General features: G+C 37.1%; 1 protein-coding gene across 1 annotated transcript; it reads left to right on the top strand.

The window, feature by feature from the left end:
* Positions 1 to 40,013: 40,013 nt before the first annotated feature.
* On the top strand, positions 40,014 to 47,923 carry GMNC (geminin coiled-coil domain containing). Its single transcript, XM_038583284.1, has 5 exons — positions 40,014 to 40,049; positions 40,157 to 40,331; positions 41,973 to 42,061; positions 43,509 to 43,625; positions 45,377 to 47,923. Exons 1-5 carry the CDS (start codon positions 40,014 to 40,016, stop codon positions 45,995 to 45,997), a joined length of 1,038 nt encoding a protein of 345 aa, XP_038439212.1. The 3' UTR covers positions 45,998 to 47,923.
* Positions 47,924 to 72,089: the final 24,166 nt, after the last annotated feature.

Raw genomic sequence — 72,089 nt, 5'->3', positions numbered from 1 at the left:
GAAGAAGAGGAAAGTGTGGTTTTCCTTAGAGAACATGGAGTGTATAGAGAATCTCCAAGCCTGTCAATGATGGAAATACAAGCCAAAGCTTGAAATGGAAGTGAGAGCGAGATCATAAAGATTCGTGTACACATTACAAAGCAATGTAAATCCTGGTTTCACTTTTTCTGAGCATAACTATCAAAGAGGTTTAATGGAAACTGCAGTAAATATTAAAAGTGCTTTCTTTGGTTCATTTTGCTTACAATGTCTCCACCAGAATCACATCACATCAACCAGCTTACTTAAATTTGCCAGGAATTGTATCTCCCCAGGATGTGATTCCTACTCTTTAACTAGTGTATAATGTAGTTGAGAAGAATATATAATGTTATATATATAATGTTTAAAATACATAAAAGTATGTATATATGATGTTTAAAATGAAACTATCCAGTATACATAAATTTTATGAAACAAAAAGTGACATTTATATAACATTAATAAGTGAAATATGATCCTGTATGTTAGGACCCTCCATGGTACGGAAAATATATGAGCTACATTAATTCAGATGCAGGAGCAAGCTCTGAATGAAATAGGTCATGGAAATATGCAAAGTGGTGAAGAGCATGGGTACTAGAATCAGATCTAAGTTCTAACCCAAATAACTTTGAAATTTTTGTGACCTTAAATAAATTACTTATCTTTTAGTTTTTGCATAATTAGCAATTATACTAAATACAGTGCTTAAAATGTAATAAATTATCAAAAATATTATTAGAAAAAGATTCTTTTTTTTTTAATTTTTTATTGGTGTTCAATTTACTAACATACAGAATAACCCCCAGTGCCCGTCACCCATTCACTCCCACCCCCCAACCTCCTCCCCTTCCAACACCCCTAGTTCGTTTCCCAGAGTTAGCAGTCTTTACGTTCTGTCTCCCTTTCTGATATTTCCCACACATTTCTTCTCCCTTCCCTTATATTCCCTTTCACTATTATTTATATTCCCCAAATGAATGAGAACATATAATGTTTGTCCTTCTCCGACTGACTTACTTCACTCAGCATAATACCCTCCAGTTCCATCCACGTTGAAGCAAATGGTGGGTATTTGTCATTTCTAATGGCTGAGTAATATTCCATTGTATACATAAACCACATCTTCTTTATCTATTCATCTTTCAGTGGACACCGAGGCTCCTTCCACAGTTTGGCTATCGTGGCCATTGCTGCTAGAAACATCGGGGTGCAGGTGTCCCGGCGTTTCATTGCATTTGTATCTTTGGGGTAAATCCCCAACAGTGCAATTGCTGGGTCGTAGGGCAGGTCTATTTTTAACTCTTTGAGGAACCTCCACACAGTTTTCCAGAGTGGCTGCACCAGTTCACATTCCCACCAACAGTGTAAGAGGGTTCCCTTTTCTCCGCATCCCCTCCAACATTTGTTGTTTCCTGCCTTGTTAATTTGCCCCATTCTCACCGGTGTGAGGTGGTATCTCATTGTGGTTTTGATTTGTATTTCCCTGATGGCAAGTGATGCAGAGCATTTTCTCATATGCATGTTGGCCATGTCTATGTCTTCCTCTGTGAGATTTCTCTTCATGTCTTTTGCCCATTTCGTGATTGGATTGTTTGTTTCTTTGGTGTTGAGTTTAATAAGTTCTTTATAGATCTTGGAAACTAGCCCTATATCTGATATGTCATTTGCAAATATCTTCTCCCATTCTGTAGGTTGTCTTTTAGTTTTGTTGACTGTATCCTTTGCTGTGCAAAAGCTTCTTATCTTTTTTTTTTTTTTAAGATTTTATTTATTTATTCATAGAGACACAGCTAGAGAGAGAGAGGCAGAGACACAGGCAGAGGGAGAAGCAGGCACCATGCAGGGAGCCTGCTGTGGGACTCGATCCCGGGTCTCCAGGATCACACCCCGGGCTGCAGGCGGCGCTAAACCGCTGCGCCACTGGGGCTGCCCCAAAAGCTTCTTATCTTGATGAAGTCCCAATAGTTCATTTTTGCTTTTGTTTCTTTTGCCTTCGTGGATGTATCTTGCAAGAAGTTACTGTGGCCGAGTTCAAAAAGGGTGTTGCCTGTGTTCTTCTCTAGGATTTTGATGGAATCTTGTCTCACATTTAGATCTTTCATCCATTTTGAGTTTATCTTTGTGTATGGTGAAAGAGAGTGGTCTAGTTTCATTCTTCTGCATGTGGATGTCCAATTTCCCCAGCACCATTTATTGAAGAGACTGTCTTTCTTCCAATGGATAGTCTTTCCTCCTTTATCGAATATTAGTTGACCATAAAATTCAGGGTCCACTTCTGGGTTCTCTATTCTGTTCCACTGATCTATGTGTCTGTTTTTGTGCCAGGACCACACTGTCTTGATGACCACAGCTTTGTAGTACAACCTGAAATCTGGCATTGTGATGCCCCCAGATATGGTTTTCTTTTTTAAAATTCCCCTGGCTATTCGGGGTCTTTTCTGATTCCACACAAATCTTAAAATAATTTGTTCTAACTCTCTGAAGAAAGTCCATGGTATTTTGATAGGGATTGCATTAAACGTGTATATTGCCCTGGGTTACATTGACATTTTCACAATATTAATTCTGCCAATCCATGAGCATGGAATATTTTTCCATCTCTTTGTGTCTTCCTCAATTTCTTTCAGAAGTGTTCTATAGTTTTGAGGGTATAGATCCTTTACATCTTTGGTTAGGTTTATTCCTAGGTATCTTATGCTTTTGGGTGTAATTGTAAATGGGATTGACTCCTTAATTTCTCTTTCTTCAGTCTCATTGTTAGTGTATAGAAATGCCACTGATTTCTGGGCATTGATTTTGTATCCTGCCACGCTACCGAATTGCTGTATGAATTCTAGCAATCTTGGGGTGGAGACTTTTGGGTTTTCTATGTAGAGTATCATGTCATCGGCAAAGAGGGAGAGTTTGACTTCTTCTTTGCCAATTTGAATGCCTTTAATGTCTTTTTGTTGTCTGATTGCTGAGGCTAGGACTTCCAGTACTATGTTGAATAGCAGTGGTGAGAGTGGACATCCCTGTCTTGTTCCTGATCTTAGGGGAAAGGCTCCCAGTGCTTCCCCATTGAGAATGATATTTGCTGTGGGCTTTTCATAGATGGCTTTTAAGATGTCGAGGAATGTTCCCTCTATCCCTACACTCTGAAGAGTTTTGATCAGGAATGGATGCTGTATTTTGTCAAATGCTTTCTCTGCATCTAATGAGAGGATCATATGGTTCTTGGTTTTTCTCTTGCTGATATGATGAACCAATAACCAGGGAGGAAATTGAAGCAGTCATCAAAAACCTCCCAAGACACAAGAGTCCAGGGCCAGATGGCTTCCCAGGGGAATTTTATCAAACGTTTAAAGAAGAAACCATACCTATTCTCCTAAAGCTGTTTGGAAAGATAGAAAGAGATGGAGTACTTCCAAATTCGTTCTATGAGGCCAGCATCACCTTAATTCCAAAACCAGACAAAGACCCCACCAAAAAGGAGAATTACAGACCAATATCCCTGATGAACATGGATGCAAAAATTCTCAACAAGATACTAGCCAATAGGATCCAACAATACATTAAGAAAATTATTCACCATGACCAAGTAGGATTTATCCCTGGGACACAAGGCTGGTTCAACACCCGTAGAAAAAGATTCTTAAAGGATGGGAAATTGTCGATAGTTGTCAAAGAAGGAGTTAAAGTACAAGATAAGACTGAGGAGAGAGGTATGTCCAAAGCTGTGAATAACTGGAGTGAGTAGAGAAGTTGAGAAATACACTGAATTCCTCACTGGGCCATTTTGACAGTTTTCTACCTTGAGCAATTAACCATTCTCCTGAAACTTAGTTTGTTGAACTGTAAAATAGATTTTATTATGCAGAAGCATTTAGGAGAGTATATAGCACAGGAAAACATGTATTATTAAAACACATTAAGACATCTGTCTTACACTGAATACCCGTATGACAACCCTGTTTATATCTATCACTTGCATGTGTATAATCCATTACTATATTGGAAGACTGAGCTGCTCTAACATGTAACCATTGGTGAGAATATCTTGCCACCAAATTAGTGATAGAGAGCTCTTTCCTACTAATCAGGTCTACAAATTTTAGAAAGGCATGCTACTTAGACTTAAGGTCAAATTAAGGCAGTCAAGTCTTCTTAGGTCTAGAATCATGCAGAGCCACAAAGTATATATCATATTAAAGAATTTTTGAAATTCTGCAGGAAAGAAGTCTTCCAAATTCTGTTTATTCTGACTTCATCAACTTATCTGAGCCCTGAGCCATTTTTATCATTAAGTACTTACTAATATTTAATGAAACTATGGAATCTGTGGCCCTACTTTTGTTAAAATCATGGGATAGGGCTGCAGTTGTCCTAAAACTTGACTGGGACAGCATGGATCAGCTTCCACATGGCTGTTCACAGAGGCCTTGGTACATCTTCACATGGGCCTCTTCACCTGGCTGCCCGAGTGTCCTCAACACATGGCTGTTGGCTTCCTCCACAATGAGTGATCCCAGAGAGATGGGAAGGCAGAAGCCATGATGTTTTTCATGAGGAAGTCTTCAAGTGACCCACATGTCTGGCATAACCTATTCATTCTGAGGGAGTCAGTAAGTCTAGTCCCCACTCAAGGGGAGAAGCATTAGGCTCCATCTCTTGAAGAGAAGAGTGTCAGAGAAGTCATGAACATATTTTTAAACCACCATACTGTCCTTTTGAATATGAGTGAAGAAACTCAGAAACCTTCCCATGGGTGCTCACTCACTGCTTTTTTCCCCACTACCTCTTTAGGCTTTCCCTGTGGAAATATGAGGCTCCCTCAAAAAAGAGCTTAAAAACATAGCCTAGATAATTCTTAATGCAGAAAATGTTGTAGGTGCAAGTAAATGATGATGTTCTTCATCTACCTTAATGTAGATAACTATTTTTATGAATTCTGGTAAAATTTTACTGAGAAAGACTTTAAACACAGATATTTTCTAAAGTATAATTGGAGGATCCTAGGTCTGTTTAGTCTTCATTTTTTAAAAAGGTTTTATTTATTTATTCATGGGAGACACAGAGAGAGGTAGAGACATAGCAGAGGGAGAAGAAGGATCCCTGTGAGGAGCCTGATATGGGACTCGATCCCAGGACCCCAGGATCATGCCCTGAGCCAAAGGCAGATGCTCAACCACTGAGCCATTCAGGCATCCCATGTTTAGTCTTAAGTTTATTTTTATTTATTTATTTTTTTTAAGATTTATTTATTTATTCATTCAGAGAGAGCAAAGAGAGAGGCAGAGACAGGCAGAGGGAGAAGCAGGCTCCATGCAGGAAGCCTGATGTGGACTCGATCCTGGGTCTCTAGGATCACACCCCAGGCTGCAGGCAGCGCTAAACCGCTGCGCCACCGGGGCTGCCCTAGTCTTAAGTTTAATAAAAAGTTCTATTACTCATGAATTCTTGCATTTTGAGATAAATGTAGGAAGTTTGATTTAAGTATGGCTCCTTATGCTAATCATTAAAACAACAAAACATTCCCTAAGCAAGATTAGGTTCTCTTATTTCTATAAAATTGCAGCAATAACAACTTGATTTTTTCCCTAAGTATATGGTATATTTCTATCCAATTATTCTAAAATTTTAAATATACATATATAGAACTTTTCACATAAGAAACATGTGATGAACATTCTGGGTTTTGGTCTCAATTTTATGAGCTTCAGCATCACCTCACTTTAATCAATCTGGTTCTCTTCTGTAAAAATAAAACAAAATATGTTGCTGAATTAAGTGATCTAAATGCTCTTTGGTGCAAATAGTTCTTGGTCCTAGAATTCCCACTTCTAGTTTAAAGTAAGTCCTGGGAAACTATAAAAGCTATAAGTTGTTATTTCTAAGGTGACAAATAGAGGATATATGGTGTGTGTGTGTGTGTGTGTGTTTGAGAGAGAAAGAGGTTGGGGGGAGAGTACAGTGTGTTGGGGGGGAGGTTTGCAGAAGGAGACAGAGAGAAAATCTTAAGCAGGCTCCACACCCAATGTGGAGCCTGACATGGAGCGCTGACAACCCTGACATAATGACCAGAGATGGAATCAGAAGTCAGATGCTTCACTGACTGAGCCACCTAGACACCCAGAGGATATGTTTTAAATGAATAAAAATACATGGGCTAATATTCAGGAAAGGGTATTTTTAAATTTGTCTGTTAAAAGCAAAATATATAGTCCAAATATTACACATGAGGCCATAGAAAACACACAGGTGTTTTTAATATTGATAGAAACTTTATACAAGTTTCAAATAGATATTTTCTCCTTTAAAATAAATAATCTTAATGATTTAAATGGCTTAATATAAAAGATCAAACAAAAAAGAAAACTACCAGCATGTAGGTGAGTAATAGATATTTATATAAATAAGAAGCAGTGAACTGATTTACGCACCTAGGTCTTAAAACAACACATTGCAGGCACTCCTAGGTCACAGTTCATAACAAAATAAGCAAACAGAAGTGACTTAATGGTAGTTCAATACTAAGGAATTAGGACTCTTTTGGGTCTGATCTTATTACTTATCTGCTCAATAACTTCCATCAGCTGAAATGAAGGCTCTAGAAAATTGGATTCTTTTTACAAGCAAGTATATAACATCTCCTGTATGTAAGGCACCATGATTAAATGGCACCAGTCAGCTAGTCAGACCAATCACACAGGTAGTCTGATGAAAAGCCACCCTTTTATGGCCCCGTTACAGGTGTTTTATTTTTTTATTTTATTTTATTTTTTTATTTATTTATGATAGTCACAGAGAGAGAGAGAGAGAGGCAGAGACACAGGCAGAGGGAGAAGCAGGCTCCATGCACCAGGAGCCCGACGTGGGACTCGACCCCAGGTCTCCAGGATCGCGCCCTGGGCCAAAGGCAGTCGCCAAACTGCTGCGCCACCCAGGGATCCCCGTTACAGATGTTTTTAAAAAATTAGAAGCTCTAAGGAGATAGAGCACTGATATGTGAGTTCAAGTGTCACCTCTCAGTATGGTGCTTGAGGCAACCCTGCCTTCATCAAAGAGACCCTATTGACCTCTAACGCTCTGTGTAATTTCTTTACCTAATGACCTAAAGGAGTTCTGTTTTTAGACATAATAGATCCTCACCTGTTTCTGTGAACTATGCCCCCAAGATATCAAGCTGCCTAAAGACAGAACTATATGAGAATACTGCACATCACTCTCTCTTTTTTAGCAACATATATTTGCACAAAAATTGTGCCAGGCTTGATGCTAAAATCTTTATGTACGTTAACCTAATTCATCCTTATACCAACCCCCTGTATTAGATCAGGTAGGACAGGTGCTACCCACAGATGAGGAAACCATAACCTAAAGAAGTTAACAATTTTCTCAAGGTCGCAATGTCGCTAATTATTACAGTCTTGCCCCAAACTAGCTGACTACAGATCCCATGCTCTATACTGTCCTACTTCTTGTCCTCCTTATTCCCAGTTTCCTCTGGTTGTATTTTCACCAAGATGTAGAATTTGGGGTGTTTAAAATGAATTATAGCTAATGTAAAGAAGAAAGTCTGTATAAACCATTCTCAGTGAAACAAACAATAATTATATTCACCCACACACAACACTGGTCCAGTGTCTTCTGTGTAATGGCAGGACATAGAAATGAGTCTACTCGACATCTGTAACTCTCCTGCCATCTATCAGTTCACTAATAAACATGGTAAAGTTGTCAGTGACAGTCTATTAAGGGAGGCTACATGATCACTTTTATATAATCATCTATGTACCCTGAACAATTAACATAAGAAAATCAGTAAATAGGGCAGCCCCAGTGGCTCAACGATTTAGCGCCACTTTCAGCCCAGGGTGTGATCTTGGAGACCTGAGATGGAGTCCCACGTCGGGCTCCCTGCATGGAGCCTGCTTCTCCCTCTGCCTGTGTCTCTGCCTCTCTCTCTCTCTCTCTCTCTCTCTGTCTCTCTCTCTCTCTGCGTCTCTCATGAATAAATAAAATCTTAAAAGAAAAAAAAAGGAAATCAGTAAATAAAGGACGAAGATTTGAAAATGTTTAGCAGATCTTTCAAGAGCAATGCTTCCTGGTGTGTAAACTAATCCTCCATAGACATCATGGAGGGTTTTTTTTTTTTTCCTGTTTTGTTTTATAACCAGAAAATTAAGAGTTTTAGATTAAGTTGATAAAAGTCAGACAACAGGTCTGAGTTGATGAACAAAAACCAATGGCATCCCCATTGATCATGGCTGGTTTTGAGTGGAAGCCTGTATGATACAGAGACTATAGTGCCCCAAATATTTGGGTTTAAGTGATGGATACCAAGTACAGGTATGGTATACAAATTTGTAGATAATGGAAAAGTTATCTTTTGGGGTACAGCTATGCAGTTGAATACTAGAGGTAAGTGATTTTCCAATTTATCTGACATTTAAAGAATATTTCAAGCTATCCACCATTCATTTCCCAAGGAATATTCCTTTTCATACAGTAGAAAATCCACTTTGCTCTTCATCAGACCTACTCACAAACTATGTCTCCTCCCTATCCTTTATACATCTGCCTTTTTCTCTAGGTAATCCAAGTATAAATAGTGTACTTGCATGGCTTATTTACTGAAGGCTCTCCCGCAGCCCCTTCTCAAGGCTTCTCCTATGGCAATCAGGCCATAAGAGAATCACGCCAATAAAAGATGACATCTGTGCCTCAAATCATTGTGAGCCATTTCAGGTAGGCCATGTGTTGTACCTTGACCTAACATCTCATTTCTCTTCCCACCACTGTGGCCAATTAAATGGGGGCCTTGTAAGGAGCCAGTTGACTGGTCGTGTGCCGACTATCACCACAAGAGCTTAAGGGCCACAAATCTCTGTTATTACCAAGCTGTTGCTGCCAGAAGCATGCTGATTCCTGACAAAAAGAATAGATTAGGATCAATCAAACCTCCCCCAGGCTTGTCAGTGGGACTTTTAACCACACCTTCTACCTCAAACTTTCCCCTTTACCTCCTTCCAAACACCTACGCAGCAGCAAGCTAACAAGGTGTCTGCCAAACCATATGTTCATAATTAGTTAACTTCTTGTCTGTCGCTAGAGGCTCCACTGATTCAGCAACAGCCCTCAGGGTGTTGGGCATCCAATAAGACACCACCAACTAGCAACGGCCCCTCCCCTCGGCGGTAGGAGAAGAGGCATACTTAATTCCAGCTGTGGCATTGTTAAGTGAATTAACTTTATCCTCAATTTAAAAAGCCAGCATGAAATCAAAGGAGACTCCAGAAAAGAAAAATAGAGAAAATGAGAAAAAAAAAAAAAAAAGTGCTTGTAAAGGTTAACTCAACAAGTCTGATGAATGAAACTCAACTGGTTGGCCCCATTTAGCCAATCACTGCAAAGCAGGTTTCTGGCACCGTTGTTACTTATGGCATAATTCTTCCTTTTATTTCCCAGTTCTGTGGTTAAGGTCTCTTGTTACACACAGAGGGGATTGATGATATAATTGTTTATGAGCCAGTGGAACACATTTTTAGGTAGTAGTGAGGTTACCGGGCAATGAGAAATTAATGTTAGAAAGAGCAGTATACGATGCTGGCTAAGAAATCTCATCTCAAGGTAAGTGCTACATGTAAAATTATATTTGCAATCTACTCTTTGACGCTATAAATGTTTGAGTGTGTGATTTTCTTTATGAAAAAGAATTGGCAAATATTTTTCAAAAAGTTCTAGGGAAATATTTGTGAAGTAGTTTTTGTTCCCATTGATCAAGGAAAAAATAATATTTGATGAAAGTGTACATTTTCATTAAATTTCTTTAAATGAGGATCACTGATAAATTAATCTACTTCCAACAACATTATTTATCCAGATACTCCAATAAATTTATCAATATAAATTTGCTTAAAGGATTAAAAATTAATACTAAAGGCATATTTGATCCTGAGTTTTAATAGCCAAAATTTGACAATCTCATTTCTTGTTTTGAAGCTTTCAAGGACATGGGGAATAAATCTCTAAACTTGAAAAAACTTAAGGATACTTTTTTAAAAGTTAAATATCATAAATTTTTTTAAGTTTATACAAACCAATGTAATTATCCAAATTGGAATAAAATATCAATTAAGTAAAAATACATATTCTTAGTGTATACACTTAAAGATTGCCATAAGATTGAGTGACAAAATGCAATTGGGTAAACAAGTAAACAATATTTATATTTTTACAAATAATACTCCTGAGACCAAAATTGTGGATATAAACATATAAGATAGAATAGTAAAACTTAAAAAGTAAGATTAAATAATTTTGTTACAATGAATTATAAAAGAGAAACCAGTTTATTATTTAAGTAATGCAACTCTTAGACTATTGTAATTTTGAGGCTGTACTTGATGTAATTATTAGGAAATCCTTTCTTAAAGTAATCTAAGAATTTTGAACAATGTAAAGAACAGGGGCAGAACAAACCCAAGATCTAGACATCTACCTCGGATAGGTCACTGTTTTTGGTATCAGCTTGAGATCTAATTTCATTGTCAATCACATAATTTCTGCCATTATATTAAATAACCACTGAGGTTGGCAAGGGACTCAGGGGTTTGAGTAACAGACATTGTCATGATGATATGTGGCTTAAAGTAAATTAAGAAACAACTGATGTGGTTTGGGACCAGGGAATTAAAAAGCATAAGCCAAAGGGAAAATGCAGAAACCACAGATTGGTACAAGTTACAGGCAATTTTCTTAATAAACCCCTTTATGGTAATGTCAGACAAGACACGTCAAGCGTATTCCCTATCCTCTACAAATTAACAAATTGTAGGCAAATTGCTAGACAAATTAACAATCACAGCCAAATGCTTCCTTTCAAAGATGAGCCACCATCAGAAAAAAAAAAAAAAATATATATATATATATTTTACAACTTATTTGTCATTAAGTTAACGCTTTAAAAAAAACAAGAAAATCATTTGCTAAAAAATGCCCATACATTAATAAACTCCTTTTTCAGTTTAATCTCTCCAAATTTTCAATTCTGATGTATTTTAAGTAAAATAAAGCATGGTGTGACTAAAAATATAATATTGATTTCACAGCCAAGGATATCATTTATAATTCCATAGTAAGAGGTCTTTATTTTAGCTTTCAATGTAATTGACTTACAATGATTTAATTTATAATGATTATTGTACTATGGGACATGAAGATATAAGACTAGAAATGGGAAATGATTGTTAGATTTTAAGAATTGATTTTGAGGAATTTTAAAATCTCACAGCCCTGTTACAATAAGAAATAATGGAGAACAGAAAATGGTGATGCAATGATGAATGGGATGCTTTACAAAAGACTGGCAATAGTGAGCAGTGCAGGTGGGAGGAAAGCAATAGGATTGTTGAAGATGCTGTGCTCTGTATTCGTGACAGGCCCTTGGGCAAGGATAGTGGAAATAGGACTGGATGGAAGGAGACAAATATGAGATATATTATTAAGAACTGAATCAGATGGCTGTGGCTAATGAAAGGAGAAATTCAAGATAATAATGCCAATTTGGCAACCTGGGTAGCAGAAACCATGACAGTGACAAAAGTGATGTGAATGAAGACAAGGATATTGAAAGTCAGTTTTTTGACAGAGGAAATAGTGAGTTTAGTTTTAGTCAAATTAGACTTGAGACAATGAGAATAAGTATTTGACAGGTCTGCATTCTGATCAGTAAAGGAGGAACATTTCAGTCTGAGAGTTACCTATACGATGAGGATTGCTGGGCATGTGTTAATGGTGTGTTCTTCGAGGGAGTAGATAGAAACCAAGAGGAGCAATAGGCCAGGCCCTACGTGTTAACTCCCAGGATAGAGGGGCAGAAGGGAAAGAAGTAAGGAATGAAAACATAGGAAGAGAGCTGAAAAGAGTCTGGTAACAGAAACTACTAGAATTAGTGAATTCCTAAAAAGCAAATAAAAGATAAAAACATTTTGTGGAGCATTAAAGAAAATGGCTAAACATCCAATTAAATCTCATTAAACCTCACTGGAAGTTTTCAAATTCCACTTTTCAAGTATGAGAGCTAGTGTGGAGTTAGTGGTACACAGAGAGGCAAGATTTTATAATGCATTATTTAGTAGTTTATAACCATGCTTATTAAGGCAATGGGTCAACGATTCATTCTTGTCCTGTTCTTACTCCATTTTGGATAAGGCAGTTATACTTAATGTGATAAGATGAATGGGGGTATGTGTTCTCTTTTTCTCTTTGCCACTATTTGCAATAAACTGAGATGATCAGTTTTTTGAAAGTTAGATTAAAAACTCATGTATAAAACCATCTGAGCCCCAATTTATGTGTTCGAAGGGGATTTTCGACTATGCATTTAGTTTCTTTAAAAGTTAATACAATATTTTGAGTTATTTTTCTCTCAAGTCATTTTATTAATTCATATTTCTAAAAGAGTGTTCACTCTTTCTGTTTCCAAAGATATTTGCATTAAGAAATTCATAGTATGATTTTTTTTAAAGATTAATTTATTAATTTGAGAGACAACATGTGGGGGTAAAGGAGCAGAAGGAGTGGGAGAGAGACTTCTCTTTTTTTAAAGATCTGATTTGAGAGAGAGAGAGAGAGAGAGAGTACATGAGCAGGGGGAGGGGCAGAGAGAGAAGCAGACTGGCCTCTGAGTGCAGAGCCCGACCCACCACCATCCCAGGACGCCGAGAAAGAAAGTCCTGCAAATTGCACATATTTTGTTGACAGGATTAAATGGAGCTGTCAGATCATTAAGTCTAGTAGAAATTCTAACAAAATGCCATGTAGTGAGTGCCTACCACGCTTCCACAAGAGTGATCATCACTTTATACAAAACAACTTCGAAAAATTTGTCATTTCTGGAACACAAAATGGCTTTAAATAAATGCCTTCTGGGATCCCTGGGTGGCGCAGCGGTTTGGCTCCTGCCTTTGGTCCAGGGCGTGATCCTGGAGACCTGGGATCGAATCCCACGTTGGGCTCCCGGTGCATGGAGCCTGCTTCTCCCTCAGCCTGTGTCTCTGCCTCTCTCGCTCTCTCTCTCTCTGTGTGACTATCATAAATAAATAAAAATTAAAAAAAAGAAAAATAAATAAATGCCTTCTTTAAGATAGTAAATTTCTCAATTTTGCTATGTGATTTCTAGTTTGCCAAGCATTTTTTTCATGTTATTTCATTTAATTTTCACTGTTGTTGAAAGAAAAAAAGAGATCCCTCTTCTCTTCATGTCCCTACCTTAACCCTAGAAAAGGACACTTCTGTGGACAATTCTTTCTTCAGTCCCTTTCTGGTTTCCACCCATGAGAAGAGGGCTGGTCACTGACTGTACTGAATGTGAATCAGCCCATGTGTTGCTGGTAGGTAAAATTTCTTTCCTGTAAGAAGCAGGCAAATGCCCTGCTTTCTTTTTAACCTCTTGAAATCAGGTACTGAAATCTTCATGCTTCCTATTCCCATGTGAAAACACACCTAGTCACACGGCCGTTGGGGTCTAACTTTGCAGGTCAGGTCCTACATTTACCCTGCTCTGTGCTACAAGGTGAAGTAGAGCAGCCATAAATGGTCATATGACTAGTTGAGTAAATCAGAGTTGTTCCAGAAAATAGCCATTCTAGATTTAAAGAAATCTCAGTTAGACATCCAGTCCCAAGTGCATTTTTTCATCATTATTTACCAGAGGAACCCTGTCCTGGGGGCTATCAGGTGAACACTCATATTAGCACATGCTCATGTGCACACACACACACACACACACACAAACACACACACATTCTTTTCCTCATTGACATATTATTTTAGTGTGCATATACACTCCCTGAGCAAGTAAACTCAAGAAATGAATTATTATTCACGTATTAAAAATTTAAAAACGAAGTCTCAAGGTCTTAGAACTTAACCACGGTCAAATTATTAATAAAAAAACAAACCTAGTATTTAAATCCAGATCTTTCCAGTTTACCTTTAGTTTTCTTATACGTAATCAGTATTTATTCACACAGACATTATGTAATTAGTTGAATTTGATTAATCAAAATTTACATGGGATTTTTGCTTTCTTATATAAGATCTTTTATCTTTTTATTCACCAATAATTCAAATATATTATCTATTTTACCAACACCCAATAATATATGGATTTCAGGGGAAAAAAATAGTGTGCCAAACTAGAGGAACAGCATTTTGAAAATGGGAGCTAGAGTGAGAGAGAGGAGAGAACAAGCATTAGATGTTAAAATAATTTCCATACCTGAATAGGCAATGAAATATTATCCTATAAGTCACTGGCTTGTCATCTTTACATACGCATTATCAAGATATGGGGCTCTGGCTGATGTTCCCACATCAAAACTTTTACAGATCAGAAAAGACAGAGAAAGAGAACAAATGCAGAGTCACACTTAATAAATGGAACAAAACTATAACCATCTCAACCTTGACATATTATAGTCAGAAATGGCAACTAATAGCTTCATGTGAATGATAATGAGTTCACAGTAAAAATCTATGCACTTTCTGAGAAGTGTAAACATTCTGGGAAATAAAAAAAAATGGAACATCTGATACTAGAGAATATAGAGCAAATGGAACAGAAAGAAACCAAATATTTAAACATGAATATAAATATTCTTAGTGTTCTATGGGAGGATATTGAAAAACAAGAAGCAAGAATTAGTTAGAGATATTGGTTGTCAAAAATATAATAGCTGAACTAAAAAACTGAAAGAATGAGATAAGAGAATGTTAGAGCCGAATATAAATATGGATGTTAGGCTCAGACATGTCAGTGCTTTCATATTAGGAATACAAGGAATGAAGGAAAATAATGTAAAGAAAGCAATAAATTAAAAGAATAACAGGATTCCTCATATTGACAAGGAAGTTAGACTAAGAAGCTTGGTAGAGTTTTAAGCCTTAAAGAGAAGAAAATCTCAACACCTTGAAGACATACTGATACATAAGCATATCAAAGGTAAAATCTAACAGACTCTAAGACAGTAAGAAAGTAGTTTTATTTTTTTAAAGATTTTATTCATTTATTCATGAGAGACCGAGAGAGAGAGAGAGAGAGAGAGAGAGAGAGAGAGAGGAGGCAGAGACACAGGCAGAGGGAGAGGCAGGCTCCCTGCAGGGAGACCGATATGGGGCTAGATCCCAGGACTCCAGGATCAGGCCCTGGGCGTGAAGGCAGGAGCTAAATTGCGGAGCCACCCAGGGATCCCCGAGAAAATAGTTTTAAAAAGCCGCAGAGAATTAGATTCATGTTAGCTCTTCATGATCTACAGATATTTTGGATTATTTCTTAATAAAAGTAATAATACAAATGCTAATTAACTTTTCATCTTAACCTATATTATCTATAGGAAGATGAATAGATTGCTCCCTTTTTTTTAAAAAAAAAGGATATATTTACTTATTTGAGAGAGTGAGAGCCTGAGGGTGAGAGGTAGAGGCAGAGGGAGAGAAAGAGAGAAACCCAAGCAGACTCTGGGTGGAGCCAGAAGCAAGCAAATCTACAACCTTGAGATCAGGCCTGAGCCAAACCAAGAGTCAGTAGCACAACTGACTGTGCCACCTAGGGCTCAGGAGGATGGGTAGATCTTTATTTGTTCTTTACAAGCTTCCCAAAACTGCTTTTTGGGGGGATTTAGGAAATGAGCTCATAATATTTTAATTTAAAAAGGAATATCAAATAGCACTTTTAAAAATAGGATGTTCTTCAAACAGTACACAGGGACATCATAACTCTCCTTTGATGAAACCATCAAACAAAAAAAAATATCTTAGTTGTGAATAATGGCTTTCAGAATCCTACTCTTATGACTGTACTTCTCTTCCATTGGCTTCTAAAAGTGCTTCCTCATATGTTCATAAGTTTAAAGGATAGAGAATTCTAGACCTGGTTAGTTTTTAAAACAAATTAAATTAGCCTCATGCTAGAAAGTCCTATTAATACAAAGTGTTTATATTTGCTGCAACATATTTTTTTTTTCATATTTACTTTAAAGTAAAAGTGAAATCACATTTCTCAATTAGGATGTTGGCTATCATTAAGAAACACAACTCCCTTATTTAAATTTGGCTCTATTAGAAAAGTCTTCAGGAAGCCCCCTCTAGTGTCTGAAAGATGCAACAGCTCACTAGTAAAGAATTTGAGAGACAAGGTTGGGAGAATTTTAGATTGTCTCCTCTAACTTGGCTGGAAGGGATCATAAGGATCACCAACTGGAATATCCATTCTGTTTACAAATAGGAAAACAAAATGTCCAGGAAAAAAGTGACTCGTCTAAGATCAGACTGAAAGCCAACTGTATTTATCTAGTAGTAGAGCTCAGGTCTCCTGACTCTTGAATTCACAGAAAAATCTATTCTGGCCTGTGGACTTGGATTTGGGTCAAGCTGGCCCCTAGTGAAATAAAAGTAAGGAATTTTGGGGATGTGAAATTTCTTATAAGTGGAAAGGATATAGAAATGAGGGAAGAGTCATTGGGGAAAAAGGAGAAGAAGAGAAAGTTAGCAGACAAGGTAAGGGAACCATAGTTCTTTAAAGAATAGGAACCCAGGAATGTGGGAGAAAGATGATGGGTTAGGATATAATATACCTCAGAGTTTATTAATAGGTGATTGGAAATATTCTTAAAATGAGCATAGGCAAAATGCGGATTTTATTCATGGTTCTAAGATCACTAATGAAGTTTAGCTACTCACTTCCCACTTATTAAAAGTTGTCACCTGGGGCACTTGTGTGGCTCAGCTTGAGCATCTGCCTTTGACTAGGGTCATGATCCCAGGATCCTGGGATCAAGTCCCATATTGAACTCCCTGCAGGGAGCCTGCTTCTCCCTCTACCTATGTGTCTGTCTCTCTATATATCTCTCATGAATAAATAAATAAAATCTTTTTAAAAAGTTGTCACCTAAAAAATTTTGTTATCTAGCAATTATTCTCTTATTCTTGTCACCTGTCTCAATAGTTTAGTGATAATGCAGAACATGCAAATCTCATAACAAGGCAAGAAATCTTGATCTTCCACCCCATTCCAGTTCATGATGAGTGGCAGTGGTGGTGTGAGCTAAACTAAAAACAGTCCTCATATATTATTCTTGAATAGAATGGGAAACTTTTGGTCGCTCCATCCTTCCCTGAAAATGTAAAAAGGCAAAGCTCCTCTGGAAAATACTCCAAGAATTACCTCCTAAAATGTCAGTTTGAAACACCCTTGTTACTTTATCTCTGACAGTATGGCTTTTGTCTACATACTATTGCTAGTATTAGTCTGTATAAAATAGTTCATTTCTTGTTAATAAATACTGTATATGATAGTGTTCTGTAGGGGTAGAGATGTGCACCAGGGAGCTCATAGTCTCATAGGGAAAGCACAAAAGTACAGAAGAGAAGATGGAAACCTAGCATGTCTAGCACCTTTTAATTCCAGCCTTTTCTATCTCTTAGAAATATGGAATGTGATGCTGGAGCACTCTGGTGATGTGTTCCCAATATTGCCAAGTACTAATGATACCCAGCTCATCTCTAAAGCACATTATAGAGATGCCTGAGTGGTTCAGTGTTTGAGCATCTGCCTTTGACACAGGGTATGATCCCGGAGTCCTGGGATCGAGTCTCACATCGGGCTCCCTGCATGGAACCTGTTTCTCCCTCTGCCTGTGTCTCTGCTTTCTTTCTCTGTGCCTCTCATGAATAAATAAATAAAATCTTTTTTAAAAGCACCTCATAAAAGCTCTAATTACATCAAATATAGTTGATTGATTTCACCCCTTGCTACAACTTCCCTTTCTTCCCCAACATTCAGAATCCTACCCAAGGACATTCATTTAGTCTAGCAAATTATTCATTTAGCCTAGAAAATTATTGAAAGACATTAATAATATGAAGGGCATTCATTTAGCCTAGCAAATTATTCCACAAATGAGTACTCTGAAGGGATGTCTAAAGTAAGTCCTATACTGTATTCAAGAGGAAAAGATCAAAATACATTTAAGTAGCTTTGGGATATTTCATAACTTCATCATGTCCTATTATCTGACAATAATCCACATCCTTCCAGCATTTTATGCCTGATCTCTGCCTTCCATAAGGCATTTAATTTCTTGACTGTTCTCCCCAATTCTTTCAGTCCACTTGAGATATTTTTCTTTATGATCCAACATTTCCACCACTCCTATACTAAAACCTTCAAATCTGTCACTATATTGAAGTTCTTACAAAACTTTTCAGAAAACCCTCAAACACAGATCAATCCAAACATCCTTTTTACCTGTCTCTACTTCTATGTTACTGATCACATAATTTAGTTACTACCCATCCATGATTTTTCTCTTTATCTGAACCCTAGAGCTGATTATTTTCTCTTTCTTTCACTCCTATGGTAATTTTTAACCTTCATAGCTTTCCACAAACCTATCTCTCTGGGTTTGTGGTTTCCTTCTTTGCAAAGAAAAATAGAAATCTTCAAGTAGATACTTTCTTAATCTCCTACCAAATGTTGTGTCACATCAATATTCCATACTGTTTTATCACTAATTAGTCCCTTTTCTTATTGAAGTTCTAACCTCTATGCTTTTTCTGGATCTTGAGTCCTATATATCCTTTTTGTCTTGAATTTTTCATTTAGATATACTATGTTTATGTTTAGAAGACACAATATTATTATGATATTTACAATTTTTCATTTAGATATACTATGTTTATGTTTAGAAGACACAATATTATTATGATAATAATTCTTCCAAAAATGATTAATAGATTCAATATAATCCCAACTAAAATCCAGAAGTCTACAGGAAACAGACAAGCTGGCATTGAAATATAAATAGCTAAGAATAGCCCAGATATATATATATATATATATATATATATATATATATATATATATATATTTTTTTTTTTTTTTTTAAGAAAAGGAGAGATTGGGGGAGCGAGAATGAGCAGTGGGAAGGCAAAGGGAGAGAGAGAGAGAGAGAGAGAGAGAGAGAGAGAGAGAATCACACCCCAGATGAAGCTGGGCATGGGCTCTATCTCATGACCCTAAGATCCCAACCTGAGCTGAAATCAAGAGTCAAACCCTTAACTGACTGAGCCACCCAGCCACCTAGCTCTGATATCTTTTGAGAAGAACAAAAGATAAGATTTCAGGACCTAGAATAAAATTATAATGATTAAGGCAGTGTGTTACTGGAGGAAAAACAAGCAAACAAAGAACAAGATGAATTGGACAGAATAGGAAGTACAAGCTAAACTCAAATATATGATTACTTGATTTATGACTTGTGAAAACAACACTGAAGTGAGTATAGAAAAAGTACAATTGTCTTGACAAAAATATTGAATCAAGTGGATATCTCTGTGGAGAAAGATGAATCTTAACCTTTACCTAACACAATAAAATGTTACATCTGATAGACTTCAGATATAAATGTACAAGGTAAGACAACAAAATCTTCAGAAGAAAAGATACAGGCAGCCAAAAGTTTGAGGAGGCCAAGATTTTAAAAACAGGAACAAAATAATTATCATAAAGGAAATTTTGATCAATTAAACAATTTTAAAATTCGGAATTTCAGGACATCAGAAAATATCAATTATAGTGCAAAAGTAACACACTGCATAGGTGAAGATATTTTTGTTTATAGTGAAGCAAATGCTCTATTAACTTTTGATTGGATTAATGTATGACAGATGGATTTTTGTGTTCTTATTAAATATTTGATTACTTTGGAAACTATTAAGTGCCTACAAAATGCCAGCAGCAGTGTACTGGAATCTTAACACATATTATTTCATTTATTCCAAATCACAACCATGCAAACTATGTGGTAATATATTTATAAAGAAATTAATACTCAAAAGGATTTACTAATTTGTTCACGCTTACTTCTAGTAGGAAACAGAGCTATGATTTTAGCCACAGTTGGAATTCAACATCCGAATTCTCTATAATGTATCTTGGTTGACTTTATTCAATATGTAGATGTGTGCATATTCTGTGTGACCCACTTCACAAATATAGTATTTCTTAAATTTTAAATAGAAAGAAATTTGAGAAAGGAAAACATCAGGGAAAGAGAAGAAAAGGGGATCCAAAAAAAGCTTTGATGTAAAAAGGCATATAAATGAACAGGAATACATTATATATCCCAGAAACAGGAAAGTGATATTTCTGTGTAACAGAAAGGCTGTACTAGCCTAGAGATATTGAGAAATGTATGCAAGAAAGAGCTGTGCTAGGGTCTCAAGTGTGGGCCTGATAAAGTCCCATGATCCCTTTCCTAGTAAATTCTTTGTCTCCAATGTGAGAAATATGGACCAAAGGTTCTCAAATGTTCTTTGCATCTCTGGTATTAAATGAATCTGCATGTGTGTACCAAGTGCTGCACATAAGGCAAAGAACATACATAGCCATTGCAAAATAAACCAAATTTGTCTACAACTGATGCTTTTCTTTTCCATTTAGTTTTCAAAATTATTGATTAGTCATATTTAAGTCAGTGCTTTAAAGAATTGAATTTATTTAAATCACAATGCTTTTTTCCCCTATGAACTTCTGGTTTCACTTCTCCTAGACATGTGTTTTATATTAAATTGTATTGAGTTCAGTATTAGGACAATGATACTGATTTAGCGGCCTATATGATTATCTTGGCCATTTTAACATATAACTTCTTTGGCATGTACACCTTAGGTTTCTTTTATGTAGATAAATACCACTGTGCAAATCTCTGGACCACATATATGCATACATACACATATGCACGTATGCATACATACACACACAAATAGCATGTGAATCAGCCAAAATCCCATAGAGGGCAGTATGGTTTTAGCTGACACAGTATTAAATTCTATTTCATTGTAAAGAATGTTATAACTCTTTCTTCAAAAAAATGAAAGGGTGAAGGGCACAAGACTTCTACTTATTAAGTTACATATAATCATTGTAAAATCTTTGGAATATACCAAAGTAAATATAATTTTTAAATAAGCAGTAAATGATGTTTTAAGCATGCACACACACATATATATCATTTCAGTTTATATATATATAATTATATATATGTAATTTCAGTAATCCTAAATGATGAGCAAGAATAGGTATTTATGCTTTATGGATTAAAAAGTGGTGAACTTTACAGAACAAGCAAGTTAAAACAAAGTAAAAATAAAGACATTCTTCTGATTTCTTGGATCTTGGAAAGATCAGTGTTCATCAATATGAAAATAAAATGAACATTATTCTGCTAAAAACAGTGAATTGGCAAAATTGTAAAACAAAATGAAATGTACAAAATTTTGTCAGTTATTACTTAAATTGGAGATGGACTACAGTCTCCCATTAAAATACTTATGATTTTAAGCTGGATTTTTAAAAATCTAGCTCTATGCTATCTATAAGAATCAGAATGAAAATTAATGAAAATCTTAAAGCAAATGCAATCGAGACAGAGAGAAGGAATAACAATGTCAGAAAGGGAATTTTATGGTGAAAGCACTAAATAAGATATAAAGTGGGCTAGCCTGTATTAACAAAAGACACAGCGTGCGTGGGTGGCTCAGTCAGTTAAGCGACCAGCTCTTGATTTCAGATCTCAGAGCCAGGAGATAAAACCCCACCTCAGGCTCCAGGCTCAGTATGGAGTCTACTTAAGATTCTCTGTCTCTCCCTCTGCCCACTTATGTGCTCTCTCTCTTAAATAAACAAATAAACAAACAAAATCTTTTTAAGAAGACACGTTTTGTAAGGAAGAGAGCAGTCATAGATCTTTATACAATAAACAATATAGTAGCTAAATATATGAAGTTGTGCACATTAGAATATTGGTAACTTGATGAAAATACACTCCCAATAAGAACCTTCAATATGTTTCTTTTTAAATTTGAGTAAATCTAAGCACTTGGCGAACATTCACTCATTTAATCCTCACCCTAATAAAACCCTGTGAAGTGGACACAATCATAATCTCTATTTGCATTTGAGAAAAAATACAAAAGATAAATAAATCAAACTAGTTTTTCAAGAAGCCCAATACAAAATGATAAAGCCTCCCTAAGCCTGTTGAAGGACAAAAGAATGGGAGTAAAACACATGAGATTAGAGATAAGACTTAATTGCAGAAGATATTAAAGGAATAATAAAATGTTATCATATGTAATTATGTGGCAATACATTTGAGAACCTAAAGAAATGAATGATCCTTTGGCAAATTACATATTACACAAGTGAATGAAAAAAAAGTGGAAATTCTTAAATTATTACTAGTAACTGAAAAAATTTGAAGGAGTAGATTTGATAGAAATATTAAAAAGGAATTTGATAAAATTAAATGGTTATTCTAATACACCAAATAAAATTAGAAGAAACTACTAGATTTAACACTTAACTATGCAAGTAAAACAATGCATATTCCTATAAATAGCAAAGCTTCCCATTATTTTATGTAAGGTAACAGACTGGCTAGGGAAGCCTGCTTTTAACATGAGTTTTCAATATTGGCTGGAGGTGTACTGAAAGCAATAGGGTAAGGAAACACATTAGTATTAATATTGGAAAAGAGAAAAAAATATTGGAAAAGAGAGTTTCACTTCTTTCTGCTGTTTTAGATGGTTGTGTCCATCCAAGGAGATTTTAGAAAAATCTATTAATATTAATATGAGAGTTTGTAAAAAGTCTGGATGCAAGACATACATTTCACACACACACACACACACACACAAACAGTGGTTTTCTCTTTAGCACTAAAGCATGTAGGAATGGAAAGAGAAAAAAATCCCTCATAGTCGTAACTGCACACGTACATACACAACTGAAAGTACTTAAAAATTAGCAGAGTAGACTAGTAACTACATGAAATATATGTATTAAATATATATGTATATTTATATAGAAATTAGAAATTGTGAAGTACATAAAATATGGAAAAAATGAAAACAGGTGAAAGCTGCTAATTGAAATGTGAAGTATTGCACCCAACTTAAAAGAAGTAATCCAGCAATATCTATTAAAATTATAAACACTTTGACCCAACAAATACTCTCCTGAAAATCTATCCCTAAGAAATAAATCATTCCTACATAAGGATATATCCATGAGAAAAGTTTATTATATAATATTTATGGGGAAATATGGAAATAATCTGAATATCTATTGAGAGAAATTATTGAATATATTGTGTAGTATTATATAACCAATATAATAACTTAGCCAATATATTATTTTATAGCCAACAAAATAAAATATATTAAAATTATTCCAGTTTATTTCATTTCTACAAAGTATCAGTAAGAAAAGAAATATTATATGGACAAATCTATAAAATGTCTTTCTATTCTTTTGTGAAATGATGTCAACATGGAAAATGTTGTTAAAAATAGCCATACATAATTTATGTGCATGTATTATACATAGATGTCTATGTATGTTTAATTATGTGGGCATGGATAAGTTACTTAAGTGGGGGATGTTGGTTGGAGACAATGTACAGGACAAGGAGAGACAAGTGATCACTATGGTATATAACAAATAACCTTAAAACCTAATGTCTTAAAGCAGTGATTCTGAATTGAGGATGATTTTCCCACCCCCCAACATATTTTGATTGTCATGATTTACAAGGGGGTTGCTATAGGCAAGAGGCCAGGGATGCTCATAAATGTCCTACAATGCACAGAACAACCCTCCACAACAAGAATTGTTCTGCCGAAATATCAATAGGGTGAAGCTGAGAAACCCTGGCTTAAAGAAATGAGAATGTTTATTTTGCTCAGAAATCTGCAATTTGGGCAGGACAGAGCTCAGAAGAATGGCTCACTTCTGCTCTACCCAGTGTCAGGCTAGAAGACCAGGCTGAAATCATGTGATGCTCTCTCACTCATGTGGTTTGGTTTTGATACTGACTATAGGTTGGGACCTGAGACAGTCAACTGGAACGCCTATCTCCTGTAGCCTCCTCTTTCTTGTGGCAATATGGCTGGGTTCCAAGAATATTGAGAGGAAGAGACAGAGAGAGAGATTGAGAAAGAAGTTATAACATCTTATGATGTTTATTTGTTTGAGACAGTCCCAAAGCCCATGCAATCTCAAGAGAAAGGGAAACGATACCTACATCTTTATGGGAGTGGCAAGTTTCTAAAAGCACATATGGGAATGGAAATACTGCTGTGTCCGTTTTTGAAAAATATAATCTGCCATACAAGCAACATATAAATCTACATATTTTTAAAATTACTTCTATAAGCAGATCCTGGGTGGTTCAGTTGGATAAGTGTCTGCCTTTAGCTCTGGTCATAATCACAGGTGCTGGGATAGAGCCCAGGAGCCTGTTTTTCCCTCTGCCTCTCCCCGCTGCTACTACTCCCTCTCTCTTTCTTTCTCAAATAAATAAATAAAATCTTTAAAAAAATAAAATGAAATTACTTCTGTAAAATTATCTGTAAACATGCCTGTGGACATTTGAGATTCCTGGTAAGGTTAGCAATTTTATACATCAGTAATGATTTGTTATTTTCTTCCATGAGTATTCATATCTTCTGCACATTTTTCTATTGTGATTTTAGAGTTTCCTTATTTATTTGTATATATGCTTTTATTATAAATTTTCCTCTAGCTCTTCCAGAAAACATATAAACTTCTTAAAGGGATAGAAAAATACAAGAAACTGGCATAGAAAAAATAGGAGAGACAGAAGAAATTAAAGAAATGCAAAGACATCAAAGAAGACCAGAATAAGGGTAAAAATTAGTGTGGTAAAAACCTTTGTCTACCTACTCTACACTTACTCTACAATTACACAGCCAATGGAAGGAGGGAAATCTGGACAAAATTCTCAATATACATATTTATTTTGATATAAAGAACAAAATTGGGGGATCCCTGGGTGGCGCAGCGGTTTGGCGCCTGCCTTTGGCCCAGGGCGCGATCCTGGAGACCCGGGATCGAATCCCACATCAGGCTCCCGGTGCATGGAGCCTGCTTCTCCCTCTGCCTGTGTCTCTGCCTCTCTCTCTCTCTCTGTGACTATCATAAATAAATAAAAATTAAAAAAAAATTATAAAGAACAAAATTGGCCAGGGGATGTTTAGGGAACCAAACCAAACATCTTTTCTCTTTTAGAGAAAATAATACAATATTTAATGAAATACAATGATTTCAATGAAATTACAAGCTTCACAGGTGCTCTTACTATGGAATTGGAAACCAAGCCTTTGCAATACTGGATGCCTGCCCTTTGTTCATAATGTTATTTATGGAATATTATTCAGCCATAAAAAGGAAATCTTGCCATTTGTGACAACATGAATGGACTTTGAGGACATTATGCTAAGTGAAATAAGTCAGAGAGAGAAAGTAAAATACTGTATAAGCTCACTTACCTGAGGAATCTAAAAACAAACAATAGGGGCATCTGGTAGCTCAGTTGGTTAAGTGTCTGTCTTCTGCTCAAGTCATGATCCCAACGTTCTGGGATCAAGCCCCACATTGTGCTCCCTGCTCAGCAAGGTGTCTGCTTCTCCCTTCCTCTGCTCTTGTGCTCTCATTATCACTCTCACGTAAATGAATAAAATGTTTAAAAAACAAAAATAAAAACAAACAAAAAACCAAACTCATAGATACAGAGAACAGACTGGTAGTTGCCAGAGGTGGGGAAGGAGAGGTTGGGGGAAGGTGAACAAATGATTAAAGATTATCAAAAGGTACAAAAGTCCAGTTATAAGACAAGTAAATCATGGGGATGTAATGTCTAGCATGGTGACTATAGTTAGTAATTCTGTATTGCACATTTGAAAATAGATAAAGGGTAGATCTAAAATGGAAAATAAATGTATTTATGCTTAGAAAGTCCTTCTGACAACTGGAGTTCAGATTAATATATTTTTTAAAGATTTTATTTATTTATTCATGAGAGGCAGAGAGAGAGAGGCAGAGACACAGGCAGAGGGAGAAGCAGGCTCCATGTAGGGAGCCCAATGTGGGACTCGATCCCGGGACTCCAGGATCACGCCCTGGGCTGAAGGCAGACGCTAAACCGCTGAGCCACCCAGGGATCCCAAGATTAATATTAAGAATACAGTGCTTTTTGTGTTATAAGTAACCTAAATAATGATGCTTAAACAAGTGGCATAATATGACTAAAGTAGCCGCACTTTAATTTCAGGATGTTATGTAAGTTCTTTTCATGTTATTTAGAATACTCATTAGAGTAACTTATTAACAGTTCTAAATAATTATAAAATAAAAACACAATAACCCGACTTGATATTTAAAATGTGACTGCCTAATAAACACTGCAGAATTATTATAATTGCTTATCATTCATAAAATAACATTGATTAATAGCAAGATTTGGAGGGCCTTTGGAGAATCGGGTTCTGGTTCTAGCATTGCATTTAACAATAGGTAGCCTTGGGCAACTCGTTAAAACTCTTTGGGTGTATCTTAGGAGATGAGAGATCAGATGAGATGATGTCTAAAGCCCCTTTTTATTCTAAAAATTATGAATCTATATATCTTAAACCTTGGGAATAATGCAAGAACAATGAAAAAGGATATTTTTGTTTTGTTTTTAGTTCTACACATGGGTTTGGGGATCTGTATTGTCTAAGATGTAGCTGGTTGAAGGAAGCACCTCAATTTTATAGACCCTCAAATTTGGAAGGCCATTCTTTCATCCAGTATTTGAAGGTTTAGTAACAAATTTGACTGCACTCATGTAGTTAAAACCCTTCAGTAACTTCCCACTGCTGTTAGGATAGAGCATGATGCCTATACAACCCAGTCTCAACCTACCTCTTCAGCCCCATTACTCACCAGTATTTCTATTTCCGGTATGTGTTTCAGGGCTTTAGCAAGTGCTCTGGAGTTTTCCTGGTTGCATAGTTACCTTTTCTTCTCCACCTGTTCAGTTCCTACTCTTTCTAAAGTTTCGCTACCTATTATTTCCTTAGGAAAATGTACCTAGACACCTCAGTCTACTCCCAGCTTTTTTCCCCAAAAACAAATGCATTAGGAACATGGTTCAACACTCCTATGGCACTTTATTATTTCCCCCTTATTGTGCTTATCACAGTTTTTATTGATGTCAATATATGTGCAATTTTCCTCCACTGGTATAAACATCATTAAGACAGAGACTATGTGTGTTTTGTTCAGTGCTTTCTCCCCAGTACTAATGTAATATAGCATAAAATGGAAGAGGAGCTCACTGGATTCTTGGATTCACTAAATAACCTCCCTGCTTTCTGAGCTTTCAAGGAATACCTCCAGGAATGGAGAACCCACCACTGCCTAAGAACTATTTCTTTTTTGACAACTCTAGTACAAGGAGCTATATTGAACATAAAGCTATATCCCTGTAATTTCTACCTCATGTTTCTGTTTTGACTTATGTCTCTACATAGAAAAAGTGATTCTTGAGGGTCATCAACTACGTAGGACTTTTTCTGTTCCATTCATACATTTTCAGATAGAACATAGTCATATTTCCAATGCAAAAGAAATAATGCAAGCATCTTGTCTGCAGGAAATGGCTAACTGAAGAGCAAAGAGGAGACCAAACTTTGTTCCACAAGCAGCAAATGCAACATACTTATCTCATAGTTTATTAACCTCAATAAAATATAAAATTTAGTGAACCAGTTTTCACATTTTCCTTCACTTTGATTGCCCACTTTTGGGTCCCATTTTCTCCTTATATTCTTTTAATTTATCTTTAAAATTTTGTTTTAGACAAGATATTGTCATTTACTTTAATGGTATTTTTTTAATTTTCTGGAAATCCTGTTCTGCTCACAATTCCTCCCATCAATGTGGGAGGAAGCTCAGTTTGGTGACCTTTAACTTTCACTTGAACCCTGAGAAGTTATGACTTACTGTAATGTGATCCACAGAGGTCCTGAATCCAAACTCTCTCTCTCTCCCTCTCTCTCTCTCTTTCTCTCTTTCTCTCTCTTTTGTCCCTAAAGCTTAAGCCCCAGAGACTGGACTCAGTTTATCCTCTAAGTGTGCTCCTCCTACTCACGACTATCTCTAAGGACCTATGTGACCCTAAGAATGGAGGAAAAGATGTTCTAGGAATGAGAATTAACAGTGATCCTGTCCTATTGCCAACATTCTCACCCACTGCTGCCTCTTCCTATCTTCCAAATCACCCTTCCTCTCATGGAAGTTCTACTAAATCTCAGCAAAACTGTGTCCATATAAGAAAGGGCATATAAAAAAATTATTCTTCATCTCTTTAAAAATATGCATACAAAATTAATTACAAAGATAGACTTCAAATCTCAAAATCATGTTGAATTCTGAGTTCTTATTGTTGGAAATAATTGTAAGGAGCACAGGGTATCTTGGTATCACCAGTGGATGAATGATACAGAAAACATTTGAGTTACTGGTTTCCGAGCCTCTTTGCGAATTCCTCTAGTGACCAAGAACTCACTGCTCACAGAGTATGGAGTTCTTTCTTTGCATAGTACTGAGGGTTTAAAATGTCTTTTGTTTTTAAACTAGTTATCTGGCAACTTATTAATTCTACCTGTTGACACTAGTTCCCTTTAATCTCTTCACTACTTTTCATTTGAAGATTATAATCACACCTAGTTATTTTTTTCTTCTATATGTTAAAAAAATGGACCAAATCCTTCCTGTATTTTATTGTATTTTTCTCTTGGTGTCAAAGTCCCACTAAGACTTTGTTATTTCTGGTGTCTTGGAGCAGTGCAATATTTAAATAAAGTGGCTATTTTGTTGTAAAAATTTTTTTCTCCTCTCTGTAGAGTTGTACAATTTTTAAAACAGTTTTGAAGTTTTGGGGAAGAAATAAAGCATTTTTTCTGCATCCACCTCACCCCTCACACTTTAAATTTGGGTAAAAGTAAAAACATGGAATACTTGTCTTATGTAACATACACACAGACATCTATCACTACTGTTCAGGGTATTTCAATTTTAAATGTGATGTTATGGGGCACCTTGATGGCTCAGTTAGTTAAGTTTCTGCCTTTGGCTCAGGTCATGATCTCAGGGTCCTCTGATGAAGCCCTGAGTCTGGCTTCCTGCTCAGCTGCTTCTCGCTCTGTGCTCTCTTTCTTGCTCTCTCTCTCAAATAAAAAAAAAATAATTAATTAAAATAAATGTGATGTTATTTTACAAAAATATATCACTAATGATCATCTGTATGATTTCATATGTATTTGGGTCACTTTGTAGATTATGAAAGCAAATCATGTTTCTTATAGAATTTCAGGAATATGCAGGAAGGTGAAAATAGAATGATAGTTACACTTCCCTTACAAAAAACAAAAACATCACTGATATGTTAGTATATTTTCTCTTTATTTCATTTATATAAATATACCATAAGCATTTTAATAGGGTTAATATTATTTGTCCATGTCTTTAACTTTTCCCAAAAAGATTCTATGGATACACAATTAATGCTATGGACATACTGTAATTTAAAGAGTTTCTTAGTTTTGGGCATTTAGAAAGTTTTTACAGATGATTTTTGATCAAATTTATTGCTTTTATAAAACAATTTTTGTGCTTGCTGACAAAAAATATGAATACTTTAAAGTTCTCAAAATATATTTGCATATGGCTGAATTTTATGTATATTTTTTTCTCCTGATTACTTATGTTTTACAACAAAGCATACAAATATTTCTTCACATATAATAGCGCGTCTTTCTTTCTGGACTATGTTAAGAAACAAATAAGCAACAGACACAAAAGATAGTCTCATGTAAATAAAAGTTAACTTTATCACTTAAAAAAAGTTCGTTTGTCAAGCATGACTTACATTTGTAGTTTTAATAGGCTTCCTAATGTGCATTTCTGAATAATATAGATTTAATTGCCCTCTCACAGGTGACACTGGCACCCACACCCAGATGACACTGTCTAACTGGGACACATCTTTCCCTGAAAGCATTCTTCAGGAGAAGCAGAGAAAGTATGTGTCATGTAGATGCTGACATTAATGTGGAAAATACATTTCCTTTTCTTCTAATTTCATCAATCAAATAAGTTTGTTTTCATGGGAATCATTGCCCCTTTATAGAAAAGACAAGAGTGGAGAATGAGTCTTTGTTTCCCAACATGTTTACTCTGCCACCTGTAACTATTTCAAAGAAGTGGGCTTTATAGATTCCTCTAGATACATGTGTATGTACATATGCAAATATAAAAACATGTGCATTTACACACTTTTAGAGAGTAACTAGTATGCAAAGAATAATTGCTAATAAAATTTTTTAAAAGATGGAATTTCTACAATATTTGTATGTTTAAGATTGGCTATGGTTTGGTCATGCAGTGCTAACCCTGCTGTTACAGAGGTGGCAGCCCGTAAAGCTTCTGGTTGGATGAAGCAAAAATTGTGTTCACCATTGATTGCCCTCTAAACATTTTGGAGTTTTACTTTATTGCCGGCATGGTACTCTATTCATATTTTAATACTTCTCTGTATTCATTCTAATGGCATTTCGCGTTATTAATTTCAAGCAGTTACAATTCTCCGTATTTTCTCAGACTGTTTTTTTTGTTTGTTTGTTTGTTTTAATAATAAATTTATTTTTATTGGTGTTCAATTTGCCAAGATACAGAATAACACCCAGTGCTCATCCCATCAAGTGCCCCTCTCAGTGCCCATCACCCAGTCACCGCCACCCCCCCGCCCTCCTCCCCTTCTACCACCCCTTGTTCGTTTCCCAGAGTTAGGAGTCTTCATGTTCTGTCTCCCTTTCTGATATTTCCTACCCATTTCTTCTCCCTTCCCTTCTCTTCCCTTTCACTATTATTTATATTCCCCAAATGAATGAGACCATATAATGTTTGTCGTTTTCCAATTGACTTATTTCACTCAGCATAATGCCCTCCAGTTCCATCCATGTCGAAGCAAATGGTGGGTATCTGTCATTTCTAATGCTGAGTAATATTCCATTGTATACATAAACCACATCTTCTTTATCCATTCATCTTTCAGTGGACACCGAGGCTCCTTCCACAGTTCGGCTATTGTGGACATTGCTGCTAGAAACATCGGGGTGCTGGTGTCCCGGCGTTTCACTGCATCTGTATCTTTGGGGTAAATCCCCAACAGTGCAATTGCTGGGTCGTAGGGCAGGTCTATTTTTAACTCTTTGAGGAACCTCCACACAGTTTTCCAGAGTGGCTGCACCAGTTCACATTCCCACCAACAGTGTAAGAGGGTTCCCTTTTCTCCGCATCCTCTCCAACATTTGTGGTTTCCTGCCTTGTTAATTTTCCCCATTCTCACTGGTGTGAGGTGGTATCTCATTGTGGTTTTGATTTGTATTTCCCTGATGGCAAGTGATGCAGAGCATTTTCTCATGTGCATGTTGGCCATGTCTATGTCTTCCTCTGTGAGATTTCTCTTCATGTCTTTTGCCCATTTCATGATTGGATTGTTTGTTTCTTTGGTGTTGAGTTTAATAAGTTCTTTACAGATCTTGGAAACTAGCCCTTAACCTGATAGGTCATTTGCAACTATCTTCTCCCATTCTGTAGGTTGTCTTTGAGTTTTGTTGACTGTATCCTTTGCTGTGCAAAAGCTTCTTATCTTGATGAAGTCCCAATAGTTCATTTTTGCTTTTGTTTCTTTTGCCTTCGTGGATGTATCTTGCAAGAAGTTACTGTGGCCGAGTTCAGAAAGGGTGTTGCCTGTGTTCTCCTCTAGGATTTTGATGGAATCTTGTCTCACATTTAGATCTTTCATCCATTTTGAGTTTATCTTTGTGTATGGTGAAAGAGAGTGGTCTAGTTTCATTCTTCTGCATGTGGATGTCCAATTTTCCCAGCACCATTTATTGAAGAGACTGTCTTTCTTCCAGTGGATAGTCTTTCCTCCTTTATCGAATATTAGTTGACCATAAAGTTGAGGGTCCACTCCGGGATTCTCTATTCTGTTTCATTAATCTGTGTGCCTGGTTTTGTGCCAGTACCACACTGTCTTGATGACCACAGCTTTGTAGTACAACCTAAAATCTGGCATTGTGATGCCTCCAGATATGGTTTTCTTTTTTAAAATTCCCCTGGCTATTCGGGGTCTTTTCTGATTCCACACAAATCTTAAAATAATTTGTTCTAACTCTCTGAAGAAAGTCCATGGTATTTTGATAGGGATTGCATTAAATGTGTATATTGCCCTGGGCAACATTGACATTTTCACAATATTAATTCTGCCAATCCATGAGCATGGAATATTTTTCCATCTCTTTGTGTCTTCCTCAATTTCTTTCAGAAGTGTTCTATAGTTTTTAGGGTATAGATCCTTTACCTCTTTAGTTAGGTTTATTCCTGGGTATCTTATGCTTTTGGGTGTAATTGTAAATGGGATTGACTCCTTAATTTCTCTTTCTTCAGTCTCATTGTTAGTGTATAGAAATGCCACTGACTTCTGGGCATTGATTTTGTATCCTGCCACACTGCCAAATTGCTGTATGAGTTCTAGGGTGGAGTCTTTTGGGTTTTCTATGTAGAGTATCATGTCATCGGCGAAGAGGGAGAGTTTGACTTCTTCTTTCCCAATTTGAATGTCTTTAATGTCTCAGACTGTTTTTGAATGTATAAATGCTTCTACCGACTAGAGGTTGGCATAATGCTTTCATTTTGTGAAAAAGAAATGTGCAAAACAAAGTTTGTCTAGAAACACTCAAATTTCATTATTTCCAACTTCAAGTTTCTTTGACTTGACTACAAATAAGGTGATTTTGTCACAAATTATTGGGTTGATAAGAAAGTTAACATTATATATATCTATATCTATCTATATCTATATCTATATATATCTATATCTATATATGTAGCATTTATTGGATTTCAAAATATGAATCATAAATTCACTGTAGCTTAAAATTTTGTACCTGAATATATTTTTCTGTCTTTTGTTCATGAAAGATGTCACATTATTTCAGATTCTCTGACATTTCCAGGGCTAGAAGGAATTCAGTCCCCACTACCCTGTTTTGCAGTTACACCCCGAAGTAAGCTTTTTGAAGAAGCCAGGCAGTGACATCCTTATTTCTGTTATCTTCAGGATAAAAGTGGATACCATGGTCACTGCCAAGTCACCTTTCTGGTTTTTAGTGCCTCATCAGCAATCCATCCACTAACCTCTAGATCAAAAATCTTTAAGAGGGATTTTAGGATCTATAAAGGCACTGAAGACTACTTTATGAAAATACTAATGTTTCTGAAGCAGAGATTCCTTTTTTTATTTTTTAAGATTTATTTATTTATTTGAGAGAGAGAGAGAGACAGCATGAGCACAAGGAGTTGGGAAGAGCAGAGGGAGAAAAAAATCTCAAGGAGACTCCTGGCTGAGCATGGAGCCCAATTTAGGACTTAATCTCAGAACCCTGATTTCATGACCTGAGCCAAAACCAAGAGTTGGAGGCTTAGCCAACTGAGCCACCTAGGCACCCCAGAAATCCCTTATACTTTAAATCACAGCTGGATGGACATATCTGTGATGTGTATTAATTATACATCATAATTTTCATTTTTTCTAATGTGGTTGGAGTAATGAGGAATAGAGATAGAGTTGTATTTGGTTTTTTGTTTGGGATTCCACATCTCTAAACTTTGTGGTAATGAAAAATTAATTTCATTGTTTTATATGCATTTTTAGGGTAGTAGTGAGATTATTTTATTCCTGTTTGGCCAGATAGGTTATCAGAGAGCAGTTTGCCTACCAGTGCACCACAGCACAATGAGTTAAAGCCCAGAGAGATATCGGTGCCCTGTCCTCAGGGTGGCCTGATAGGGTCTAGAAGAAATGAAAACCTCTAAGCCTGTCAACTGCCAGGATAAGCCTCAACTATTTATCTCAACATGCCCACAAATATTACTTTCATGTGTCATTTTAGGAGAAAAGCAAGAAAGCAATGCTACAGAGTGCAGGGTAGGCTTGCCTCTCTTTGTACAATGAATACAAATCTGCATCCTTTTGCTAGTTATCCCTCAACTCTGATGTAAATAGTTTAGTTAATATTTGAAAGATACATCCTTAGACTTGAGAATCTTCAAATCTGTGAATATTTTTATAGTGTATGATTGGCCTTAATGTGATACAATCAAATACAACTGAAAAATTAAGCAACCACTTAATGAGTCGATAAATAAACGGTTAAAGCTGGTCACAAAACTATTGAAATAAATTCAGGCTGGAACACTCAATAAAGTGGTATCATAAATCTTCATCCTTGTCCCCCTCTTAGTTCTATATGGCACAAACCTAGTTAGGCCCTAATTAAACATTTCTCTCTTTAATTTGTCCAAGGCCTTTCTCTTTTCTGGCTAATACCCTGATATAATTTTCTTAGACTTATTTTTTTTCTCTTCTGTTGCCAGCATTAACAGTTGACTTACTTTTGTATAAAATGCCTTTATTGATGGAGAAACAGTCTTTACCATGGTATAAGTTATTGCATATGTGTAGTTGCTAGAAGCTCAGCTGACATGTGGATGGTAGGTAATAGGCAAGACTCTACGCATATCAGTATGATTGATTTCCACACATTATTCCAGAAGGGTGAAACTCAAAACTATGCCTCAACCTACTAAACATGTCATGATTCTCCAGACATGCTAAAATAAAATATCCAAGGGTAAGTCTCCCAATGTAAATCATCTACTGAACTGAATTTTCTCTAAGGCTTATGCTTTTCCTTCCCTGCATATGAAAGCAGAAATACAGTCTTATTATTGCCTGGAGATTCAGCTGTTGAAGCTATAGGAAAAGGCTATATTTGTAAAGAGAATTTTTAAATTGTTCTTTTATTATATATGCTACTGTATTCACTAATGAGGTAATCAAATAAAGTGTCCTCCAGGGGTGAAATAAAAGAACATTCCATATGCCAATCTGTTTATTTCCTTGGCCTACCATTGATCAAACACTACCCTGTCCTGTCTGCAGATTTGGTTTGTGTGCAGGTCAGATTACCTTCTATTTTACTATTTCTTTGCCCTGGCAGGAGGTAGTACCCCAATTCAACAATTGGACTGTTATTAGGTACCTCCCTTTTAACACCATCTCTTCAGCCACAATACAAAAGACAGTTTTTAACTGATCTTATTGTTTATAGAGGAAAAAAAAATCACCAAAGAAGTTACATCTCTTTAAAAAAAAATAAATAAAAATAAATAAATAAAAATTAAAAAACTGTGAATAAAAATTGGCCAAAGAAGTTCACATTATTGTTTACTTAATTCATTTTTAAAAAGTCCTTCAAACACACAAAAAAATAAGGTTTATACCCAAGCAGTAAATCTTAAATAAAAAGATATGCTAAAGTCAGACCTTAAGGAATTGGAAAATTTTCCATTGGTTTATGATTTCAGGTAAGCTTTATCTTGGGACTTATGTTCAATTGTCAATAGGTCTTCATGGTTTAACTTTACAGATCCTCTAACACCACATACACTCCCACTCCCACTAAGCTAAAGTAGCTAATGATTTGTGAAACATCTCTGTGCTAAAATCCATCAAAGACTTTTAAAAAACATATCCAGCCTTCAAAAAATCTGTTTAATAAATGTAGCTTTTATTTTCAGTTATTTTTAACAGGCAAGGCACAGCAGCATATATGTTCAAAGAGCACTCTACACATACCAATAATAGCTCCTATTCATGACTTAGGCAGTGAATTTGGAGTTTCCAAGCATTAGTGGTCAGCCTTTTAATAAGCTTCTCAGGTACATATTTCTTAATATACCAGAGAAGCTGAGAATTTAGAGACCATGATAATACAGCCCCAAGTGTTTCAGGCTCAGAGAGTAGAACAAGAATCGGTATGCAGATATATTTGGACCCAAAGCCTATGTCCTTTTGTTTCATGTCATGCTTGCTTAATTGTCCATTGTAGTGCCATTTTCAGAGTCAAGAAATCATATTTTCCAGAGGCTCACATATCCAATTTATGAATTTCCGAAAACAATATAACTCAATCTCGTCCTTTCTCTTCCCCTGGTTCTCATCACAAAACTAATTAGGATTTTCTTTGCCCTGAATGAGATCATCAATTCTCATAACCCAAACGGGTTTTAATCTGTTTCCCCCATCATCTCAGGGTCATATTGCCAGAGTGTCCCCATCCTTTGCGTCGTGAGAGTAGTCACTCACTGAAATGAATCATGTCCTGTAACCCTGTAACCCATGAGTCTTCCAGGCAGTGATCCCCAAACCTGGTATTATTTATTTAAAAAAGCTTGTGAACAAACAGTATGGAATGGGAGAAAAGCTATCTACCAAGTCTGGTGCCTTCCTCCGCTTCCTCTTCCATTGCTTCCTTAGTGTCGGACACAGACCACTTCAGGAGCATTTGTTGGGTGTTAGCCATTGCTAAGTGCTTTGGATGATGAGTACAATGAGTACAATCCAATGCAAAATGAATAGAGGCCAAAACTGGTTTAGAGAAAGGACTATGCAAAGCCAGAATCTGATGTTTTCTCCATCCGTGCAACACGCCTGGATTAGTTTGCTGGGGCTTCCAGAGCCACAGACAAGATGGCTGTGGCTCTGGAAATAACAAATAACAAATTTATTTTCTCACGTTTCCATAGGCTGGAAGTCCCAGACCCAAGCTGTCAGCAGGGTTCTCAGTTTCTCCTGAGGCCTCTCTCCTTGACTTGCAAATGGCCACCTTCTGGCCCTGCCCTCTCGTGGCCTTTCTCTGTGCACACCATCTCCTCCTGGTGTCTCTTCCTCTTCTTACTAGATTAGGGTATCACCTTTATGATCTCTTAACCTTGATTCTCTCTTGTGAGGCCCTATTTGCGAATACAGTCACATTAAGGGTTGGAGATTCAACATACAAATCCTGAGATAACGTTATTCAGTCCAAAAATGCCCATTACATAAATTGCTATAAAGTGCAATGAGTCAAAACCAGAATTCAGATAGTTAGGAGCAAGGATGCTGGAGCCAGAGGTTCAAATCCAAAGTCTGCTACATCCTAACTGTGTAATCATTGGTCCATTTTCTTCAATGCTTCATTCATCATCCTGTGAAATAGGGACAATAGGAGGACCTGCCCCCTGGGTTATTGCCCCTTGAAACAAGAATTGGCCGGTGGTGGTAGACAGACTGCTTTGAAAATGGTATTACTCCTTTTTCTCCTGTGGACTATAACACCATAGGAATTGTGAGAATAAAACGCAAGAGGAAAAAAAAAAAAAAAAGATGGGGGGAATAAAATACTTTGGGAAATATTTTTTTCTTAATTGTAATACCTTATTCTACATAATAGGAGTTGCGGAGATAGGACCAAGACAGAGAGAGACACTTTAGGTTCTTAATTTTGCAGCTTCGTTAATTCTTTCTTGAGCCCCCGTGACAGTGACAGGTTAGGGGTTGTTGCGGGTACTTGGGAGACAGCAGAGAACACAATGGGCAGGAGCAGCTCTCCCCCCTCCCCGAAACTTTCATTCTAGAATGGATAAGAGGTGCCCTGCGCATCTCACACCCACTTCAGGCGTTAGAAGGGGGAAAGGCCGTCCCTTCACAGCATCTCTCCGTGGGCTGGTACCCATCACGGGGGCAGGAAGCCCGCGCGAGCAGCAGCAGCAGGTGCGGAGCTGCCCCCCCTGCCCCCCTGCCCCCGGGCGCCGCTCTCACCCCGGGCCCCCCGCTGGGGCTTTCCGCCGACCCGAGGCCCGGTCCGCTCCCCCCACCCCCACCCTGCGCGGGGAGCCGGGTTCGCCCGTCGGGCCGGCAGCGCGGTCCCCGCCCACCCCGACTCCCCGCCGCCCGCGGGCGGACAGCGGGACGGACAGCGGGGTGGACAGCGGGACGGACGGCGGGGCGGACAGAGGGACGGACGGCGGGGCGGACAGAAGGACGGACAGAGGGACGGACGGCGGAGCGGACGGCCGGGCGGACGGCGGGGCCGACAGAGGGACGGACAGCGGGGCGGACAGCGGGGCGGACAGGGGGACGGACAGCGGGCCGACCGGGGTGCGGACAGGGGGCGGTCAGCGGGGCGGACAGCGGGGCGGACAGCTAGACGGACGGGGGGCGGACAGCGGGACGGACAGGGGGCGGACAGCGGGACGGACAGCGGGACGGACAGCGGGACGGACAGCTGTTCCGAAGCCGCGCAGCCCGGGGCCGGGAGCGCCGCCGCAGGTGTCGGGGCCCCGGGGGCGGCGGCGGCCGGCGAGTGCGGGACCTGGGCTCCCCGCGCCCCAGCCTCGGGCGGCCCGTCGCGGGCTTGACGGCCTCGCACCACCTCGGGGGCGGCGCCCGCCGGGAGTCCCCAGCGCCCCCGGGGCTCCCGCAGATTAGAACTCGCCTCCCCAGGCTCCTCCCCTCCGTCCCATTGAGCGCTTCCACCCGCTTTACTGAAAAACTGAGGGCTCAGCCTCTGCAGCGCCTTCTTCCCCGGCAAGATGGTAAGTGAGGAGCTGGCGTTTAGGGGAGCTGGCGAGCTTTGCTTTTAGGATGCCTTCCACCCTGGACGCAAGATTTCTCTGCTACCTGCCCAGGACCAGGGGCCCTCGCCGCCGCCCCACCTGCTCTCACCGCGCCCCATCCTCTCTCCCCGTCGCGCGCTCTCCCTCCCCATCTCTCTCATCCTTTCACCCGCTGTGTTATTTCCACTCTGTACTTTCTCCCAACTTTCTTTCCATCGATACCAGCACTCACTTTCCTGAGCACTTCTTCCCCTAGATTATGCACACATTTGCAGACACTTGGATTTGAGCTGCTCTAGGGGTATCTGAGATGTGTTTTCTTCTCAGGTGTCAGTTGCATAATAGTTCAGCTCTGATTTCAATAATAACTTCAGGGAAAGAGCCTAGGAACATGCTTTTAGAATAAAAGAAAATAGTCCTTGATAAACTTCGGGCTGAAATTCTTTGGTCTGCACTGTCCAAGCTGGACTTGCTTCAAGACTGGACTTTTTCGAAACTTGACTTACTGGGAATATGTTAACAAATTGTGACTTAATTATTATTATTATTTTTTTCTCTGTGTGTCTCTCTCTCTTCTTCTCATTTGCTGTCGCTCTGTTTATGTTATGCCCAAGAAAGTCCTCAAGTCAGCAAAAGACTTGTAGTGGTCAAAAAGAGTTTGTCCAAAGCTGGGTTCTGCTGAAATGAATGGCTTTTACCTGATTAAACATTGACAAATAATTAAGAATGGGCTGTTGTACAAATTAACCCAGGAAGGCTGCATACCTGCCCCTGCTTGGATATTTGGAAAGAGTGTGTGTTTGAAGTTTGAGGAGTCGGGGGCAGGAGGGTGTTCACTGGCTCAGAACACAGTGGAGAATACATGCCAGGCAGTTAGTAGTGGCAAGATAACTCTGGAAGGGCATAGAGACCTAGTGCTGGAGAGACCTAGAGCCTGCTCTCTCGGCTGACTAACCTACTTCAACTTTGATATACGGTTACTTGGAGTGACCATATGTGCCTGTGCTCAGAGTTAGGAGCAAAATGTACTTAGTTATCTCTGGAATGTATCCATATATCCGTACATCCATCCCAAACCATTTGGACCACCCCAGGATCCAGCAGCCTTTAAAGCCAGAGGAAGGAGAAAGGAAGGAATGGGGCAAGTTTATATAATTCAGAAACTAAGGAGCTAAAATAAAGAGATTTTCTCACATGTCATATTCACTCCATTTCAGCCTTAGCATTCTGGGCTCTTTGTCATTCAAGGTTATTAGAAACATAACTAAGGTGTTTGCTAGAAAGAGCCAAATAGTTCTCATGTCTCTCAATCATTAAGTAGAATTCCTTTTACTTAGATCCTGGACAGCCTGTTAGATGACTCAGTCATGGCAACAGAAACTACTCCTGGATATTTACAAATTTGGTCCATCCAATACTAGCCTGTTCTTTGCCGAGAGGTCCTAAGGAAAGTCCTGGGTAAACCGAGGAGCTGATTCCCTTTTAGCAATTATGTATTTTGGCCACTTGAATTAATCTGGAATCTATGCTTAACACCTGTACTGGTTTTGATTCATTGCATGTAATTTGTGCCTCTTTCTCCCACCCTTCGTCCCCTCCAAATCCCATTCACCCCATCCCCTGGGACCCTCCCCACCCCCACCCCATCCCTCATACTGACTTCCACAGAACTCCGTTCTGCCTTGCCAAGACCAGTACTTTGTAGGAGGCCAGAGCTATAATTGCCCGTATTCCACTACAACGTCAGAATCTAGTGTTGACGTTTCCACGGAGACTTGGGTCTCTTTCTGGGCTGCTGGTCTCCTGGACGACAGAGAGCCCCAACAAGCACCACAGGCACAGGGTAAGTTCTGCTCTTCTGCTTTCCTGGTGGGTCTGAGGCCCTTTCTCAGCACCCATGGTTGCAAAGCATCATGGGCAGGAACTCTGTAGAGGAAGAGAACTAATCTGCTTTTCTATACTTGCCACATAGTGAGAATGGGACTCTGCCCCTTGTCCACTGGACAGTATGTGTCTCCCCACTTTACAGTTCTTGGAGACATCCAGCCCACTGAGGGATTTGGGGTTGGGTCAAAGTTTTATGAACAGCACTAGTGAGATGCTTTTGGAGTCAAGATACCAGGCGGAGCATTTCTTTTGGAGTTCAGGAAAGTTGCCCCGGGTATAAAAGAGAAGCAAGGAAGACGACCAACTGACTCTTTTATTTCCTAAGGAAGTCCTATGAGTGGAGTCTTATAAGTGGGAAAAAAAAATTCCCTTTTGCTCAAAGAAGGCTTCAACTTTGGAGGGAAAAATAACTTTGTGATGGGAAATTGCGTATCAATTTTCACCTGGGGTTGAGTAAACAGTATTTCTAAATATTAAAGGAATTCACAGCTAACACTCTGGTTTCTAGAAAAACTGGTCGACACTTCAGAATTAAGTATCTGTACTCCTCATCCTGCCACATTAGTGTGAGTGTGTGTGTGTGTGTGTATGAATTTAAGAAGAAATAAACAAAAAGCTCAAAAATATTGAAACACACTTAAGTGTCAGGAAGAGAGTTGCTCAGTTGTAGCTTTCTACCACAAGCAGTGGAGAAGACAGAAAGTCCAAGAATATGAAACCAAACTGTATAGAATTTGATGCCTGTCTCCTGATCCATCATTCTACTTTAGTCAAAAATATTTCAGTAATATGTCAGTTTCTGTAAAGAAGGGCAAGAGTCAGACTGTACTAGATGAAGAAAATAAAATAAAACTAAACCAATATAGCATGTCCAAGCATGGGTTTTACTTGCAGGTAGAGTTTGCTATCAACTGTGGAGAAGAAAACTCTTCACAAAAGCATAAAAGACATACAAATGATGGCATTTGAACTACATGAGTTCAGGGTACAGTTTTGAGATTGTCATCAAGGTCTTCAGAGAGGCAAAGCCCAGATTATTTTAAAGTAGGAAGCGCTACCACTTATAATTCTGAACACTCGCCGTGAGCTTTAACTGGCAAGCAAACAGGCAGAGATTTTCATCTGGGGAAAAAATGGTAGCATCAAGAATAGCATTCGATTCTGGAGCCAAACACCATGTTATCTAGCACTGCACCTTAGAAGATAAGATAGAAATTTGGAAAACACGGTGGAATTGCAATGCTATGCCAAGGAGGGGAAGGATCAATACATATTTGAGTGAATTTGTAGTGCAGATGGGCCCATTCTTATAAATTTAGCTGGCAGGAATTTATATATTAGGAAGAAATGTGACCTCTTAGCTCCTAAAGATTTACCCCGTCAGCCACTTAAGCGTATAATCTATAAACATTTGTCTCTCACAGCATGTTTATCCCTTCTGAAAGCTTTAAATATGTTGTTTCCTCTATGAAGGCAATAGCTATTTTTAGAAAGGTAATTGAATCTACTAAACTGTCTGAAATCCTTCAGTAAACTCTGTATTACACAAAAACTACAAGTGTCTTTTCTCAGTTATCCATTTGGTATTTTCACTAAGAATCATCCAGTGACTCCAATTACCCTGTTCCTAACTCATGTTCGTGGGAAGAGGCTCAGCTTTCCTCTCAGCTCTACAGAAATAAGCAGGTATGTGTAGATCGTCAGAATATTGAGACTGGATCAACATGCTCCACGCAGTCTATTCTTTTTCCTTTTTCCTTTGACTTTCTTTTTGTTTTTTTCCTCATCTGAGTAGAGTTGACTCTCAACGTTACATTAGTTTCAGGTGCACAATATAGTGATTCAACTGCTCTGTCCGTTATCCTATATTCACCACAAGTATGGGTACCATCTGTCGCCATAACAATGCTATGCAATATCATTAACTCTATTCTCCATGCCGTACCTTTCACTCCCCTAACTTATTTATTCCATAACTAGAAGCTGGTATCTGCCACTAGTCTTCACCCATCTTGCTCCTCCTACCCTCATCCCTCTGGCAGCCATCAATTTGTTCTCTGTATTTATAGGTCTGATCCTACCCTTTGCTTATTCTTTTTTTTTTTTTTTTTTTTTTTTAGATTCCATCTATGAGTGAGATCACATGGTATTTTTCATTCTCAGTGTGACTTACTTCATTTCATGTAGTTTGTTTTTAACCTCATCCCTTAATGTCACTTTGCTTCTTTTCCCTTGTTAAATTCATATGTTGACTTTCAGTTTGGAACCAAAGTGGATATATGTCCACAGAGATGGACATGAAGACAGGTGATCAATGTCTCAAAGAAAAACAAGCAACAAAAAAAAAAAAAAAAAGAAAGAAAGAAAGAAAAGAAAAACAAGCAACAACAAAGTCAACAACAACATATAAGATCCTCTAGGAGGATTTACAGTCAGGCCCTGACTTCACACATCTTAGTTATATGACCTCTTGAATCTTCTTTTCTACCTTGCCTAGGACATTGAAATATTTATGCTGTTGGAACATAAAAAGGGCTGTTGGAAAGACCAAATGATATATTGAGTGTGACAATATTTTTAAAACATAAACATAGCTTATCACTTGGAGAAGGGATGATGATTATAAAATTTTTGCAAAGATTGCTTCATTTTCCATGTTTTATTTGCTGTTGTTCCCGAGAGAGTAATTTAATCTAGTGGATATACAAACAGATTAGCCTGAGGATGAGGGAAGCCAAACCACCACCACCCTTGTTTTTCATCTTTTCTTAACATGCAAGGAAGGAGTCTAGTGAAACCTTTCTAAACACCTTTTTCTATATTTAAACAGTTGCACGCAGCTCATTTTCCTACATACCTTCCCAATTCCCTTGTGGTTACAACTTTGAAAGTCATATAATCTCTTCAAATACTTTGCAGTGAATAAAAGGTTCAGAGCACAAAACTGAACAATGAGGTGGTGGGTGGGTGTAGATTGAATTTAGGCCTGAGAGGACGAGGGCTCCCTGAGGTTGCGTTCATAAAACAAATAGAATAATAATAAAGTTTAAGCAGGTTAAGGATCAGTGGCATGATTATACAGTTACAAAGTCAATAGAGTAGAGGGGCCTTCACCACTGTATGCTTTTCGCAGCTCCAAGACACTCTAGTGCAGAAGGAAGAAGAACTCGCTAGGTTACACGAAGAGAATAATCATCTCAGACAATACCTGAATTCTGCTGTGGTTAAATGTCTTGAGGAAAAGGCCAAGGTATGTAACCATCCTGTTCCTAAGAGCAGAGCAGTGATTTGAGAATGGAGATCATTGGGGTAAAACTGACTTGACCAAAGTAGAGAAGGTGTACTTGAAGCATGGCTTCAAAGGCATTCATAGGCTAAATGGATTTTTCTGAAAGAAATACAGCACTTTCTTAAAAATATATATTTTATTTATTTATTCATGAGAGACACAGAGGGGCAGAGACACAGGCTCCCTGCGGGGAGCCCGATGCAGGACTCAATCCCAGAACCCCAGGATCATGACCTGAGCCAAAGGCAGACACTCAACCACTGAGCCACCCAGGCGTTCCAATATGGCACTTTCACAAGACTTCTTATGTATCATTTCTTGGAAGTTTCTAGACTGTAGATTTTAGCCATATATTACAAAAAGAGTTGCTTCAGGATCAAAAATCAGTCAAGGGAATTGCTAAGACAACAGAGGTTAATCAAAAGACAGAGTTAAATGGATGGAACATTGCAGTGGGAATCAGATCTGAAAGACACTCGGTTCTTTTAATTATCTGCTGGGCTTTTGGTAAATTGCTCTTTCACTTAGCCTCACTCACCTACCTCTGTAAATGCAGAGGCTAAAAGATCCTTTAAGAATCTCCCCAGCTCTAAAATGTTATGAATAGGGTTAGAGCCCAGATCTTTTGATTGGCCATTATATATTGCTGATGACATCATCTTTCAGTGAACATTTTTTCTTACTTTTCAAAGGGACTATTTCTGACTCAAGGACAAATAGCTTGTCCATAGTCTCTTTCTGTTCTTCCTTTCTCTGGGTTTTGTATTTTTGTTATCTTTTTGCCCTTCTGCTATCATTATTTCTTTCGTCATCAATCTTTACCTTGCTGCTAGACAAGCTCCATTATTTGATATTATTTAAATAAACTCAATTTAATTTAAATTGATGATGTTCCTTACCATTTTCACTGGAAATAATAGTTCAAAGAAGAAAGGGTACCATATCTGATTCCTCTGTAATTTAGTTACAATCCAGTCACCTTTTTAAGAAAAGGAGCATATCTCCCAGTTACAAGCTTGGGCTCCTAACTCCAACCACCATTTTGTAAAAAAAAAAAAAAAAAAGACATTTATTGAATTAGTAAATTATATTGATTAGCAGTTTTCTCTCTCTTTTCCCAATTGTTTAAGATGTAGAATAATACATGTCACTTGAGAGTACTATGAAAGTTAATGAAATAAGAAGAAGCAGTGTTAGATATTGTTTCAATCAGTTACTCTGTCTAGATTCAGATGGCTTACATTTAATCAAGGCTGCATGACCCTTAGTAAGTCGCTAATATGCCTGTGTCTCAGTTTCCTCACTAAAGAGGATTTTATAAAATGAGAATATTATGCATGTAGTAGGTGTTCAATACATGATAGTTGCTATTATTGTCATTATTATAATAATTACTTCTCTGAATTGAAAATTTAAAGACATTATTTCTTTCTTTCAAGTTTTATATGATTAGTAAAACATGAGTTATGGTTTCTAGGTAGTAACTTGTCATTATAGATGTTAATTTAGAAACAAGCTAATCTAATCACTTTTGCTCGCTCGCTCTCTCATGTGCACACATGAGAGAGAGAGAGAGAGAATAGAATTTTAATCACATTTTCTAAGGAATTAAGGGGACTAGTAAGTATTTGGAGGAGTTTTAAGCAGACAATGTAAAGAAAATTATCTTGGTTGACTGTCTGACCATATATTTTCAAATGCTACTTCCCTAGAAATTGCTGTCATCAGATGAGTTCTCCAAAGCATGTGGACAATTCAGAAAGAGAAAGAGGAAACCCAGAGAGCAAAGATATTTTCCTCCTGAGATCCCCCATCACAAAAATGCCAAGAGAAACCTCTCTAGTGAATTTGCTAACTGTGAAGAACAACCTGGGCCCCCTGTGGATCCCTGGGTTCTTCAGACACTTGGGTTAAAAGACCTCAACACCATCGATGACACTTTATCAGCTAACTACAGTGCCTTCTTTTCTCATCCCAGAAGAACTGCCAGCACATTTCCCTCATTTCTGGATGGTGCAGTTGATTATGAAAATATCCCCAGGGAGGATCTGCCAATTAACTATGGAGGTGACGGAGCAACCCCCTCACATAGCACTGCCAGGCCCAGGGAAGATTTCCACTTCCTTTCTCAACTTTCAAACCCTCCAGGAGGGCTGCAAACTCCTCCTTACTATACTTCTGATGTGTCACCCAATAAAACAGAGATGGCCTTTTCCACATCCCTGAGCCCTCACTGTAATGTGAAAACTCATTCCTTCCACCAGGGACAAGCCTTTGTTTGTCGAGATGAGGAGGGAGGTTGGAAGTTTACCTGGGTCCCTAAGCAGTCTTAGTGACCCCTCTTCTATCACAAAAGACTGCCATCAACTCTGTTTACAAAGACTTCTCTTGCACTTGAACCTATTTGGAATACAGAAGCTCTTGCCCAGACTGTCTCCTGCCACTTTAAATGTCACTCTCAATTACCCACTTAAATCTGCAGAGAACAGCTCCCAAGAATCCATAATGAAACATGCCTACCCTTCTTTCACCTAAATTTGACTTGTTTGCACACCAACACCTGCTGTTGACTTCCTCCCTTTGCCCTGTACCTGAAAAGGTACTTTCCAATTGCCTGAGTATTCCTTTGAGGCCTACACATGCTGTTCCAATTACAACAAGTCTAACAGCTTTTCTTCTTTCATCAAGCAGTTTAAATGTTCACAGCCTCCACCCCTCTCACTTTTACCCTGTCCTGCTCCCCTGCATTTCTGAAAACTCAGCCTTTAGAGTGAATGCTATTATTGCTCCAAGTGCCTGTTATTGAGTGTTCAGGTAGTGAGGGTGAGGTAGAAACAAGTGTCTTTGCTCATCATCGAACCCAAAGACGTAATGTAGATGGGAGCAGTGTTATGTGTAGTGCAATTCAGTAAGTTAAGCATGCCGTGGTGGAGTTGACAGAGTCTCTTCAAAGAGCTGTAACTCTACTGAATAAGCAATACCACGGATAAATTAAAAGATTAAAGAGAATTAAATGTTCCATGGTGGATCAGCTTCTATAGGCACCTGGCATTGCCTCTTTAACCCCCATGACTCCAACTAGAGCATGTTTGAGGGACTAGGTAACTACTCATGATCCTAATTGCCCAGATGCTGTCAAACTTCTGGTCCTGCAAGTATAGGCTAGCCCAGCTCTGCCATTGTCTCCCTCATTCATTTGCTTATTTATATAATCATTTTTTCATTCATTGGCCTGCACAAAATATTTGTACAACACCTGCCATGTACAGGAGCTGTGCAATGGGGTAGTGATGTGAGCAAGTTAGACCTTGTGGTCACCCTCATGAGACTTAGAGCCACTTTTCTGCTGTGTCCTTGAGAAACCTACTTCCCAAGTGTGAAGATTCAGTTTTCCTGGCTGCAGAATACAGAAGCTAGATGAGATAATCACTAGCATTCTATAAATTGAGGCTGGGTCCACCAGCTTTACTCCAATGCTGCCATCCCAGCTCACCCTTCTCTTTAGTTTTGATAGTACCATAGGTACATTGGGTGAGCTTTACATACATGCTTTTTTAAAGATGAGCCATTTGTAGTTAACCCAAGAAATCACTGCTCTGATCACAGTATTCTTTTTCTGGTATGAGCCCATTTTGTAGGTTGATTCAGACTATGTGAGAGTAACTTGCATCTAACAAATAGAGTCATTGATTTTTAAATGTGTGCATAAATTTAATGTAAATGTTAACATCAAAGATTTCTCTTTTTCTAAATAAAAAAAATATTCTTAGTGCTCATGTTAGTTCTCCGCAAGCATCCTATGCTTCCCTGAATAATTTACATATTAAAGATGAGCACCTCTGTGTTTTTGGAAAAAAAACGTCAGTTAGAGATAAAATCTACCATCTTTGCCTCTTTCCTGTTTTTCTTTTTTCCACGCCTCAGTAAGTCAAGTTGTACCATCAACACCTGAGAACATGAGTGTGCCCTTCGGAATTCTTTGTACCCAAGACATGACTTTTGTCGTTGTTGCACTCTGGTTTTTGCTTTATTTTGGTCATTGCAGGCAAGTAATCTGTTTAATAAAGTTTTGTTACCACCTGGTTTTGTTTATAATCCATAAGAAAAATCTAAGATATTAACTAATATTATTCTCCAGAGTATTTTCATGACTTAGGAAGAGATAGAACATGTTCTATTTTCTAAAAACAAACAAATGACAAAAAAAAAAAAACACAAACAAAAACAAAAACAAAAACAAAAACAAAACAAATAAACAAAAAAAGACAGTAACAAAGAAGTGCCTTTTACATTGCAATATCTGTGCCCTGGTGGGTAAAATTTGTCTTTTTAAAATAACAAATTTAAGAATAAAGTCTAAAGAATTAAAATTGATTTTACTTTAATACACTAGGAATCAAGAAAGCAGCAAACTAATTTAAAAGTCTAAATGATCAAGTTGTAAAACAAAATTGATTAGTCAACAAATATTTAGTTTGCATTTTTGGGTGCTTTATCATATATTATGTCTCATGAGGAAACACCCAGGCTTAATGGGATGCATTTGGCTGATAAAACAGAGCCTCATAAAATGTAATCATTTTTAAATGAAACTTGGTCTCAGCCTTGTTTAAAGAAATTACAGCATGCTTGTGATAAATGATGGTAATTTGCTCTGGCATATGCCACGGATGACAGAAAAATGCCACACCTACTTGTGACCAAAGCTACAGAATTTGATATTCATTTGCATTATGTATAAAAAATTATTTTTTGATGTTTGAGAAACTGGTAATTTCTCTCACCTGAGTATGTTCTATTATGGTTTTGCCATGCCATTCCAGTAAACCACAGTTAATATTTTATTAATGTAAAATGAGAAATAAAAACTAAATACTTTTGATTGTGATGAATACCTTTATATTGTGTGTAACATTTTCTAGTCATGGATTTTCTTCTCCTAGGTCTTAACCATAATTATGTCGATTTGCATCTCTTTTGTATGATATATATGGTCAGACCAATCTTCAGCCTTTAGAGTTTAGCAGTTCTTTCTTTATCCAGGAAACATTAATTAGGCTTTTGGATGTTAAGTGGACTAAAGAGTCAAGTTCTTTGCGGGCACAGCAACTTAACGTCTCATAAAAACTAGTATCTGGCATCAATTTTTAAATTTTTATGACATTTCCTATGTTCTCTGATCATCTGAAAATAAATCCTACTTGTATCTTGCTAATATCTGGAAAATAAAGGCACTTGGAAAGCCCCAGTTATGCAGGTGACATTTAATGAATGAGATTAATTTAAACCTGCAGTGATGCTAAACTATAATCTTGAAAAACTGGAAGAAAAATACCCTGTGAATCAATGGAAAAAACTCTTCTGTTTTATCCATTTCAAAAAAACAATTTCTTTTTCAGTGTGACAAATGAATTCAACAACCAACCTACAACACAGGTTTCAAGGAAAGTGTAGAATTTAGACAACCAGTGATAATTTTTTATAAGTTTACTTCTTGTCTAGAAAGTTGGGATACACAAATTTACCCTTGTGTAAATTTACCCTTGTTTCAGTTTATCAAAAGATTCACATGAGCAAATATCAGGTGCATCATTTTTTCTTTATTTTTCATGAAACCAAATAAAATTGGTTTACAAGCTACAGATGCATGATGTAAGTATATTTCTTAACATATTTGTCATATTTTTATCTACACTTTTGTTACATGAACAAAACCAGACATCCAGTTATGATTCTTATGATGGATGTTCTATAAATGTAAAATATAATTTAACACTTAATATTTGAAATGGCTTTGACTTGTTTGTGATTTTGATTTGTTTGTGATTTTAAATATTTCTAATTATATGTGAGTCAAGTTTGTAATGAGTTCATCTATAATAAATAAATAAATGGCAAAAACTTGTTCCTACTTTTGTCCCTTATTTAGAAATGTTTTTCAAGAGGCACCTGGGTGGCTCAGTCGATTAAGTGTCTGCCTTTGGCCAAAGTCATGATCCTAGGGTCCTGGGATAGAGCCCTGTGTCAGCTCCTTGCTCAGCCATGGAGTCTGTTTTCTCACTCTCTCTGTGCTCCTGCTCATGCTCTCTCTCTTGCTCACTCCCTCTCTTAAATAAATATTTTTTAAGAAAAGTAATATTTTTCAATGAATTGAACAACAGACTAACAAAATATTTTCTTTTCTCATTTATGTCACAAATATGCATAGAAACAATATATATTTTCATTTCTAAATAATAGATTAATAATTGACGTACTTATTCAACAGATAGTAGGCTGGGTCCAGCTTCCACAGGAGATAAAGGATAAAATATGTGTTCAAACTTGCCTATAAATGAGAGAAACATAAACATGCTTAATCAAAGCAAGGGAATAATTGGCTCTCATAACTAACAAGTCTATGCTTCAGCTGTGGCTGGATCTAGGCGCTCAAGGAATATTGTCAGGAATCTGATTTGGGATCTAAAAGAAGGCTGGTGAATAGGAATGGATTCTGGAAGGGTGTTGAGATAGTACTTGCCACACAAAAGCATGACAGGACCCAGGATGGGATAGGCAATGTAAATTTGAAGAGGAGCAAACTATGTCCCATAAGATGTCCTCTAGTTTTGTGACCTTCTCCTTGTCTTTCACATTGTAATTCCCCAAAATGAATAAGGCCTCAGTTAAATATTCTAGTTACAGACTGTGGCATATGAAAATCATGGGCAGATTTTCCCTGAGTTCACTAGATAGGCCCTACATCCCTAGGAGGAAGATTAATATCAAGAGAAAATGACTTGAGACTTGCATATCAGTCCAGGAACCCACTACTACATGGAGATTCTCCTGTTACCAGTCATGGATAACCTGGCTTTTATTTAGCGTCCTTATAGGGTACTGGATTTTTTTTTTCCCAATGTGGAGAACACTACACCTAAGCCTCATTCACTTTAAATGACCCTTGTCATCAGAACAGTCTATTGGAAACATCTTATCAGGAAGAGGTAGGTATCTTGACTCCCATTTTACAGATGAGAAAATTGGCTCTAAATATTTTAGGGATTATGTTATGTTAAGTAGTTGAGACCCAAGGTAAACCCTGGCACTGACTTTGGGTCCAATTCATTTTCTACTATAGCACACAATGATGATGTTTGGGAACATGGGCTTATAGTCTTTTCTGTTACAAACTTTTGTAGGTCTCAGAGCCAGAGGTCTGGAAGTATAGAGGGGCTCTGGCATCTTTGCTTACTTACATTCACTGGAGGGCTCACCTGGGTCTAAGTCTCTTAATCCTATCACTGCTAAAAGGGATTGTTCACAAGACACCTAATTCATCCTCTATCATTTCAAAAGAGATAAGTGAATAAATCGAAAATTATTGCAGAAATTTGGGGTAAAAAGAGTAGGAAGGGAAGAGCAGACTATTCATGGTAAAAAAAAGCATGGTGTGCATCTTAAATGAAAGAAGTTGGATAAATGAAATGGGAATAAAAAAACTTGCTCTTCCAATTGCTTCTGCTAATAGGCTTAATGTAGCACTTCATAAAAAATCCTCATGTAGGCTCTCTCTTCTTTTGTATAGGAAATAGATTTTAGACCTGTTTGAGTAATGTCCTTACTCCCTTTCCCGGCAATCCTTTTAAGTACAGCTCTAAGAGACAGTAAAATAAAGAAGCATATTTACAATGCTGATCCTACTCCTAACACACACAGGGCATTCAATCCACTCACTTTGGAAATCAGGAGTTAAATAATACCTTTTCAGGGACACAGCAGATGTTTTTGGTTTTCTCTTTCCTCCTCTCCCAAGCTTGTAATCTGAAATAATAAGGCATAGAAAGGGTGTTTCAAGGTGATTTCTTAATACCCAGTGGCTAGTCCCTCTGGGATGAGCCCCAGGATTTCAGATCTATAACCAGGAGCTTTCTAAAGGTAATGTTTCTTCAGCGCCCCCCAGTTGCTCTGAAGCTGAGAGCAGGAAAAGCCCTTTAATTGAGTGAGCAGAAGTCAGATCCCCTTGTTACAGTCAGGCAAAAATCCAAAAAACACCCCTCTTTTCATTTGGTCTCTTGAGATTTGCTACCTTACAGAAACCACAAAGTCATTCTTCTTCCATCCTGGCCCCCAGGGGAATTGTGATGGGTGGAACAGGAAAGTGGCATCTGCGCAGTGCAGCCCACAGCCATTACTAGAGCTGGGTGTGCACCCCAGGAATTTCAGCCTCCTTCAGCAGTGGAGCACCATACTGCCAGGGCCTTAGCCTCTCTTTCTCTTCTTTTAAGGATTATAAGTAGTTCACCTGGCCCATCCTAGGGTCCTCACTCCACATTTCTACAATAGTTTTAATGAATATGCTGCTTTCTTTTGAAATGACCAAGGATGGATGGGGGCGTCTTGTGAACCATCCTGCTAGCAACAATAGAACAAAAAGGACGCAAATAGTATCCTTTCAAGGACTTTGGAATGAGCTCTTAGGAGATTGTTTAATATCTAAGATAATTCTTCAAATTTATTCATGTTAATAGATCAGAATACAGACAAAGATTCACACTCCCCTTTCTTACAGTGCAGTGATGTCATGAACAAAGAACTCTACTCTACAAATCGGATTCCTTCACTTACAGCTGTTTGACCTCAGAAATTAATTCAATCTTCCTTAGTTTCAATGTATAGTTGACCCTTAGACAACATGGGCGGAAAGTTCACAGGTCCACTTATAGCAGATATTTTTAAAAATATAAATACAGTAAAGTGTTAAAATGTGTTTCTCCTTATGATTTTCTTAATAACATTTTTGTTTCTCTAGCTACTATATTGCAATAATACAGTACATAATACATATAACACACATGATATGTATTAATTGACTATGTTATTTGTAAAACTTCAGGGCAATAGTAGGCTATTAGTAAAGTTTTTGAGGAGTCAAAAGTTACACATGGATTTTCAACCGTGCAGAAGGCCAGTACCCTTAACCCCCATGTTGTTCAAAGGTCAAACTATCCGTCTGTAGAATGCAGATAATGTTTGCTCTATCCCACAAGTTTTTGAGATTATCTTGTAATATTAAAGGAGCATGTGTAAACTAAGATTCAGCCATTTATCACAAGCTTCACACAGAATAAAAGTCCATTTCCATTTAATTTTTGAGTGGAAAGCTTCATACTTCATAAAATATAACACTAAAAATCAGTTATACATATTTCTACTGATTCAATTCAGTAAATGCTGTTTTCCCACTATGTTCAAAGTACAATTTTATGTTCTATGGACCATGGCTCATGTATTAGAGTTTACAAGTTGGTAGTGGAGGGAAACTAGGAAAGGATTCAGTGAACACTTGAGACCAGAGACATTCATTGGGTATAAAGTTAGAATTGCATCAGTAGAGGTAGAAGTAGGAGGAAAAAAAGGAGAAGAAAATCTCAACAGGCAAAATATGAGGAATATTCAAGAAAGGATGACTAACCCAGGTAACTGCAAGGTAAATTTTTATAAAATAAGGTGTCCTTTTGGAATCCAGTGAAAATTTCTGTACAATGAAACACACTGTAGACTCTAAGCATATTCTATTAATAATAAAAGTAAGGTGACACCTATAAAATCCAAAGAGGTAAGGACAATAACTTAGGCATATTATTTGCATCCTTAAAATTGATTTGGTCATCACTTTCATGCTTAGTTACAATGGTATTAGTATGGTAACTAGTGTCAACTTTTATAGATTTATTTTAAAATGCTCTCAATTTCTTAAGACTGAGTCGGGTTGACCCTTCACAGACAAAGGTATAGGGATATAGGTAGTAGAAAATACCACTTGTCCCTGATTCATATCGACTAGTTTCATTTAAAAAGCCCACATTTTTTGTTTAACAGGCTACTCTAATATTTCTTTGAAGATCTTAAAAGCACTGCATATATAACATGAGGACTAGTGAGAAAATAGAGTGAAATAGTCATTACATTTTTGGAATCTTCACTGATAAGAGTGCTTATCACAAGCACTTTCCCATTAGAATAAGGTAAGAGAATTTCCCCCTTGGAGCTAATTATGCAAGAGAATCATGTAAAGATTACAGGACACAATGAGAAAAGGAATGTGAACTTTTGCTTCTCAGATAGACACTGGCTGCAACATGCAGCAGTATGATCTTGCATAGCAGGGAATGAAAGAAGAGGCAGCAGAGCAACTGGAATCCCAATGTTGTTCAAAGGAAAGGGACTCATTGTGGCAGATCCACATCAGAAGCTGCTGGGTGAAAATATCTTCTAGGCAATGGACATGAGTGGCAAGAGATTCTAGGGTACAGGGTAACCCAGGTGGCTCAGCAGTTTAGTGCCACCGCCAACCCAGGGCCTGATCCTGGAGACCTGGAATCGAGTCCCATGTTGGGCTCCCTGCATGGAACCTGCTTCTCCCTCTCCCTGTATCTCTGTCTCTCTCTCTGTGTCTCTCATGAATAAATAAATAAAATCTTTAAAAGAAAAAAGAGAGAGAGAGAGAGAGACTCTAGGGTAGCCATCTGGTGGTATGAGCTGAAGTTAGGGGACGGTGCAGATTGTTAGAAGGGATTAAGCCAAAGTTGTGTAGAAGGTCTTATCCCCTAGAAAGTCCACATAAATATATCCCACAGGGAGCATGATCATACAATTTACTGTCCAGCTGTGACTTCTTTAGAGTGATAAATACTAGCCTAGAAGGAATATTGGAACAATAGACATAACTTTACTCTATTGAAACCAAAGCAGACATATGTCTGAAATAGCAAAATCAACATTTGGATGTCTGCCACTTAGAGGACAAGAGCCAGTCATATTATCCAGGAAAGCAGCAATAATTATGAGATAGGCTAAACCTCATCTGGTTATGTAGATAGGTACCCAAATCAAAAGAAGAAAGCAGAAGCAACTCTCCCTAAAGTGCCTTGAAGTTTTCCACATTAAGGGGAGCAATCGGTTATAAGATTAAAGTTTAAAACTCACCTGGACTTACTTTCATGGACAAAAATGACCTAAAACTTGTGATATCTACTCCCAAATGCAAAAGATAATTCAGCACAAAGCTGAAACCAGCAAAAGGGAAAAATGAAGCTAGTTCATTTTAATACTTCAATGAGTTCATGTCTCCCAATAAGTCATTTGCAAGTGGTTGTGGGGAGTGAAAAGTAGTTGAACAGAGAAATACACATTTCATTTAAACTGTGCATTGAAAAATATGTAATAAAATGTTATATACACTAAATGATATGTATATATATATATACATACATGTAGTGTTATAAACTTTCTTATGAAATATTAACTTTTTTCTGATTATTGAACTTTTGTACAATATGATCTTCAGCTAATATTTAGGATGGCTACTGTATGAATATACTGTAACATATCTAACTACCTAGGTATGAAGACAGCTTTTTATTTTCTTTATTTATAATGTAAGAATGTATATTCTGTGGAAACATATTTCCCCAGTTCATTTCTCGGAATTGTAGTTGCTTTATGAACTAATATTTACACTTTTAAGGATTTGAAGATAAACAGCAAGAAAGCTCCCAGCCTTATGTTGGAATCAGAGGGATGAAGAAAGCCCCAATTTAAGCTTCCTAGTTGTGAAGGACCAGAAAGAAATTCTCCAGTATTTTGCCCATGAAGTATTTGTTGTCTTATGAGGCAAAGTCTTGTGTCTATTATTACAGATTTGTGTATCTGCAGTTGTTGTGGACCTCATATATTGAAATGACACTCAAAAAATTCTGATGGACATGAAAATTTCAGGTATTGTTTAGAAGTTTAATTCAATGCAATTATGTCAATCAATAGGACTAACACTTTCTTTTCTTTGCTAAAAGTTCTGATTGTTTCTTGTTTTTTGTTTTTTTTTTTTTTAAGTTCTGATTTTAAATGCTCTAGATATGTCAATTAACAAGAGTTTCAAAATTTGAGTTCTGAGGGGATGTTTGTGAAAATAAGCTACATGCTCTTCTGATTATAGATGCAATCCATGCCCTTCATTCTGGCCCAACCTTTGTACCCCCGATCCAAATGCTCCTGTTCCCTCCTCTCCAAACTACGACTTTATACATACATTATCTTTTGGAGGAGTTAGGCTTTCCTTTTATTGTAGTATCATATTGCCTCACTTGTAGTTCTTCCTTACTCACGGGTTTTAGGAATGGAGAGATTTACTCTCCATCTGACAATAAACTAGTCTCAGGTCAGGATCCAAGAGTACCAGGTTTAATCAAGAGTTGTTAATTTTGAAAATAATCTACATTAATATCTGATTATAGATGCGACCTGGGCTCATTTTCTTCAAGGACCATATTTTATGAGATAATTTATTATTGAATGAAGAAAAGAATCTCTTACATAGTGTGGATAATAAAGTAAATTAACTTATCAACCCCACTTTTTCTTCTTTTCCCTACAAAATATTAGACAGTGTAAAGAGTAGTGATGTTACTTTAAGGGTATTCAACTTCACTTTACATATGTGATGTTTTGAGGTTTTCTTTTGTGTTTTCTGTATTTGCTTAAAATTTTAGAAAACTATGGCCCATCTAAAATTCTGAGGCAATGTTGGGGCACCTGGGTGGCTCAGGGTTTGAGCGTCTGCTTTTGGCTCAGGTCCTGATCCCAGAGTCCTAGGATTGAGTTCTTCATCGGACTCCCCACAGAGAGCCTGATTTTCCCTCTGCCTATGTCTCTGCCTCTCTCTCTATCTCATGAATAAATAAATAAAATCCTTAAAAAATATATAAAAGTCTGAGGCCATGTCAATTAGTTTTTCTCCAAGACTCTACTATTGTCACTTGCAGATTGTTAATTTTTTTAGCTTGATGAAAGATACAGAATGTCAAAAATTGCTTCCATGCAAAATATTGATAAATAGGTTTTCTGGTACCATTAATTTACCATCAAATTATAGTTTTATAAACATTCCCCTGATAATTTACTGCATTTTTATATATGCATATGCATTGACAAACTTTAAATTCCACTTTTTATACACAAGGGAAATGAGTCATGAAATATATGCTAAAAGATAAAGGCATAAACATAACTGTAACTTCATTACATGGAAAAATTTAATAAAAATGTATAACAAAGCAAGAAATGGAAATGAGATCAACAATAAAGAATGTTTGGGTGGGAGTTCCTAGGTTGAGTGACCAACTCTTGATTTCAACTAAGATCATGATCTTAGATTTGTGAGATCCAACGAACCCTGATTGGGCATCACTATGAGAGAGGACTCTGCTGGAGATTCTCTCCCTATCCTTTTGCCCTTCCCTCTATTCACTCTCTCTCTTTCAAATAAATATATCTCACTGGGTGTTATTCTGTATGTTGGTAAATTGAACACCAATAAAAAATAAATTTATTATAAAAAAACAAATATATCTTTTTTTAAAACTGTTTTTGGGTGTCTGTGTGGATCAGTTGGTTAAGGGTCTGCCTTCAGCTCAAGTCATGATCCCAGGGTCCTGGGATAAAGTTCCACATCAGGTTCCCTGCTCAGCGGGGAATCTGCTTCTCTCTCTCCCTCTGCTCCTTCCCCCACTTGTGCACACACACTCTCTCTCTCAAATAATTAAACAAACCTTTAAAATAGATAGATAGATGATAGATAGATAGATAGATAGATAGATAGATAGATAGATAGAGTGTTGGGTGGAAACAAGTGGAGAAAAGAACTTTGTATGAAGTTTTTTAAAAAATTTATATTTGTTACTACCTAAACGAAAACATTCTACAGAAAAGCTAAAGAGAGATAATAACCAAAGATAATGAATAGATGTCATGGTGATGCGCATATGATGAATTTCCATCCTCCCAAAGCAATGAATCAAGTAGATACAATGAAAAGTGAAAAAAAAAAGTTATGTGACTGAATTAGATATTTAAGCAACAAATAAATACTTGAGCCATTTTGTTCCTAGATGAGACAATGATTTCTAAGCAATGAAAGGGAAGCATTCCTGATTTTTAATTGCTTAAATCATTCTTTTAGCTATCCAATTATGTATTCTTAATTCATCATAATTTTTAATAAAATAATACCACTACTAAGATTCATATTATTAATTTACTAAATTGCATTTACTATCACTGTTCATTAAATTTTAAATATCACTTATGTTAATTGATTAAACTAAAAAGCAGCCATTGTTTCCATGTACAGTGATTAAAAACTCATTTGTACATGATTGTGGATTTTAAAAAAATGTGTTTTGAGGAAAAAATTTTGAAGGAAAAGGAATTAAGTTTACATTGCTGTGTGGGAGGGGGTCTGGGATGCAATTTCCTTCTAGAGCAGAAACCTTTGTCATTTATGTTGTTGCCATTCACCGTCTTCTTTTAATATGGTTTTTCAGTTGGAGAGAAGATTGTAACAAATATGTGACCACCTACTTTTCCTCTCCTTTCCCTTTATTTCTCTTCCAACTTGTCTATGATCAAGTTCTAAAACCCTGCCAAAGAAATAATTTTTCTCCCTAAAGTGTGGCTGTCAATCTTATGATCTTTCTGCAATATCATTTTTAAAATCAAAGCTGAATTCCAACACTATTTTTCCTTTTGTATTATTACTATGACAGTTTGGACCTTCTACCAAGCCAGAGACCGATGACTCAGCTTATCTAGAGACACAGTGTGCAGAAAATATGAAATAAAAAGCATATTATTCTCCATAAAATAGCATTAACTTTCTTAAATCTAGAAGAACTAAGAAAATGTTCAGTGTATCTTTATTATCCCATGGATTTTTGTAATCTGATCAATAGGCTTTTGGGGATCTACTATAATCAACACTGAGAAATATTGACATATTGGATGACTTTTTTTGAACATCGAGTCTCCAATTCTCCTAAGGCCAGTTAAAACAATCTTCACATAATGTCTAGAACCTATTAAAACTATTAATTGGTAAGTTTCAAAAAGGCTGATTTCTTCACAATTTAGAATGGATTATCATTTTCTTCTTAACAGTTGTGTGACTTTAGGCACATTACTTAAGCTTTTCAGGACTTTGGATCATTTATAATATTGGCAGTATAATAGTGCTTAACTCAAAGTTTTGAGGCAAGTAGTAAATGTATAATATTGAAATATTTAAAATTGCTTCTGACACATAGTAAGTACACAGAAATATTAATTATCATTATCACTTTCATGATCTATAAAGAAAAGCATCAGCATAGAATATGAAAGCTTGGAAGTACAAATTATGAGAAATGGAAGATATTTTCAAAACCATTTAGAACAACTGTATATAGCTCCTATTACAAGTATAAACAGAAAGTCGATAATTTAGAAATGGACAAGGACTTTGTGATTTGGAAGGATGGTCAACCAAATTGCTTTGAGTCATTCTCAACCATATCATCATGCTCTTAGTTTGGTTTCTTTACCTTTCTTGTCACTGTGGCTATCAATAAGTTAGACCCATGAGGTATATAACTTACTTAAATCTATGATCACTGATAAGGCTCTTGTTTCACCTTAGCATTGTGACAGTAAGCTAATGATTTATTTTTTTTATCAAAAACGTGTATTATTCTTAAAATGACACATGCTTATAAGAGAAATAACAGAAAACAAAGATAAGAAAAAAACAAGCACAATTCTGAAACCACTATGTACATTCCTGTATCCCTCTCCTCTTTCTTTCTACACACAGATGTGTATAATTTACTAAAAGAAAAAAAATCAAAGTATTATTTCTTTTCTTTTTTATGTAAAATTGTATACTTAAAAATAACTTCAGTAGAAGTACTTGTTCATATACAAAAGGAGGTAGGAATTTTGGAATAGATCATCTTCATGGGATTGTTTCCATCCTGAGGACTATGATTGGTTTTTTACAAAGATGTTTATTAATGTAAAGCTGCCTGAAGGCTTTAGTGGATACTTATAGAATGATTATAGTAAGATGTTACATACTTTTGCAAATAATTTTTGCATATGTGTTTATTGGTATAGAGAAACAATAATTGCCCTGTTGAAGTCAACTTGTAGAAATAAAAATGTTCTTAATCCTATTGCTCTGACCAAGGTGCTGAAACGGACCCCTGAAATTGCATCCCAACTGTCAAAAGGCATAAGAAAGGAGTAATTTTTTTCCATTGTATTTCTAACACATACAAATGAAGTATATAGCAAGGTACTAAATAATTCTCAACATCAACGTTCCCCCAATCAGGCAAAAAAAAGTAAGCTACTATCGCCAAAATAACAGCTGAAGATTACTATCAAAGACCTGCCATAGCCTATTTAAAAATACTGATGTTTGGAAAACAAGCAAATTTGAATGACACATTGAAGAGATCATAACACAAATATATATACACAAGAGAAGTTACAAATAGATAATTCCAGTATATACATTAGAATTATCTAATCTTAATGTCATACTAAACAAGGCAGTGAATTTATGAAAACATATTATGCTATATTTTCTCAGTTTTACCACTGAATTTAGTATCAAATTTCGGCAAGAAGCAAGGTCCAGTTTTGTGCCAATGTCTTTGCTTTCCCAAGTATCTCCCTTCTCTGTTTTTGTTGAAATCCTTTCTATTTTTGAAGTCTTCCCTCATTGTTTACATATTTATCATCTAAGTGTCATTAAATACACTTAACATATATATCTTAAGGGAGACAACTACTTTTCATGGCTGATCACTCAGCTATTATATTGCCAACATTCATCTGTATCTCATTCACTCAATAAAAATTACTTAGCACCACATACCAGGCTATGTATTGAGAGGGAAAAGAAAAAACAGTGAGGTTGGGTGATAAGACAAATACAAATATGTTTAATAAACATGTTTTAAAATAGCACATCCCATAAGAGAAAAAATAATGGTATGGACACTAACCACAGAAAGAGATTAATTACTTCTACTTTGAGTGAAGTAGTTATTGGAAGAGTATAAATAAGGATGGGGAAGTGGCATTTCATCCAGGCCTTGAAGGATTGTTAAAATTTGAAATTGAAAGAACATTTGAGAGGAAAAGAAACAGTGAGAATAATATCATGCAGGGAAGAAATTCAGGGCACACAAAATGATGGTGAATAAAACTTGGAAATTAAGTGGTAATAAAGTTTAGAGAGCCTCTGATTCAACTAGAAAAATTTTACTAGGTTTAGACTTACCCTTTAGAAAACAGAGATTCATGCAGGCTTTTGAGAAAGGGAATTATTCACTCACAATCATATTTTAGGAAGATAAAGATAGCAATAAATGTAGTGGGCAATGAAGAGGAATTAGAAAAATAGGGAGTTATATGCATACCCTTGTATTGGTGGCAATAACAGAGAGGAAACTCCTAAGAATGGCATCAATTCTTAACAACTTCTCTAGTACACTGCAATTCACATAAAGTACTTGAATGTTAATTCACTATAATCATAATTTTCAAATGAACTTGAAAATATTTATCTATTATGATAGCTATTCAAAAGTTATTCATGGAACAAATAAAATGTTAATTGAGTGCTTAATATAAGACACTAAATTTGCTCAATTTAGGGAATAAATATACCCATGGCACATACCATTGTCCCCAAGAAGCTTATATTCTAGTTTGGGACACAATGTATAAATATATAACTTATATAATACTCTACAATATCACAGATTTTTAAAAAACCATATAGACAGAATTTAGCAATATGATGTAAAGGAAAAAAAAATACTGCAGTAAAAGTCTGGAAGTCTGAGTTCAAATTCAAGTGTCACTTATAGTTTGTGTAAACCCATACTATAAGTCAGTGACTTCAAGAAATAGATTCTAATACAGAGGTTTGCATACAAGAACATGCATTCATGAGCATGTTCTCAGGAGCAACACCTGTAAGGAAAATATGTGCAAGTCTTGGAAAAGAGCAAAAAAAATAATTATATTGTGGTCCAAACAGTGTCCTCAGCCAGGGGAGCTCCAGAGCTGAGATGGGCCTTTAAAATTGAAGTAAGAAGGTGAATTTTTGTATCCTGACCTTAGAAATAAGATTAACCTTGGGTAGGATAGCTTCCTTCAGCTGAAATCAATTTCTGGAGAACTGAGGGATGGCTGCCTTGATCCTGAAAGAGATTTTGGGGGATGCATCAGCTACAGCAATCTTTCTGATGTGCTTTTTGAAACTACTCAGATCCATTTGCCTCAATAGGCAACTCGTTTTGACTGAGGGAGACACAGAGTAAGATTAGTAGGCCCTGAGGACTAGAAGGCAGGCCTCTAATTTTACTGTGTATCTACCACAGTCAAAATGAATTGGTGCCTTTTTGGGATGAAAGTGGTCCAATGTAGTCATCTTGAAACCAAGTAACTAATTGGTCTCCTTGAAAAGAGTTCCTGCTCCAAATTGGTCTCTGTTGGTGGCAGGTTTATAGTAAGCAACAGCTAGAGCTGAATCAGGTTTCTGTTGATGAAGACCATGTTGGCAGGTTTATGTATGCATGGCCTCAAGCCCCACCAGCAAGACTGTTCCATTTGGGAGCCCATTGTGTTGCACTACAGGCCCATGGGGCTTCTTCCATGGTAGGTTTTTGTGGGTGGGGGTTAACTGGTAATAAGAAGATCTTCATTGCTCATGTTCATGCCAATAGGGTTTGGTTTTTTGTTGTTGTTGTTGTTGTTTGTTTTTCTGGTATCTATCTTGCCTAGGAGTGGGGTTGGGGACAGAATCAGAGATTTCCACTTTACTTTCCTTACTTCAATAGCTCTGGTCCTACAATCCAAGAAATCAATATGTGCTTCTTCTGAGAACCAAATATGTCTGTTCCAAGACTAGAGAAATAATTTCTGGATTAGAAATTTTGCATTCAAACATGTCCATTCCAAGACCAGAGAAATAATTTCTGGGTTGTCTGTGAGCCCATAAGACTTAATGTCAGCTAACCCTGGGCCAAAACTCCATTATTATCAAGTCCTCAGACAAAGCTATCTTAACAGCAGGGCCATGAAAATGATTCAGGCTTCCAAGTGTTAACATTGACTTGAACTGTGTTCCATGGTTCTCAAAATGTTACAGCATTCACATTTTAACAGTGTATGTTTATCTGATTAAATAGCTGTAAGTCCTTTGAGAGATTGGGGGAATTATAATTATATATACATGCTATGATGTTCAAAATCATTCCTCATAGGGGACACAGCCTCTCCATTAATCAATTAATGGGGTTTGAGAACTGTCTCAGATTGGAAACTGGGCAAAGGATCTGAATATTTTATTGGAGTGACTGCTTGTGCCCTTGTTGGCTGACTACCTATATTTCCCAGAGAAACACTCTGTCCTTTGAGTCATCTACCTAGTTCTTGGGCTACTCACTGGCATGAGCACTCATTACCATCATGACTTCAACCTTGCTATCATCTGGCTTCTCCTAAGAGTATCTCATCCCCATTGCTATCAGTGAGCCAAATTCTTAACATCTCTTACCATCTATGCTGGATGAGGGACGATGGCCATCACTGAGTATTTCAAATGTGCTAGTTTCATTCTCATCAGTGCATTGCTAATGCCTTTGGTAAACAGAGTCATGGGGGCTCATTTGTAACACACTCAGCTATTGTGTTTTCTTGTCTCACTTAGTAAATCCACTATAGCATGCCCACCCAATGAATCATTCCTTCACCATTTCCCTTAGTGTTTCTGGCATTTCTACTTTACTTCTGTGCAGAGTATCATTTCTTTCCAGCATCCAGAAGCCATTTTAACAGTGTATTATACCATGATTCACGGTTCTTCCTAAAGTATAAGTCTTGAATCACTTATCTTTATCTACTCTCTGCTCATCTTTGACCCAACACATTTAGGATCCATTTCATTATGTGTACTCAAGATATCATTATGCATATTTTAAGAGAAAAGGCAAGACATTCGAAGTACAGAAAGAGGGTTTATAAATGATAATTATCTGCCGAGACAATGGATAGCTATTGACATTCTACGTTAACTTGTTGATCCTCATTTACATATATTTTACACTTATACTGTGTGGGCACATGAAACACAAAACTTAGTATGTTTTTAATAGATCATCACTTGCAATGTGCGCCACTATGAGCATACATGTGCATGCACACACACACACACACACACACACATTCATGCATTTGCACATATGTATATACTACACATTCTCCTCATCCTGGACCAAGATATAACAGCAGGTTTAACCTAGGTCAAGAGATGAGAGGGAAAGAAGTTCCAATCCTTTAATGTTTAAGTGCTCTCAGTTACACATGAATGAGAAGAGTGAATTCAACTTGCCAAATAGGTCAGCAGACAGTACTATAAAAGATCAGAACAGTCTGGTCACAGATCACCTTTGCCAACACTGGTCCATTACCTTGCATTTTAGTTGATGAACATTACCCATTATATCAAGCCTGAGTTATCTAAGATAAAATAGTCTATGCTGCCAGAAATAAGGTGGGTGGAAGAAGACAGAGAAATTGTTAATTCAAGTTTGGAACTCTTTGGAACCTAACTTACCAAGGCCAAGTTAGAGCACCATGAGGTCATATGGTCACAAGAGAAAAGCAATAATTATTGCAAGGATGAGATATATTGCCAACTTCAAAACAGCTTTTCTATGTGAAATTAGCAAAACTGATTGTGACTAGGTCTTAAAAAGCAAATACTACTAATTGATGACCTCTTCTGAGAAACTAAGCTTATTTTTTAATGATTATCAGAGTTTTGGAGATTCATCTCCCTTTTGACACCATGGCCAAAATACTGTATTTTAATAAATGTAAGTATTCAAATATGTCTTTTGCTTTCACAATTTGGCATTTTATCTATCATATTTAACAATTTAGAATAGTCTTCTTCTTGTGCCTTTCCCCATCTCTACATTTTGAGGAAATCAGTATTGTCTCCTCAGCATAAATCTCCCTTCAAAAAATTTTTTTTGCATAGTTTAGTTGGAAGAACTAGTTCTTATAGCAGTTTGATAAGAACACTTGAGAATAGAGGAACATTGATTTCATTAAATGAATAAAAGGAAAGAGTGCTTTTAAAACCTCTTTAATTAATTTCATTTTAAGTGGCTCCATTAGCAAAAAATGTTTTCATATAAGATATGGAGAAGCTGGCATAACTAAGGTTGCTCTCATCAGCAGGACCATGTATTAAGCTGAAATTTCCATTTCTATTGAACAAATATGGCCTAATATTCGCAATGTCCTATAATTTAATCTACCTGAATAGGCATCTGTAATTTATTTTAATGGAAAAATATCTGAAAGTACTTAGAAAATTAAACTGGTAAACAAAGTATATAAACAAAGAGCTACAAGTGTCTACTTCACCATATAATTGAAATTAATATTTCTTTTCTGTGAACGCTTGCTTTGACTGTAAAATAAGGCTGTTTAACTTAAAATTGACAACTAATTCAGATCATTTGTAAATCATTAAATATACTTGAGAATTGAGTCCAAATGTAAAGCTAATAATTATTACAAAATGCTGATCCAGCCCACAATTTGCTTGTTATTTAAAAATTCTGTCTCAGATTTTATTGAATGAAAAAACTTTCCTCTTCGTACAAAAATGAATGTCTCTTTTTTTATTTTTTTAAAGACTTTATTTATTCATGAGAGACGCAGAGAGAGAGAGAGAGAGAGAGAGAGAGAGGCAGAGACACAGGCAGAGACAGAAGAAGGCTCCATGCTGGGAGCCTGAGGTGGGACTCGATTCCGGATCTCCAGGATCAGGCCCTGGGCTGAAGGTGGCGCTAAACCGCGGAGCCACCCAGGTGTCCCCAAAAATGAATGTCTTCACTTGGAGACCTTCAACAGACTCTAGTATTCCAAACGCACTAGATGGTGAAGTTATAGTTATTTATAGTCATGAGTAATAAAGCAAAGCTCCTAACTCAGATAGCCTTCTTATTTTTGTGAATCAATGCTGACATTTTTGGAACAATACTTTAGAAGAATATAAATGTTTGCTGCTTATCTTGAAACCACTCCATTGAAAAAGCTGGCATTTACATGTGTATATAACTAGCCAGGTCAGTGCACACCAGTGTACAGTGATCTACTTTTATTTCAATGGTACAAGCATAACAGTGAAATAAGGAGACACTTATAAGCCAACAACTGAGTGATTTCAGTGGCTAAAATCTAGTGTCTGAAATACTAATGTCCTTTTGTGCTACAGCAAATTATAAAAGTAATAGTTCTAGAATGATTGCCTTGCAAAAGATTATTTTCTAGATCAGTCTGCCAATATAAGACAAAGAAATATCTGCTCTAGATCTAGATATAAAAGTAGTTCCTCATATTCCCCTAGCATTTAGGACAGTGATGAAAACATTCAATAGGTATTCAGAAAGGGTTCATTAAAAGAACAAAAGAATAAATACATTAATTAACCAATTAATGGGCTCTTTAATGATTAAGTAGTACCTCATGTGTATGCAACATCTTACCATTTATCAAACACTTTCAAATATATATATATAATTATATATATATGTATGTAATTGTATTCTCAGAGGATGCACAAGGTACTGAAATGCACATAAAATTTGGAATGAAAGGATAAATGTTTGAGGTCTGTTTTTATAATTTTTCTGCTAAGATAACTTTGAATAAGTAAACACACTGAGTCTTAATTTCCACATATGTAAAGAGAATTGATAAAATCTCTATCAAATGATGTGGCAAGAATTGAGAAATTTCACATAAAAATAATAAAAATAATTCAAGGATTAGATTGTCTAATCAGAGATGACCAATCACTTCTGGAAATTAAGTTATTTGACCAAGGTCCATAGCTAGAAATCTAGTCTCCCAGATATGGGTTATAACAATGCTCATTTTTGTCATTTTCACGAACCCCTGATGACATATTGTGTTCATATAGTTATTGTGGAGAAGATAGTATTTTACTGTGAACATCATATTTTCACATTTCATTCAAGGCCTCAATTTTTCCTCTTTTAATGCTCACTGTAGGCATTTGTGAATAGTTTGTATTCATAAGAGGAACAAGGACCAGATACCCAGATTTTCCTTCACTGACTAGAGAGTGCACTTCCTTCACTGACTAGAGAGTACAGGCAAATGAATGGTCAGATTCAGGATTAGTTCCCAAGAAAACTTCTTTTCTGAACCCTATCATCTATTGACTGATCATTCCTCTTCCCTCTGCTCTTCCTATCTCAACATACATATGTTCCTACTTTTAATTTATATTCTTAGATTTGTGCAAGCCTTTCTAACTGGTTCTCACAATCATTCAGATATTTGTTAGTATCCACTGTATGTGGGATTCTATGCTAATAGCCCTGAGCAAATACCATGAAGTATTAGATTTTGGAATAAAATTTTGGCCTCTGGAGATCTAGGAATAAGTAGCAGTTAATTTTTGGTAGTTTAATAAATAGCAAAAAAAAATGCCTCTAATCCTTGAGAAGATTAAGTACTCAATACCATTTAACTACTTCATCTTTTCAGCTAACTTTATTTGAAAACAAACAGACACTATCATTGAAGAACTTATTAATAACTCCACACGGCATTTCAGTTTTTAGACCTTCTTATATTTTCCTACAGATTGCAACCAGATGCAGCCTTTTCCTTAAAGAAACATTTTTTTGTGCTTTTCCAATTAAACTAGATCTACTGATTATCTCTTCCATGAGATGCTAAGTATTTTCTTTAAGGCAATTCTGACAGTTTGTAAAGATTCACTTATGCAATGTCTATTATCCTATTAGAGTGTGAGTCTCTGAGAACAGGCAAGTTCCTAACATTATTCATCTTCTTTTGGCTCAGGGCCTATCACAGTTACTGGAATATACAGCTGTTCAATAACTGTGTTGAATGACTGTATGGACCTTCCAGAGTGTTTGTCTCAGTGATTTGCCCTTCTGCTAACATTTCTTATATCAGCTTGCTAGGAAGGGGTTCAAGGAAGATCTGGATTTTAGCCAAGAAAATGAAGATTCCATCAGGGTTAGATATAGAACAGGGAAATTAGTTTAATGTACCAATTTCTCACAAAAGCCATGAGGGAAAAGTTAAAAGTTAAAGCCTTTGAAACTAAACAAGTTCACCTTTCCTCACATATTTATATACCATGTAGAAGTCTTCCCTATGCGATTCATCCCAAATCTGAGCTATAACTAAACCTACTCATCATATGACATGCTGCTTTTCCTTTTGGTGTTGCTGGTAGAAATTTCAAAGGTCTTCGAAACTTGTCCCATCAGGAGGACATATCTGATTTTGTGTGTGTGTGAGGATAAAGTCTGATGGGGACAGTTGAGAATGACACTGCAAAATACAGCACTAGAATCTGAATGGTCATGGGTTCTAGGATAGAAGTTACCCTGGTTTTCAATGAAGGGAAGATAAACATGGAAGTCTGGTGGCCTAGGGGATTAATCTCTCCTCTAAGTGATTCTGCATTCTTTCTTTTTTATTTTTCTTTCTTTTTTACTTTTCTTCTGAGCTGCTGTGGATCTCTTTGGAATGTGCTGTTCATTTCAGCATGGATGCACTCAGCAGTTTGTGGCCCGCTGGGCTGTTTTACTTCACTGCCGGGTCGTGCTTGCCAGCTTTTGTTGAGAAATAACAGGAGGTCAAACACGGTGTCAAGAAAATGTTGGCATAGTTAGAGAAAAAGGTATTGTATTAGTTGCAATGAATTCAGACCTACTGATGGTAGGATTAATGAAATCCATGTCTGGCACTCTCTGTTGCTCAAGGGAGCTTACAATGAGCATAGCCTAGACACTAGAGAGGCTCAGCAAGCCCCCTGGCCTGTGGCCTGCTTCATCAACTCAGATTGGCCCAAGGTATGCAGTAAATGAGGAGCAGGCCTCCTAAAACACCTACCTAGAAAAGTAGGAGCCAACAGAGGCAAAAGAAAAGAAAGATGAATGACAGAAATGAAGGAAGGAAGGAAAGAAGGAAGAAAGGAAGGAAGGAAGGAAGGAAGGAAGGAAGGAAGGAAGGAAGGAAGGAAGGAAGGAAGGAAGGAAGGAAGGAAGGAGAAAGAAAGAAGAGGGAGAAAATCCGAATTATACAAAATATCTATCTTTGACAATTCCAAATTGAAATAAAAAATTAAAATGAATTAAAAGTTGCAACATTTTATTAACTGCTTTATTGCAGATGAGTCACTGATCCAAAAGCTTTACATGTTTTAATGAATGCATCTCACAACCATACAGTGATGTAGAGATTACTTATTTCCTTCTTTTACAGACAAGAAAGTAGGTCATAGAGAAAGTAAGTATATTGCCCAAGAGTTCACAGGTAGAAAAGGGTGGATACAGGAGCTGAACTCAGAAAATCTGAATACAGAGTCTGTGTTCTTTTTTTAAAAAATGGATTTTTTTATGTATTTATTTTAGAAAGAGAGAGTGAGAGCACAAGCAAGGGGAGAGAAGGGGCAGAAGGAGAGGGAGAAGCAGACTCCCCACTGAGCAGGGAGCCTTATATGGGGCTTGATTCTAGGACCTCAGGATCATGAGCTGACCCATAGACAGCTGCATAACCGACTGAGCCACCCAGGCTCCCCAGAGTCTGTGTTCTTACACACTGGGCACAAGTGGCTCTCTCCATAGGCTGTCACCCAGACTCTGTTGGTAATCCTCAAACATGGTTTTTGGCAGACAAGGTGAGTAAATATGTGGGAAACAACCTTAGAAATATGGAATAATGGAACCATAGTAGACTTCAGAAGGCAGGTGCTTTTTGAGAAATACTATAGGAAAGGAGTTTACACATTTCATGCTTTGATATGGGTGACTGATTTTTTCCCTAACGTTTATGTGTCATGCCAGGAAAGCAGTTTCAAACCATCTTTCTGCTCAGTACAAACCATCTTCCCTTTGTCATTCCTTTTCTTATGGAATCTAGAGAATATATTGTTTTTAGGTACATTCACTTAAATTTCTGAATGTAAGGGTAGGCCAGGGAGGAAAGACCCAATTAGATAGAATGGCAGTGGGGGCTACAGAAACCAAGTCTCCTAAATCCTAAGTGAATGTTTTTGTATTCTACACACACAGAGATTTAAGACAGAACAGTCCATCACCAAATTGTGAAGAAAGGGAGAGACCAACATGGAAAGAGGCTCCAAGAGAGATGGACAGAAGTTTGTTCCCTTCCATGGGGCCATAAATAATAGTTATAAAGCTCTTCCTGTCACTTTATTGCATGTCTAATTCACCAGCACACAGCCACCCCTAACTCATTTTTCTCCTTCTTTTAGTGTTTCCAGAACTTCAGGAGGATTCAAGTAATGTGAATATATGCGAACAACTAGTCCTGTTACATTTAGGTTTACATGTGTAAGTTCTGTGTATAGCTATGGTGCCCACTCCCCCACCCCCCACTCCCCCACACACACTATCTTATCTGTGCTTTCTTTTTCTCTACCATCAACTGCAGCCAGGAAGCAGATGATCCATCCTTTCCCTGATGTATGCTCAGAAAGCCAATAGGAGCCTAAGCTATATCACAATGTCAATGTTACTCACCCCACTTCATCTCACCATGTGAGCATTGTATTATCTCACATGATCACAAAGGAGTGAGTACAGTACAGTATATTTTGAAAGAGAATGAGACCATGTTCTTGTAACTTTTATTACAGCATATTGTTGTAATTGTTCTCTTTTATATTAGTTGTTAATCTCTTACAGTGCCTAATTTATAAATTAAACTTAACTTAGGTGTGTATGTATAGGGGAAAATAGTGTATTTAAGGTTCAGTAGTATCTGTAGTTTCAGACATCCTCTGGGGGTCTTGGAATGTATCTCTCACAGATAAGGGAGGACTGCCGTATTTCTCTTTCCTCTCTTTCAGGATTCCCAGAATGAGACTTGAGTGCCTCCTAGTTGTCTTAATAATCTTCCAAGAATGAAACTAGACCACTCTCTTTCACCATACACAAAGATAAACTCAAAATGGATGAAAGATCTAAATGTGAGACAAGATTCCATCAAAATCCTAGAGAAGAACACAGGCAACACCCTTTCTGAACTCGGCCACAGTAACTTCTTGCAAGATACATCCACGAAGGCAAATGAAACAAAAGCAAAAATGAACTATTGGGACTTCATCAAGATAAGAAGCTTTTGCACAGCAAAGGATACAGTCAACAAAACTCAAAGACAACCTACAGAATGGGAGGAGATATTTGCAAATGACGTATCAGATATAGGGCTAGTTTCCAAGATCTATAAAGAACTTATTAAACTCAACACCAAAGAAACAAACAATCCAATCATGAAATGGGCAAAAGACATGAACAGAAATCTCACAGAGGAAGACACAGACATGGCCAACATGCATATGAGAAAATGCTCCACATCACTTGCCATCAGGAAAATACAAATCAAAACCACAATGAGATACCACCTCACACCCGTGAGAATGGGGAAAATTAACAAGGCAGGAAACAACAAATGTTGGAGAGGATGCGGAGAAAAGGGAACCCTCTTACACTGTTGGTGGGAATGTGAACTGGTGCAGCCACTCTGGAAAACTGTGTGGAGGTTCCTCAAACAGTTAAAAATAGACCTGCCCTACGACCCAGCAATTGCACTGCTGGGGATTTACCCCAAAGATTCAGATGCAATGAAACGCAGGGACACCTGCACCCCGATGTTTCTAGCAGCAATGTCCACAATAGCCAAACTGTGGAAGGAGCCTCGGTGTCCATCGAAAGATGAATGGATAAAGAAGCTGTGGTCTATGTATACAATGGAATATTCCTCAGCCATTAGAAATGACAAATACCCACCATTTGCTTCAATGTGGATGGAACTGGAGGGTATTATGCTGAGTGAAGTAAGTCAGTCGGAGAAGGACAAATATTATATGTTCTCATTCATGTGGGGAATATAAATAATAGTGAAAGGGAATATAAGGGAAGGGAGAAGAAATGTGTGGGAAATATCAGAAAGGGAGACAGAACGTAAAGACTGCTAACTCTGGGAAACTAACTAGGGGTGGTAGAAGGGGAGGAAGGTGGGGGGTGGGAATGATTGGGTGACAGGCACTGGGGGTTATTCTGTATGTTGGTAAATTGAATACCAATAAAAAATAAATTAAAAAAATAAAAAAAAATAATCTTCCAAGTTGGCTCTGAAGATCTTTTTTTTTATTTTTTTATTTTTTAAAGATTTTATTTATTTATTCATGAGGGACAAAGAGAGAGGCAGAAACATAGGCAGAAAGCCTGATCCTGGGATCATGCCCTATGCTGAAGGCAGACATTCAACCACTGAGCCACCCAGGAATCCCTGAAGATCATTTTAAAAGAGATAATGGGTAAAGACAAACCTTTGACCATCCTTGTATTAATATGCTAAGGTCCCTGCCCACTAATTAGGGCCAGCAGGATTCAGCCACAGAAAAATTGAATTCAATTAATTTAAGGCTCCATTTCT

The sequence above is a fragment of the Canis lupus genome, chromosome 34 (genome assembly GCF_011100685.1).
Source record: "Canis lupus familiaris isolate Mischka breed German Shepherd chromosome 34, alternate assembly UU_Cfam_GSD_1.0, whole genome shotgun sequence".
NCBI classification, from domain to species: domain Eukaryota; kingdom Metazoa; phylum Chordata; class Mammalia; order Carnivora; family Canidae; genus Canis; species Canis lupus.
This window is presented reverse-complemented; position numbering and strand designations above follow the sequence as displayed.

What these genes read in the sequence shown, in the direction of transcription:
- GMNC (XM_038583284.1), top strand. Translation starts at nt 40,014, where the DNA reads ATGCTTAACACCTGTACTGGTTTTGATTCATTGCAT. An exon ending in AGCTCTACAGAAATAAGCAG is followed by an intron (nt 42,062 to 43,508) that starts GTATGTGTAGAT and finishes TGCTTTTCGCAG; the next exon opens with CTCCAAGACACTCTAGTGCA. An exon ending in GTCTTGAGGAAAAGGCCAAG is followed by an intron (nt 43,626 to 45,376) that starts GTATGTAACCAT and finishes CTACTTCCCTAG; the next exon opens with AAATTGCTGTCATCAGATGA.